Here is a 72,089-nt window from a genome sequence, read left to right as displayed (position 1 = left end):
AATGTAATGTGGTATCCTGGATGGGATCTTGGAACAGAAGAACATTAGGTAAAAACTAAGGAAATCTGAATAAAATATAGAATTTAGTGAATAAAAATGTATCAGTATTGGTTCAATAATTGTGAGAAATGAACCATAGTAATAGGGGAAACTGGATTTGGAGTATACAAAAGTTCTCTGTACTATCTTTGCAACATTTCTATAAATGTGAAACCATCCTGAATTTAAAAGTCTATTTAAAAAGTTATACATAATGGGCTACCGGAAGCTATAATCTAAGATCTATGGTGCATCCCAGAGACAACTAAAAGAAGGAAAATGTGTCTCTGTGTGCTTATAACTGCTGGACTGTTCTCTCACTTCATTCTGTTAATGGAGATTCTACATACTTGTCTACATTCTTATTGTCTCTTTCAGTGAAAAGCTACTAAAAGACACAGGCCTTACCAATTTTGAGTTAGTTCAGCCCTCTCTTGATTAAACAATAGGGCAGCAATAGTTTTCCAATACAGAACTGGGTATTACTATATCTTTGGGGAAAATGACTTTGCAGAGAAGGAAAGAGGTATTTAAAGTCTTTAGATAAAAGAGGCAGGATAATCTTAGCAAAGGTAGAGTTTTGCTTGATTTTTATTCTTTACTCTTTCAGTTATGCACTTCTATTTTTTTCCTTCGTTGCATTATAAAAATAGATCTGAATGCTGACAATGAAAAATGAGAGCTTCCAAAGAAAGATATGTGAAGGAATATTCTTGGGTAACAGAGTCCAAGCATCTAACGTGTTCTTTTTTAACACTTTAATGTTACCAAAAAAAAAAGTGAAATTGAAATGGCACTTCCTAAGTCAAAGAGAGAGAGAGAGAGAGAGAGAAACAAAAACTGTTAGCACAGATGGTTAGCAACAAGGTTGAGGACACAATTAACAGGCTGAAATTATATCAGTGTAGAGTATCTCAGCAATACAGAAGCTCTGGCAACAGCAGTCAAGACTGAATTGGCTTCATTAATAAGTTATCCTTTCACTTCCTTTCTGTCTACCTCTTATATCACTTATCCCTGTAATATACAGACATTTTTAGGTATCTGCAAATGAATTCTACTAATCAAAAAAGCCTCTCATTTCTGCAACATATGTTGTCTCCTTTAAAGTGGAAGTTTCTCTTTCAGTAATATTTAATCTTAGTTTGAAGCATTCATATAAAATTTCAGAGAAAAAGTGTAGCATAAATTAGACAACATTAAAGCAGAAGGTATCCTGTCAGAAAAATTCATCAGTTATTGATCGCCTTTAGTGTGGAAAATGCAAATCTCAATTTAATCTCCATGTTTAAAAAAAATTGTCCAGTGTCTAGAAATTAACATTATACATGCTAGACAGCAAGACTTTGCCTTACGAGTTACTTTCACCACTGAGAATGATCACATTCTTCATTTTACTGCACAAATATCTAAGGTATGCTATGCATTACATACCTAAAATCTTGACAAAAATGCAGTTACATTTGAATGATAAAAGAAATATGTTTTATGTCCTATCAGGTAATAATTAAATTAAAACTTCAATCTCTGAGCAATAAAGAGCTTTTCTGGAATATACCTTTTTTTTTGTTAAATCTAGACAAACACAGATTTTTTTGTTTGTTTCTTTGATTAGAATTAAAGAGACTTTCAAAGTATCCCAAAGTTATTATATTTATGACAGGTTATCTATAACACAATATGGAAGCAATTCTTTAATCAGTTTCTTCTGAAATGTGTTTTTTCTTATTTGTTTCCATGTTTTAACAATCTTTATCCTGATGATAAAGTCTAGACAAAATATATAGGCTAGTGGATCATTTTACCAAATATTGGAAAACTACTAGTTCTAAGAGATTTTTAATTACATTTCTATGAAAAAAAAAAGTGTTCCATGATCAAATAAGTTTCAGAAATGTTGCCTACTGTAGTCTCCTCTAAGTTTCTTTCGATTAGCATATGAAAAGTTCTAGTAAATTCTATAGAAAGAATGCCAAAAATATTATGAGAGCAGGAGGAGTAAGACTGCAGAAGCAAACAGCATCCAAATTATGAAGGGTCCTTTTATGCTTCTCTGAAAAGTTTGGAAATTTTCCAAAATTTCTTTTTCAAATGACCACTTTGGCAGCAATGTGAAGGATGGATTCAAGACCTACTCAGGGAATTTTTTCAGTAATCAAAAGAAAAGGAAAAAACTGAGCAAAAGTAGTTATAATCATACTGAAAAGATACAGAAAGATTAAAAGTATATTAGAAAGGAGTGACAGGATTTGAAGCCTGGCTGAATGTTAGGGATTAAAATTCAGGACTGAGTCAAGTTTACGGTTCTGGTACTTAGTGGATATTGGAGCCACTTACTAAGATCAGGCACATAAAAAGGAGCATCAGAAACAGAAGAAAATGGAAATCTGTTTCCATGTGTGCTGAGTTTGAGTTACCTGCAGAAAATCAAGAAAAATATTCATATTGTATAGTTGGGTATAGAACCATGGAATTCCAGAAAAAGACCTAAGCTACAGATATATACTAGCAAATAGATGGTAAAATGATGGGAATGGATGAAGGCACTCAGAGGCAGTAGTCAGAATGTGAACTATAGGGAACACAACAGCAACAAATTAGTATTAGATAACTAAGCAGACTCTTCAGGTGGAAAAACATAAGTGAGCAGCGTCATAGAACCCAAGTGTAGGGAGAGTATCGAGAAAGAGGGAGTAATTATCAATAGGACAGAAGGGTTCAGTAGGAGATCTATTAAAAAATATCCATGGGATTTAGTAATGAATCACTCGTTAGTGATCATAGCTGTGGTACCTGTATGAACACTACAGTTGCCCTCAAGGCAAAAACCAGATAAAAGATTAGGTGGGAGATGCAGAAGTGGAGATAACAAATGTGAGCTTACTTAGGAAGGACAGTGCCAACAAGATAGTAAATAACAGATACTTAGGTAGAGAATATGGTTTTGTTCCTCCTTCATTTTATATTTAAGGTGGGAGAGGGCCAGTAAAGAGGAAAAACACAGAAAATACAGATAAAGTGATCTTTGATTAACTCAGGTTCGTGAAGAAGCAGGGAGGCACGGGATCTAGAGGGATCTGTCTTTCACAATGACTAAAGGAAAAATGGTAATGATAAATACACATGCAGATATCTTGTTAAGTTTAAATGCATAATATTGAGCGATTTCCTATCTGTCAGATTTTATATTCTCTTTGGAGTAGAAGGCAATTTCTTCTGCTTAGAATGAAAAGAAGTTTAAACCATAGAGGGTTTAGGAAAGTTCTGAGGATTATGAAGGAGCCATTCTGAGGAATGGATGAGTGACTAGGGACCTTTTTTGTCAGGCTATTGAGGACCCAGTTGAGTTAGGAACAATGGATCTGTATCGACACCACACTATTTGGTCGCATGGTTTTCTCTATAAGTGATCAGCGGTCTGAGTGCAGTAAATGAGAAAACAGTTGGATTGACCCAGGATCAAGGTGTCAAGGAGTTGAGAGTTTTGGTGAGATAATGTCTAAGTAAGGAAAGGAATAGATAAGAAGAGGATGACAAAGAAATCAGAAGGTTTACAGCTCAAGCAAATTCAATAGCACATGCAGTGGAAGCAAGGAAGTGAGAAAAGTGGGAGTCTAAGAAAGTTATAGGATATTTGAGTGTTAAGATTTCAGAAGTAAACCTGTAGGTCATGGTAACTGGCCGTAAGGATGATGCTTAAAGGAGCTTGCAGATGGAGGTCATTGGAGGTGACATGGTTAAGCAACCAATTGACCATCAGGTTGGATGTGTTATCTGTATGAACACTGTGGTTGCCCTCAATTAGGGCAGGATTAGTTTAAACAAAAAAACCTGATGCTTACCTATTTTATGTGTAGTAGTGTGTATCTGTTAATCCTATACTCCTAATTTATCCCTCCCCCTTCCTTTCCCCTTTGGTAACCATAAGTTTGTTTTCTATGTCTGTGAGTCTGTTTCTGTTTTGCATACAGATTCATTTGTATTATTTCTTAGATTCCACATATAAGTGATATCAAATGACATTTATCTTTCTCTGTCTGACTTACTTCACTTCGTATAATATTCTCTAGGTCCATCCATGTTGCTGCAAATAGTAATATTTCATTCTTTTTTATGGCTGAGTAGTATTCCATTATATATACACATATATACCATATCTTCTTAAACCAGTCATCTATTGATGGGCACTTGGGCTGTTTCTATGTCTTGGCTATTGTAAATAGTGCTGTATAGCACAGTGAACTATATTCAATATCTTGTAATAAACTATAATGGAAAATCTGGAAAACATACATACATACATATATATATATAACTGAATTACTTTGCTGTACACCTGAAACTAACACTATATTGTAAATCAACTATACCTCAATAATTAATTAATCAGAGCTGAGAATCACATGCCAAAGAATTCAGAGGTTGTTAGAAAAAAAAAGCAGGAAGTGGGAAAGTAGATGGTGGAGGGGAAAAAAAAGAAAGTTATCTACCTGGATAGCCAGAGCATCAAATATATAAAATTTTACCCAAAGATAGAGGATAAAAAGTAGAAGGGTATTGAGGAGAAAGGATTCTGAGGCTGGTAGCGTATAGGAAAATGAGGAGCCTCAAGTACAAACCTGGAACTTAAGGCAAGGGTTCCAGAGGGCACAGAGCAGAAGCAGGGGTTTGGGTCAAAAGACAGGAAGGGAGTAGCAGAGCAGTGCAGGGGTAAAAGGAAAAGTAAGGGTGGATTTTCACAGGGGCTTGCATTTTATGTGGCAATCCAGGATGGCAGGGATAGGAAGCACGGTGAATTAACTCACCCCAAATTTCAGAGGGAGCTCTAGGATTATGTTACAAGCTGAGAACCCAGGAAATCTGGGGAACTTGACAGTGGTCGACCAGTTCTTGCTGGGATCCAACTCATGGCATACTATCAATATTACTTCTCCAGATCCTCGCTGTACTCTCTAAGATCTAGCTGGTTATGATTTGACTACTTTTGTTTATTACAATTCATAACGTCCCTCTCCCTGTGTGCTAGCTTCCCCTCTCCAAGTTCTAATCTCATCCCTCCTCCACTTTACATCCCAACTCTTCTGTAGGGATTGAGTAGTCCAAACATATCTAAATGATATATGTATATCTGCGAAAGGATATTTTAATGGCAGTGTCAGGGGTGAGGCCAACAGTTTGTACAAATAGCTCATAAACTTGCCTACAAAGCTGTAAAATCCTTTTAAAAACTAGAAATTTCAGGGATGGAGCCAGGTGTTGGAAGACAGCAAAGACAATCCCATTAGAATTTTCTATTCCTAAGGCAAATTTCTAGTTCCTAAATTCATCGGTACAGCTTCCTCTTATATTAAAGAATGATACTAAAGGCAAGATTGATCTGTGCTTGTAAAAGTAATCAAATTCTCTTCTTTCCCTCCATAAATAGGAAAAAAAAATGATGCTGTAAATAAGGTCAACAACCAGAAAAGGGCTGAGCTATGTCAGTGTCCTCTCCAAAGTCAGAATCTGAGAGAAAAGTCTGGCTGCACTTTGCCAAAAGTGAACAAAAGATCAAATTCTAGAAGATCTGCAAGGGAGGAAAATGATCAGACTCAAAACAGACTTGGATTGGGAGCTACTTAAAGGTTCATCATGAATGAGCATAGCACAACTAAATGAATCTTATCCAAGATCAAAGGCTGTTTGTAATATTACTCTTTTGTGTTTGTCCCACCTCCAATTGAGTGGTTTATTTTCTCTGTATCTGTGTCTATTATGGGATAAATATTGCAGGTTATTCAGAAAATTTTACAGAAAGGACTAGCTTCCAGAAGGATCATGATAAATTATTTCGTATATGAATCCTCAAAAACCTCATTAAAATACACATATCATGTGTAGGGAGTAGCATGTAAATATCACCACTCTCTTCTCTCTTATGAGAAGACTCAAGAATTTGGGCTTGTAAAATCTCCTCCTGAAAATGTCTGTCTGAAAGACTGTTCAGCCAGTTTTTCCCAGAGCACAGAGTGCCTCATTTCTGATCTCCACCCTGAACTCCTTTCAGGGTGCGCTGAAGGTCAGCGGCTGCAGTGGCTACTAGTGACTTCATTCTTGTAGAAACAGATGGCAAGTGCCAATTTTTAGTTGGCATTGGCATGAGTAGTCAATGTCACAGCTAATAATGATGCCAAGACCATTTTAACCCCAAAGATTGTGCTCTTACGTGCTACATTGCCTCCTGACTTAATTTCATGCATTGTTTGTAGTTGCATGACCTTGGACAAATTACTTAACTTCTCTAAACCTGAGGTCCCTACCTAGAAAATGCAGATCCTAAATGACATTTCCTTGTAAGTTGGTTATGAGGGTGAAATGATGTGTTGAATGTAACCGCTCAGCTCAGTGCCAAGGAGCACAGGAGCCCTCACAAATGCCACCTACGCTATTATCTCGCCTATAAAATAGAAAAGTCAAGGATTCCTTCACAGGCAGTAATTCAATAAGCATTTACTGAGTGTATATTATGTGCCAGGCACTGCGCTAGGTACTGGAGAAACAAGAACAGAAAGATAAGCCTCTTGCCTCAAGTGGGTTCTTGCCCAAGGAAGGAAAGAGCACAGGCAAACTAATACTTGCCAAATTTATTTCAATCATTAAGATAGAGACGTGGAGTGGGGATGGTGTAGGCATCAAGCATGGAGTGGGCAGGAAAGGTCTGGAGATTTAGGAAGTGTTTGCTAGAACGTGGCATTCCAGACAGAGAGAGGAAAGTGAGCAGAGGCAATGGAACAGGAACAGCTTCCATGTGCTTAGAAAATGGGAGGCATTTCAGTATGGCTAGAGAGCAAGGATGAAAAGTGCCCCAATAAGATAGAAATTAATGGTTAGACAAGGAGATAATTTCTTAAAAGCAGGTAAGTCATGTAGCTTCTTTCCTTCTTTTCTTCCTTCCTCCCTCCCTCCCTCCCTTTCTTCATTCCTTTCTTTCATTCATCCCATCTTCCCTCTCCATCCATCTTTTTCTCCCTCTTTCCCTTGCTTTCTTCCTATATTCTTTCTTGCTTTTTAGTACACCCTTTTCTTCCTTATGCCTCAACTTTTAGTCTTCAGGCATGTCATAGCCTTAGTCTTTGTCAGTGCTGAGTACAGGGCCATTAGCAGCTGTTGTACCAGCAGTATTTTTTTAACATTATTTTAAACTATAAAGATATAAACCTGGTGGGTGGATTGAAATTTTAGACAGGTTAGCCTAGTCATGGGTCTTTTTTTTTTTTTTTTTTTTTTTGCGGTACGCGGGCCTCTCACTGTTGTGGCCTCTCCCGATGCGGAGCACAGGCTCCGGACGCGCAGGCTCAGCCGCCATGGCTCACTGGCCCAGCCGCTCCGCGGCGTGTGGGATCTTGCCGGACCGCGGCACTAACCCGCGTCCCCTGCATCGGCAGGCGGACTCTCAACCACTGCGCCACCAGGGAAGCCCCAAGTCATGGGTCTTTTTGAACAAAGAAGGTAAGGGGGAACCATACTGCCCTGTTAGAAGCCAGGAAGGAGCCTTATGACTGAGGATAGTGAAGGGACATCATTTAAATAATTTAAGCAGATTCCTTCTCCACCTCCCCACCTTCTCTGTTTTGCTTTTTTGCCACTTGGAGATAGCTAACTCTGGTTGTGCACCTGTCTCAGAAAGCCTTGATTTAGCCAGTGATGAGGTGAGGCTTTCCAGATAAACAGTGAAATGTATCTCTTAATCAGTGTGCTTTTCCCCTCCAAACTGGGTCTCCTGTTTACCCCTCTCTCCTTCCATACCCTCACCTGGCTATGTTTTCACAACATGGGACCTTTAGCCATACACGCATGTGTGCCCACCTACACACACACACACACACACACACACAGTAATGGAACTTGTTTATTACATCATCTGTGACTTTTACTTTTGTGGGAAGTTAATTTCTAATCCTCTTTCTTCCTTAGTGATTGTTTTTCAAATTAGTTGAACGAATGATGATATTTGTTTGCAGTTTCCAGTGTTGCCTATAAAGAACACCAGTTATTCATTTAGGGAAATTGCTTGATCAATGCTATGCAGAGCCGTTGTAAGTTTTTTCTGCTGAGAGGAGAAAAGAGTGATATGCCAGATTGAAACAACTGGAAAAACAACTGAATTACAAGTGAAGATAAAATTAGATGCACCCTCCAATAATTGGTTAGAATTGGAAGCATTTAAGTCTGTACATAATCAAGTATTGCCTGGAAATGTTACAGCATCCTTATTTTATGCTAAATAGATTTTTATGGAAGGGCAATAAGGGAGGAAATCTGCTTGCTAATTTGATTAAAAACACAATGGATCTCTGTTATTTCAGCTATTAAGACTCCAAATAGGAGGAGGCTGATTAGAAAAGAAAAGAAATTAATTTCATATTTAAGATCTATTATCAAACGTTGCATATTTTTTAAGTGGAATTATTCATAACAGTTGAAGATGCATTTTCATAATTACTCTCAGGAAAGAATAGATATATTCCTACCTTCTCTTTAAAATGAAAAAAGATCTAAAAAAATAATAACAGTCTGCCATTGGTATTTATGGGAGAGAGAAGGCAGTTTATTCACCACATAAGCCCATTTCATAGAAAATGCAACAGAGATTGAAAGGATTCCACTTGCTGAAGGCCATCCCCACACACAGATCTGTAGAGTCCCATAACTTGCAGACTAAATCCATCCTCTGCTTATATATTCATAATTTCTTTATTTTGTCATAGCTATTAGTGAACACACTTTTTTGTCTTACTATTCATCCATTAAACAGATATTTACTGAGCACCTACTGTGTGGCAGGCAGTGTTTCAGGCACTGGGAACACAGTAAAGAATGTGAAAGGCAAAGTTTCCATGAAGGATCGTGCAGTCTATTTGAAAAAGGTCAATGTTAGTAATAAAGTACAATATATAGTATGTTGTATGTTAATAAATGCTAGGGAAGGTATATATGTAGAAAATGTGAAGTGTGGGGTTGCGTTTTTATTTTAAAGATAATGGTCAAAAAATACCTCACTGAGGTGAGCTTTGAGTGAAGATTTGAATAAAGTGAAGAAGCTGCCCTTGTGGCTATCTGAAGAAAGCCCTTAGGCAACGTGTAAAGGCCCTGAGGCAGGCATGTCCCTGGCTGGTTGCAGTACAGGGAGAAAGCTTATGATGAAAGAGCACATCAGAGAGATGGCAAGGATGGGATGGGGCGTTAGGGAGGGGTACCTATTCTATTAAGCCTGGTAGGTCTTAAGGTCACAGTAAGGATTTGATTTCTAATCATAGTGACGTGAGAAACTGGCTGATTTTGAGCAGAAGAGAAATGATCTGCCTATTTCATTAGATGTGCCCTTCTAAATGGCAGGGGCTACTGTGGACCATGCAGCTTGTACCTTTTTCTGAGTAGCTTAATATGGTCCCTCTTATCTAGGATCCAGAAATGTGTTTTAAGTAAATCATGGTTCCAAAGACAATTCCAATTTCCTTTTTTGTTTGTATCCCATCACTCTACTGGTTTGTAGACAACTCAAGAGCTTTTTTATCTACTTTATTATTTAGCATGCAATCAACACTGGAAAGTATTTATTAATGAATCATGGTGGTTAACTTTTACACAACAAATCTAAAATGTGGCTCTAATTTAAACACAAAATGACAAATTTGGAAACTGCAAAGGAAAACATGAGGGATCCTGTCTTTATAATCCAGTTTAAATGCCTATATTTCTTAAGAATAGACTAATTTAATATAGTAAAAAAAATTATCTTGATGCAGCATGAATATGGTAAATATTCTTTGCTTTTTCTCCTTTGGAACTACATTAAAGAGGAATCAATTCTGGAGCCACTTTGCTGCAGAAAGAAGCCAAAGGAATATCTATAAATGTCTATTTTATGTACCTTCTCATACTTTTCCATGCCACCATAGAACAGCATTACTACTTGGTGAAAGTTTTATTTTATTATAAAACGATAAAATGAATTTTAAATTTATTTCAAAGGATGCATCCAGGAGCCAGCTAAATATGCTCATGCATCTGCTCCAACCATGGTGTTATTACTGTTAATTGACAGGCCCTATTGTATAACACTGAATTTGGAACTGAAAATTCTCTGTTTTGGATAGCTATAATTTAATCAAACTTGCTTTAGCGCTTATTATTTCATAATGAAATATAAAATATCTTACAAGCAAATACCTCTCTTCCAGAAATTAAATAGAGAGGAAAGAATTCACAGGCCAAAGAGTAACAATCAGTACAAACATAATTACCTTCTCACATAGGAGATAAATCAACTCTCCTTTTTTCTTCTTATCCAATATCAGAGCAGCACAATCTTTTCTCCAAACTTGTTCAAGTACCTACAATTCCTATCTTTATGCTAAAGCAAAACAAGAGGATAAGCAACCTTTGGATGTAGAAACACTAAAGACATTGACGTGTCTTCTGAGAAAAACTAAGTTTCAGGAAGCATATAATTATAGATCTTAAACCTAAAGACAGAAGACTTCTTAAGTCTGAAAGCAATATGAAAATTTACAACTAGTAGTACCCCAGGTGAAGATTTCTTCTCTCTCCAGTCTTCCTGTACTAATTGAAATGATGGAAGACACCGGGGTGTTAGTCAAATAATCATCTTATACAAAGTGCTAAAGCATCACTTGAAGATGGCTAGTCACGATGGATCCAGGCTTGCATAACTCATCTGCAGGAATGCTTTGAAGATATCACAGCCGTGCTAGATAAAAGATATTCTGTGGCTGAGATATAGTTAATATTTTAGGGGAAAAAAACTACATTTGATATGGTTTTACATGAGATAAAGGTAAAAGATAAAGGGATAAAGAGCACTGAAGGAAAAATTAGTTTTAGAGACAACTACAAAGAGATGCCTTCAAAAGAAACATTTATGTTGGAAAAAAAGTGTTGAAGCTGGGCAGCACATGTGAAATTAACTGAAGGCCGGTCCTTCATTAAAAACCATTTTTAATCTACCACATACCTCACGAAGCTGATGATAACTAGAATTCTTTCTAACCGCTTCTCCTAGAGGACTAATCAATCACTAAGCTAGAAATGTGAGAAGGTAAGTTCTAGTCACAATCACAAATGACCTTGAGCAATTCACCACTGTAGGTCTCAGAATCTTACCTGGAGAAAGAGAAATTCAGGCTAGATAGAGCGCCCAGTCCCTCCTATTTCCAAAATTATTTCCTTCTAAAAGCTCCATAGAATTCTTGGGAGTTTGTAGGATAGACGCTAATCAAAAACTCCCACCAAATCCAAATAATCAAAACACAAATAAACTATCATCAAACAAGGCCCATCATTGAGGTGGATGAAGTATGAGTTCTCTGTTAGTGCATCAAAAGCAGACTCAGAAAAATAAAAATAAAAAAGCAGACTCAGAATGCTAGCTTTTTCAAATTTTACTGTTTTGCTTTTAGTAAAAATTACATGGTATAATCAGTTGAGCTATGGCAATGTGCTATGAAGGCTATTTATTCCTGCGTTCCTGTTACCTTCATTGACCCAATGAGGACAGTGAAATATTTCAAAGCTCAGAGTAGCCTTGGGGAAGCTCAGGTTGTAACAATTTTGTATTGCTTAAGATCTAGATTGCTCTAGGTACATATTTTGCAATAGGGTTGAAAAGATGTTTAAATATGAAAAAAAAATCAAATAAGTACTCCTACAATGGTATAAGTAAATGAAAATTTAAACAAATGTCTTTATTCTGACTCAATACATCCCACAAATCCTGACAAAATGTTCTCCAACTGCTTTTGTGTGACTGCCTTAAAACTTGGGCTGTTAGATTTTGAACACTTGAATGAATAGACTACTTTCATTATGTAATTTAATCCCCTAACATCATCCTACACAGTCAGTACTCCATGCATTTTTGCTAAATTGAATTTAATTCTTCTACCACCGACAGAGTGCATTTGTTTTAATGAGCAACATGATTACTAATTTAGATGACATGCAACCGAGTTCAAGATAGACAAAAAAGACTCTATTGGAAACCGCAGTGGAACATTTTGGGTATAAAATGGAAATATTGACTTAAAATTTATCCCACCATGCCTTACAACCCAAAGTGGGCAAATTTTTTTAATGCCTAAAACACATGTCTTCTCAGTATAACCCTTCTTGAAAAAGTACTCTTATTTTACTAAGTTGCTGAAATTTGATTGCCTCAGATCAGGTCTGTGTTATCAACATCAAGCATAACTAAATTATTGATAATCCTCAGCAGAGCCAAGAATAAACCTTATTGAAATATAGACATTGCTAGACAAAAATGCAGCTCTAAGTTCCATAGAAAGCAAACCTTTCTTTGCCTGAATTTTTAATAATTATATTTCTAGAGCAAAAGATAATCTCTGCCCACCTAGACCTTGATTCTTTTAGGAGGGATAAGAAATAATCCAATAATAACCTCAACATAGGAGAAAAAATGGTGTAAACTAGAGACTTTCAGATAAAGCACCATAAGAATCCAAAAGAAGTGATCAGGGATCAAGAAGTCATTGTAAAAGCAAAATCAAAAACCACTGAATCAAGTAAAGAGCGATGCACCTAATATACTTATGTATACATTGTTAGAGGGCATATTCATTGTCATATATTAAAATCTGTATTTCCTTATGCCAAACAAAATCTGAATTAAAGATGTTGCAGTTTTATATTAAAAGAAGTCATTGTATAGAAAGTAGCATTTTTGATAGGCTGGACTATCAAAGTGTGAGAATTGGGGGGTGGGGAGCTGAATCAAGCATTCCAAGTAGAGACCGCAATGTGAGGGAAAGCCCGAGGTGGGGGAGGTGTGAGGCACTTACTGAGCGGAGTGCTTGTTTCACCCAAGTATGTCAAAGAGAACAGTGGGCAATAATGCCCCAGATGATGGAGCTCTTTGGATACCTGTCATAGCCTGTGATCGTCGGCCTTGGACGGGCATGGAGTATTTTGAGAAAGGGAATGACAACACAAGAGCTGCTCTTTGGGGATTTATTCTGGCAGCAGTGTCTAGGATGGATTGAAGGGGGTGGTGCCAACACCAACAGCTCAGAGTAGCACCTAATCCATGAGCCACTGAAAATTGACCTGTACTCCACCTGCAGCACACAAAACAAGGACCACCTACCTGTTTGCAGAATACTCCAGATACATGATCAGTTAAAACCTTTCTTTACTTGAGAATATACCTTTCTGTATTACGTTGGAGCACGTAATTCCCTAGGATTGGAGTAAAAGGCAAGGTAACACTTGGACAACTCCCACTTTGTTCCTGTTTTAAATTTTGAAGTTTTATAATAGTAAGGTACTTAATTCATATTGAGATTTGAGCTGTGCCACTGATATCAGCTTTCTAATGACCTTATCTTTATCAATGTGGCTACAGAAAGGAAAAGTTTGATTCCATAATTTAGATTTGCAGATATCACATAGAACACTAATTGATATTTTGGATATATGATTTTCAAAGTCAGCAGGCTTGGTAACAACAAGAAAACGTTTTAACCTAAAGTCATTTGAAGGCTGAAATAGTTGTTAAATTTAGACTCTAAAGGAAAGTGAGGAGAGCCCTGCTTCCTTGAGGCTTAACTGCTTTGAATAAACTTGATAGTGAGTTATCCTTGGGGTAACTTCTACTTCAGATGAGCCTCATTCCATGGGTCTGGTCATAGAGTATATATAATAGAAATTTGGGACTTTTTCCCCCAAATATATTACACTGTCTGAAGGAGATAATCTCATTTTAACAGAGAGAAAAGAAAATCTGTCAAAGAGAATGAGAGAAATTATACTTTCTTTTCTTGTCTTTGCTTCCTAAGGTGAAGTGAAATTGTTTGCCTGTTATCAGATCAAATGCAGACAAACTTTAAGGGGACTAGTCTTCTGAAATATTTTATCAGGTAAACGCATCAATCTTGCCTTCCTATTTGCTTCAGGGTACTGAAAATGGCCTCAGAGCACAAGTTATGCAGAACAAAACTCCCCTAAATTCTCAAGAGACCTGTTACACAAAGCAATGAACAGAGTCTTGTTATATACAGATTCACTATCTTCATCAATCATGAGCTTTGAGTTCCAACCAGGAGATTCTGGACCTAAGGAGTAATTTATCCTTTTGCTTTCTCCAGGAAGCAACCAAAGATATAAAAGGAGTTACATAATTGAGACATAACTGTGAGCTTTGAAACTATTTTTAATCACCAGAGCCAGCTTCTTATAAAAAAAAGAAAGGATCGCTCAAGCTTCATAATTGGAGATAGAAAACAGTAACAATCTTGAAAAATACAAGCAATGAATTAGAGAGACGAAGTTGAGAAGCATTCATAAAAGATCAAAGGGCACTCTTATTCACAGGTCCACATTATGCCAAAGCCTGTTGAAAAATTATTAGATATATTTATTGACATTGAAACCATTCCCATCTTTACTTAGGGTGAGATCAGTATAATGTTTTGAGAAACCACAGAGAAAGAGCCTGTATTTTAAAGTCTGGTGCCGCCCAGGATTCTCTGTTTGGATACTGGCCCTTCAATGTGTCATCGTCTTCCTCTGTCATGGTTTTAGCAATTACACACTGTGTATGCTGGTGACACCCAGGTCTATACATTCAACTCAGGTCTGATCCCTGAAGTTCAGATTTGAATAGTGAGAACTAAAAAATTTGCTGCCACATCAGTAACCAAAGGATGGTGCCACCATCAAGCCATCACATTACAGCTGCCTGGAGGGTGAGCCCTGAGGGAACTTGGGATGGAGACTAGACTAACGGGCTTCAGCCTTACAGCCACACCTGACGGTGCACCCTGAGGAGACTCAGGATGGGAAAACACAGGATACTGCCCCCAGATAGCTGAGGTGCATATCAAAGGAAGGATTTCAGTGAGCCCAGACTCTTGCATCTTCCCATACATAGAAAAGCACTAAATTCCTTAACTTGAGTTATCTGGTTTTCTTTTGTTAACAATAATCTTTTGATTTTCCAACTCCCTGGTCTTCTGTTGCAAATACTCCTATATATCCTGGCTCCCCCCACATCCTTGCCTCTTCAGAACAGTTTCTCAACATTATGTGAGATGCTCTGTCCCGGGCTTGAGTCCTCAGATTTGTCCACCGAATAAAACATAACTCTCAACTTTTAGGTTGTGCATTTTTTTCAATCCACAGTGGTTACCTAGATATGCACATGGATGTCCTTGTCTTCCACACACGCCATCTCCACTCCTGCTACTACTCACATTAATTTCTAAGTGCTTATTTCACTGCCCATCTCTCTCACTGGACCAGAGCCCTAGGAGGGCTGGAGCTACATCTCATTTTTTATCTTTAAATGTCCTGAGACAATATGCTCTCCAGCCACTGCCATTGAAGATGCAGGGACTGCATTAGGACTTACCTATGTGCCTGTCTATTTATGGTCATAGCACCCTGAGTCACTCTGTATGGTCTTCTTAGACTATGATTTGCTGTGTGACTTTGTCTATGAATATTCTGCCAAGTACAAATAATTTAATATTACTGCCCATTCAGTTGATAGAGTCGTAAATGGGGAATTATTGCCTTTCAGGAGAATGTTGCTAAAAATGCATTCAAAGCCATACCTGAAGAGAATAGTATAAAAAGTGTTTTCATTCCCACATGTGTGGTTCAGTGAAAGCTGAACTTTGCCTCACAGAGGACAGGCAAAGTGCATGTGGGTACCTTCTGGGTAAACTGTAGAAATCTAGTTAGGAAGAATGCTAAATGAACGTAGAAATCTATATATAATAGGCCATTAGTTCTTCTCATTTATAAAGAAAGTAGAGTGCCTTAAAACAAGCCTATCGTTCCTTTCGCATCGATTACTTGGTTATCCAACGGTGGTACTCACAAAAGTATTTAACTATATTATATATTTAAAAGTTGATTAAAAAAGTAGATCTTATAAGTTCTCACCATACAAAAAAAATTGCAACTATGTGAGGTGATGGATGTGTTAACTAACTTTATTTGGCAATCATTTTGTTATATACACATATATATCAAATCGTTACATTGTACACCTTAAATGTATACAGTGTTATATGTCAATTAAATCTCAGTAACGCTGGGGGGAACGTGTTTAATTGTGGCAAGTAATTGGTAGGATAAATTTTTAAGAATCCAAATTCCGTAAAGAAATACATGTAATTAATTTTTGAAGAGCATCAAATCAGACCCTCTCGATTCCTCTCAAGTCACCCGGCATGTCCTTGTGCCCTCTCAGAGCCCACTGCTTCATTTCTCCCTGCCCGCTCCCTAAAATCACAAAAGGACATTGAATGTTGACTGATGCCTTGCGTTAATCTATATTTGGGGGATACTAGAAAAAAATGGTGTAGTATTATTTTTTATAAGTGTGTAGGAGTCCCTATAAGTAGATAATGTGAGAGAGAGTGATGAATAATTTTCACATATCTTCCTAAATATTAAATTGAGAAATATCCTGAAAAGTCAGAGAAGTCAGACTGAATTGAGCTAAGAAGATACAGAGTCATATGATTTTCACTAGAAAGTTGTCCTTATCCTGATATTGACGAGCACATTACAGGTCTCTACAAAGGTCTTCTCTCAGACAAGACAAAAATAGTAACTTGTAAATGAGAGTATGGGAAATGCTGCCTACCTCCTAAGGTCTCTCACTTATTGCCATGTCTTGAATTTCATTTTTCCAGTTTCTTTATAGTTTTCAATTATGAATGCTAGAATCACTGCTGTCATTTTAAAATTATGTATAATGTCTTTATGTCTATGTGCCATAGAATTTATTTCCTCCCCGTTTTAGAAAACTTTCTTTTGCTAGTAATGACCAGGAGCCAAGCTCAATCTGGAAAGGGAATGATTGAATTCTTAATTTTCCTGGAGGGGAAGTTCCTACATTTGTCTTTCATTTCTGCCTTTGATTATCAAACTCTGTATTTCTACCTCATTAACCTTATTTCAGGACTTGTTGTCAATGAGAATAGTGGGAGAAAGGGGAACAAAGGCTTGCAATCCAATGGTTAATCTTGTTTGACACAATATTTACTTCCATATACTAAGGGGTACTTTATATTACTCTGTAAGTCATAATTATAAATAGCTTAAAGTATTTTACAACTCATCCGTCTTGGAGTTGGATATTGGCAAAAATAAAAGAAGTACAAGGGCACAGGGTAGTGAAATCATTTTCCCAAATAATGACCCACTGTTAATCCTGAATTTTTAGTTCTGGTTCTCTTACTGGTGTATATAGCTACAATTATCTAGCCACGTTTTATTTTTAAAATTATAATTTTTCTTGGATTTCAACAGGGATAAAAAAGAAAACAAACAACACTTAGGTTGTTAGTTGGAAATTATAAGGTATATTAGTAAAGACGGTTTGGGTTGCAAATCACAGAATGCGCAGCTTAAGCTCTCTTAAAAAGCAAAAGTATTAGTTTACATAATTTAAGAATCAAGAGGTGGGGGGCTTTGGGTAAAATCTGATTAAGTCTAATTCAGTTGTTTTTTTTTTTACAATTCTATCAGCTCTTTTTTCTTCTACCATAAGCTTCATTTTTAGACTAACTTTTCTCATGGTAGCAAAATGAATACTGCAGTTGCAAACATTACTTCCGCCCACCATATTGTTCAGAAAGAAAGAGAATGTTTCTTTTCCCAGTAGCCAAAAATGCTGGGCTTCATCCTGCTTGGACCAAATTAGTTCATATGTCCATTTCTGAATCAGTCACTGTAACTGAACTAGTTATGTGTACACAGATTGGAAAATAGGAGTTGGCATTAGTTTAGACTTCATGGAAATTGTCCCATGGACTAGGGTCAGTCCTCCAAAATGCTTGCCTGCAATGCAATGAGGAGTCCATGACAGTCTCAGTACTTACCCACATTTGTTTAACATGCCTATAGGCTCTTTTTTAATCGTGAAAGTGTCCTCTCTATTGTATAGAAAAATTGCCCACAATCAGCAGAGCAAAGGATCTCTCAATTCTATGGCAGTTGAGGTTCACTTTCCTATAGCACCTGCCTTTTTTTGAATGTTCTTAGCAAGCTTAAAAAGATTTTAAAACCTTATTTCTAGATTTCAAAGAAATCTAGAAAGTTACTAATTAGAAGTTAGGAAGGAGAAAAAGGCAGGATCACATGATTTACTGTAAAAGGTTTTTCTTTCTTCTGGGGAAGAAGGTGTTACTGGCTGTATTGTGTCCACCCCAAATTCATATGTTGAAGTCCCAACCCCCAGTACCTCACATAGAACCTTATTTGGAATTAAAGTCTTTAAAGAGGTATTAAGTTAAAGTGAGGTCATTAGGGTGGGGCTCTAATCCAATATGATTAGTGACCTTATAGGAAGAGACATCAGGGGCACACACAAAGGAACAACCATGTGAAGAGGCAGCAGAGGGTGGACGTCTGCAAGCTAAGGAGAGGGGACGCAGAAGAACACAACCCTCCTGGCACTTAGTCTTGGACTTCCAGTCTCTAGAATTGTGAGAAAATTAATCTCTGTTGTTTAAGCCACCAAATCTATGGCATTTTTTTGTGGCAACTCTAGCAAACTAATATAGGAAGGTTGTTTGCTTTCTGTATCTGATTGTTAAAGTAATTAATTTCCAGTTTTGTTGCTTGATATGCCTATGTTAGGTTCAGTCTAACTATTTCTGGTCTAGGACTTTCTCCTGAAGCTGGCTATCCTTTTTTATATAGCTGGAGACTCTAAAACCAAGCTGTCTCTTCCCTCCTTTTAATTTAGTGTTTTGTGATTGCAGTCAAGGGAGCTAATTTCACAGAAGGAAGTAATTACTTTGCTGCTGTTCAAGAGATACTTCTCATCCTTGGGGAGGTGGATGTATTTCTCTTCACCAATGGAGTATATAATGTTGCCAGAAAGTTTTTAAGTTTTTGCCTTGGTCCAGGACTGGTAATTTTCCTTCCAACCTGCAAATACTTTGAGAATCAGATCTATGAGTTAGCATACCTATCACTATGATTTCTTTCTAATTTTGTTGTTATTAGCTCACCTTTTCTCCATGGAACCTTGGGAACATTTTTTGTGTGTGTGTGTGTTTTTAAGTACTATATCTTTTCATTTCATCTCACCATAAGCTCGGTTCTTATACAATAGAAATGAAATATTTCCTTTTTACAGTGCACTGCGATTTGGATCTTAAATTGGACTGACTATATCTAAAGAACTGAAGTATAATATGTTTCCTTAAAATTATGGGCAGGAAATGCTAGTTTGAAATGTTCTTTTTTCCTTCAGTTTCCATTAAGTTGGGTTGGCTTTTTGTTAAAGAAAAGAGAGAGAAAAATTAAAGGCAAAGCTTCCGCCTAGAACCTTGTCCCCAAAGGAACTGATGTAACTATACCTAGCCCTAGAGAAAACATGACTAGCTATGAAGGCTAAGCAAAATCTGGTTATTTCTATTCATTCTCTGATTCTATATAATATTACCAATTACCTTCACCTTAATTTCCTTGTGGAATTGTGAAATGTGTGTGACAGTTCTTCTGCCTATAGTAACTCAGTAGTCTGTTACCAAAATCACTGAAAATATCTCAGAGGAGGGCTTTAAGCTCCTCAAAATTTGTTACATAGATGTTAAATAAGGTAAAATGAAAAGATGTTTGGTTCTTTTTATAATTTTTCTATTATTCTGATGAATTTCTTTTTGTGTTTTTTTTCTTGGAAGGGATAACTTAATAACTACTTGGGGACTGTGCCCTGAATCAGATGAAACAATATTAGATTTGGGTGGGTATATGTTGTTGTTTTTTAAAAATTCTAGTTTAGAATTTGTTCTAGATAAATGATAACATTTAAATATCATTCACGATTTTAATAACTCTTTAAATGAGACAAAAAAAAGTAGAAGGATTTAAACATTTAGACTTCATCAATGCCAATGATGACTGTAGAGCCAATTCAACTAATGATTTCAAAATATTACATAAACTATTTTTATATACATATTTTCCAAAACAGGAAATGAATCCACTTGTTAGTGAGAACTACTCAGTCCTGTAATTATAACTTGAATCAATACCATATTAATATAGAGCAACCTTGCCTTGCATTTTTTCTCTTTTGATGATCCAAAGATTGCTTGTCTTCAAATTTACTACTGTGTTCTCTTAAGAGACAAGCTCATTAAAGAAATATAGAGATTTTTCCATAATGGTATGATACAGATAAAGGGATTGTATTTATAGCAAATATGATTTCCACAGATATTTATTTTTCTCTCTAAATCTGAAACTTCATTTATATCAATTATACTATCCAGTCTTTAAGTATCAATTTATGACCTGACGAGAGTTATCAACATCTCTCAGATGGAAACCATTTGCAACAAGGCAAAAGAGATTGCTCTCAAATTCCTTAATAACTCCTGTGACTCTAAGGAACAGACATTCATTAACTGGCCCTCATATGAGGAACTTGCTCTGTTCTTTGATTATCAAATATTCGGGGGAGATTTAAAGTATCTCTAACCAGGTCTGGTGTTTCCACGACAATATTTGCTGGCTCATCACCCTAAGTGTCCCTGACTGTATTCTACCACTAACAACTAAACTTCAGGTTCTCACTCCTTTTTCCTACATAGGCTTGAATCCTTTGTACTTTGTACGTTAGCATCATTTGTTAAATTTATTTTTAAGCACTTGTTCATAGAATATCTGCTGCATCCTTGGCTTTGCACTCTGAGTGATGATGTACTAACCATTAAGTTGAGCCAAAAGGAAAAGAAAAATAAAAGCAACTTTTCTCTAGAATCCCCTTCCAAAAATCATAGAATGGAATAGGACATGAGCAATTAGAGTATAAGTTATTAAGATGGGTTCTATCAGACCTAATACATTGGTAGAACTATTTGTCTGTAAGATGTTTTAAACATATATAATTTGTAGAAATGTCTCCCCAAATTGGCTTTCATAACCAGGCTAAATACACTGACTAAATCTTTTGGACTTGTTCTTTTTCACTCATATAAAATCTTCCCGTGACATTTCAAATTACTCTGTGCTTTAAACTGTCTTCTACCAGAACCAGAATTCAAGTTCCAGTCATCTTTCTGTCATCTCAATCCCCAAGTATAGTACTTTAATTTAGGGCTTAATAGGAGGCCACTATCTGTTGAATGAATGACTGGATGAATCAAGCGTTACAGTTTCATAAATGAGTCTTGCATCAACAGGATTCCAAACACATCTATTATTGGCTTTAGAAGTAATGGATAGTCTTGGTGAATTGCATCACTAACTCATGCTTTCTTGATGATAAAGTTAAACGTATACTTTTTGTTACTGCCTTCCCTACATTTTACAGTTCTACTTTGTATTACTGATTATTCCTTGGATATATATTTTCACTGGTTTAAATTTATATGATTTTTAAAAAGACAAAATTGAATTAGGCGAAAATTATATAACATTAGAGAAGGGTAGAAGAATCATAGGGATACTCTTAGTTACCTAGAGATAAAAGATCTGTTTAGTTTTTTATCCATACAGGCTTTCTGACTTATCTTTTAAAAATAATGGGGCTTCCCTGGTGGCGCAGTGGTTGAGAGTCCGCCTGCCGATGCAGGGGACGCGGGTTCGTGCCCCGGTCTGGGAAGATCCCACGTGCCGCGGAGCGGCTGGGCCCGTGAGCCATGGCCGCTGGGCCTGCGCGTCCGGAGCCTGTCCTCCGCAGCGGGAGAGGCCACAACAGTGAGAGGCCCGCGTAACGCATAAAAAAAAAAAAAAAAAAAAAAAAAAAAAAAATAATGGCATACTGTGTTTCCAACTTAAAAGATGGTTCAAGCTTAAAATGATGCAGGTAGCATTAATTTAGTTTTTGGCACATTGGATTAAAATTGGAAATTCTGAAATTTGTGTCAATGATGAGATTGTGTCTCTATGAAGTGTTGGGAGTGGGGAAGGAACTTTGAATAAGATTATGGATTGTGCAATCCTTGCATCAGGTAATTATTTGTCTAATGAAAGATATACAGTTATGCTATCTGGGTTTGCAGAATAAACAGCTTTAATTTCTATCACTGACTGTTTCTAGTTGAATAACAAAAGCGTTGTTCACTGATTTGGGTAATAGTCACTGGATCAACCCAGTGAAATAATTGGTCACTGTAGTTGGAATAATGTATATGAAAGCTTTCAAAATGTATAAAATGCTATAAACTTTTAAGGCATTATTTATTAGATCACTCATATGTAATGGTAAAAATTTGTCCAACTTGATGATTCACTGAATTGTCCCAAATCAGTCAAAAATGTGGGAAAGACAACCTAATAATGTATGTTGATGATTTTTAATAATTTTATCATCATAGATAGTTAGCTCTAATTATTTATGGAAATGGGCTTTGGTGGTAGCATGGGAAAATGAAAATGCAGATCTATCTATAAATACATTTGTATTACAAATATCATCCTTTTCCATGGCAAAAATTACTACATTTGGATTTTTCTCTAGTATTGCTTATTATTTACTTAATGTGATAGAAATAATAATAATAAGGTGATGATGATCGTGTGTGTGTGTGTATGTGTGTGAGAGAGGGACAGAAAGAGAGGGAAGGAAGGAAGGAAGGAAGGGAGGAAGGGAAGAAAGAAAGGGAAGGAAAGGGAAGGGAGGAAGCAAGGAAAAGAAAGAAAGAAAAGGAAGTAAAGAAAAACTGAATATTAATGTTTCCAAATTAGGTTTGTAAAATTGTAATCACTGGATAACTTCCATCTACTTCTACAGAGTAAATTAAGATGGATATATTCCTTCAGTAAAGGAAAATCTGGATCAGTTTAATTTTGTGACACCAGAATAGAAACCACAATTGGCACAAGAAAGATCAAGCTCAAGGAAGAGGTTTTATAGCTATAGTTATATACATATAGATAGCTATGGATATGAATATACAGATATAGGTACAGATATAGAAGATATAGATACACACATGGACAGATTGGATTTAACTTATTCAGAAAGAGTAGTAAATAGTTTCAGTACTGGAGGTGACTACGTGAATGTGGACGTGAATACTGTGGACCATACAAGTATTTGTAGGATCTAGAGACAACTTCACATACTTAGCTATACAATGAATTCACATTTTCTGTTAAATAAAAACCACATTGTGAAGACAAAAAAAAAAGCAAGAGCAGTACCTCTAACTTCTGTATTACAGTGAATGCCAGATATCTCTAAGAAAGTGCCTCTAGTCCTCTATGCCTTTTATCATGGGAAATGAAGGAGAGGTGTTCACCATTCCAAGAATTTGTGCTAGCAGGTTTTTTTTAGTTCTTTTCTCCAAATAGAGTGTACCCTTTAACATATCAAATGAGTTTTTAATTTCAGACTGTGTATTCAGTTTTAGAATGTTCATTTAGTTTTCTTCCAATTGTTGAAATTCTGCATCTTTTAATCCAGTCTGTCCATTTTTAACCATAAAAATGACCATCCTTTTGACACCCAAGAAGACAACGAGATTCGCCAAGCTTTTCTTAACACTTGAATTTAAACAGAATCCCAGGTACAAGCAACATTTGAAGATTGTCACTTTAATGTTCTATATTTTTATATGTTGTCTGCATAATGTGTTACATTTCTCATTGAGTCTCTTTTGTAATAAAATTGTATATTCTCAGTAACATCCAGATCTACAGGCTGAACAATGAGGTCGTACAGCAAGACAGGGAAATATCACAAAGTACTAGCACTGTTTCCTCTGAGCAAGCTCACCAGTTGATGCAGCAAAGGAGTGGACTTGCCAGATTGAAATAGTAAGAACATTCTACTGACAGAATCTTTTCTTTGGAATACAAATAACCAGCCATACCAATTAGAAAACAGTGTTTTTATCTTTCAAAGCATTTGTTTGTATCCACTACACCTCCAGTAAAATATGCCAAAAATCCAGGATGAAGAAATATTTTCAATCAATAAATGGATTTTTTGAAGGCATATAAAAATATTAGCATGTTCAAGAAATCAACCAAATCCTTCTGCTTAAACTTACAACAACTGATTTGCAAATCTTTGCTGGGTAGAATGTTTAAAGATTTTTTTTTTCCAGACTGGATTATCTGGCATTATACTACTCTTCAGGGACACTATTTAGAAATGAATTCTATCTAAGAAACCCTAATATCATTCTGTAGTATCGTGATTTGCTGATGGTTTCTTTGCAAGTACACCCAACCATCTAAAGGAGGTCTCGATGTAAAATACAAAAGCCATTAAGACCCAGCAGAATAGGCTCAGAGTTACTTGGTTATTAAAATCTTGGGCAAAAATTGTGACAGTGTACAAAAATGAGGGTACCTTTTGATCTGCTCAGCGGGAAAGAAAGGCTGTAGACCTGTGGCATCTCTGGAGGATTGGCTGGGCTTTGCTGCCAGTGTAGGCTCCCGGGTGTCAGGGGAACAGGCTGGGTGCCTGATAAATGGCAGTTTCTCTGGTTCACTTAGCCTGAGAATCAGTCACCAGAGCCACCTTCAGCATGCCCTTCCAAAGGCAGCGATGTTCTCTGAGGCAAGTCAAGTGTTAGGACGTAGTTTGCTTACTTCACCAAACATTTTCAGGATCACTTAGGTACTACAGAACTTTGAGTCTAAGATTCTGCAATTCCCCTGACGATGCTGGGGTTTTCAGGGCAGTTTGCTCTACTGCATAAGTTTTCAACTTTTCTCATGCCTCCTCCCAGCTCTTCAGAGTGTGTGCTGCCAGTTCTTTCTTGTATTTGTACCTATTAGTGAGGGCCAAATGCCGCAATTTCTTTATTTTTCCCTGTTCCTTATTATCTTATGACTCCATTCTCTCTTAGTTCACTGAGTGGCTTGACGTTTTGGTCACAACCACTCACTAAAAATATCCCTTTTCTTTTTATTTGGGAAATTGTTCACTGATATCATATTGTGAGTATTATGTAGGTCATCTACTCTTCTACATTTCGTGATTTATAATGTTTTTTATCACTCCCCCATCCACGTGACTCTCCCTCTGACTCTGATGCCACTCTGCATATGTGTGATTATTCAGAAGATGCACTCCATATATCTGAAGTATTACCACATATAAAATATGATTTGAGCAGGAAGAATGTATATAATGTTTGTGCATAATCTACTATAGGCACAGCTATAGGCAGTTTTGGGTAGAAAGTATTTTTAGAAGCTTGCAAAGATGATTGCCCGTAGAAATAAAGATGTATTGCTTCAAACTTCCAGAAGATGCCAATACTGCCATGTTGTCACTATTTCTTATCTCTAAATATGATCCAGTGATATTTACCAATAGATAGCGATAATCATCAGAATGATACATAGTAATAGATGTCCTCATCTAATCCTGGAGAATGTTTCAGTTTTCTCATAAGCAGTGCTTCTAAAACTTTAACCTGCATACAAATCACCTGGGTGTTTTGCAAAAGATGAAAATTCTGATTCAGTAGGTCTGGAGATTTTGGATATCTAACAAGCCCCAAAGCAGAGCAATGCTGCTGGTCCCAAGACCACTTTTTGAGTAGCAAGAGACTATTATTACTTTAAACAGTTATCTTTTAGCTTAAGAGTAATAAAAATAAAAGATTGTATTTTACCTTCATTTATTCCTTCTTTGACACTCTTCCTTTCCTTATGTAGATATAAGTTTCTAACATAGTCATTTTTCATAACCTTGAAAGCACTCTATTCACATATCTTGAAGGGCAGTTCTGCTGGCAAAGAATTCCCTTAGTTTTAGTTTGTCTGAGAAAGTCTTTATTTCTCCATCACTTTAAAAAATAATTTCTCAGGATTTAGAATTCTAGAACGGTGGGTTTTTTTTTTTTCAATAGTAAATATTTCACTTCACTCTCTTCATGCTTATATGGTTTTTGGTAAAAAGTCCACTATAATTATTATCTCTGTTTCTTTATAGGTAAAATATTTTTTTACCCCCTCTGGCTTTTCTCAAGATTTTTATCTCTGTCTTTGGTTTTCTGCAGTTTGAAAATGATGTGCCAGGTGTAAAATTTTTGTTATTTATCCTACTTAGTGTTCTCCAAACTTCCATGATCTGTGTTTTGGTTTCTGTCATTAATTTTGTAAAATTCTTGACCATTAATATTTCAGTTAATTATGCAGCTCTGTTTTTTCTTTGTTCTTCATCTGACATTCTAATTATGTGTGTTTCACTCCTTTTGAGATTGTCTTGTCCTGTAGTACTTGGATGTTCTGTCCTTTTTTTTTTTTCATTATTTTTTCTCTTTGTATTTCAGTTTGAGAAGTTTCTATTGACAAATCTTCAAACTCACTGATTCTTCCTTTGGCTATGTTTAGTCTACTGATGAGCCCAGCAAAGGCATATTTCATTTATGTTTAATGGTTTTTGGATCCTTTTGATCCTTCTTAGAGCTTTTGTTTTTCTGCTGAAATTAACCATCTGTGTTTTCAGGTTATCTATTTTTTCCATAGAGCCCTTAACATATTAATCATTGTCATTTTAAATTCCCTGTCTGATAATTCCAAAATCTGAACTATATTTGAATCTGGTTTTGTTGCTTGTTTTTCCTCTTCAGAATGTGTTTTTGTTGCTTTTTAACATACTTTATAGTTTTTGTTGAATACTAGACATGGTGCATCAGTGAATAGGAACTGAGGTAAATAGGCCTGTAGTCTGAAGTTTCATGTTAATCTGGCTTGGAGTTGGACTGTTTAATGATTGCTATAGCTGTAGTTTCCAGAGACTTTACATTCTGCAATGTCCTTGTTTTGCCTCCACTGTTGTCTTTGTGCTCCGTTTTCTCTTGAACGTTTTCTCTTAACGTTCACTTAGAACCCTTACTACATGGATCCTGCATCCTGCAGCTCTTTCAGCTGCAATCCACTGATTTTATACTGTAGTCCTGTTGGCATGGTGGTAAGCTGTAGCTCTAGGAATGGGATGGCCCTTCAAAGAGGGCCTGCACTTGCAAGGGGGCCAGGCCGTCATACTCCTGCCTTGATGAGACAGTAGATATAGGAGCAAATTTGGAAGAAGCACTCAGCAATGGAGGGACTCAGCAGTGAGCTGCCAGTAGCCAACAGGCCCGGCAAGTGGGGAAATGAGTGAATGCCAAGGTCACTGGAGGAGGGAGCTGAGTGGTGCCCCACAGTGTTCACTACAGTGACCCACCAAGTAGTGAATAAAGATATTTTAAACCGCTGTATTATGCTAGTGAATAACTGATCTGCTGAGGGGCAATTTAGTATTATTGCCCATGGAAATTCTGATGAACGTGTAGCAAGTATAATCATGTCAATTCTAATTTCAAATTAAGCTGTGCTGATGGTTTCAGTTGCATTTTAAATTCACCCCCAATTAAAGATAGTAAAATATGCCATTATCATGGAGGACAGAGCCCTCTGAGGATTCAATGAAACTGTTCAAATAAAATACTCAGCATAGTATAGCCACATAGTAAGTACTTGATAAGTGCAAGTTAAGTTAAATAAATGGAACAAAATTATAGCTCTTAGGAAGTCATAGTTTCTTTTTTCTATTATTGCTAAGAGTGCATACATGTGTGTGTGTAAGAGAGGGAGATTTAGTTTTCTTGTTGCTTATGGTTTTGTTTTGCTTTGGTTTATTTTGCTTTGGTTTGTTTTTTTCTATTCAAGACTAGAATTAGACTTCTATTTCTCAAGAAGAAACTATTGATGAAGTACACAATCTTTTAAATTTAGACATTTTATTTCTCTCTTTAGATTTTTTAATGAAGAACTATTCCAAAATGAGTAGGCATTATAAGTAAAACTTTTTTTCATGTTCAAATTTCTTAATGCTGTATATTTACCACATTTTTCTCTTTTGCTCTTCAAAATTGTTTATGATTTTGTCTCATTTGAGGAAACTCATATTAAAGCTTTTCATTGTGTTGAGAAAGAGAAATTAATTTCTTATGGTAAAGGTAAGTGAAAGATTACTTCTTTCTGCCAGCCAAATAAATTCGGAATAAAGTTGAGTGAGTATTTTTTTCATTAGCCTGTGAAAACGCTATTTATTTCTACATGTAATTATAAAACAAGTAATTCTGACTTAATGCAATAAAGCCATCGCTGAAAACAAATAGGACTCATTTTCAGTTCCAACTAAATTAGATACTGAAAAATGTTTTCATTTTGATGTATTTTGAAATGTCTAATGAAATTACAAATGAAATATTTCAAAGAACATATGTGCACAGATAGTATCCTAAAAAGCTCAAATTCACCTTGCCATTTTAAGATTTATCTTATTTATAAGTCAATGACATGGAATAATGCAGGAAAATTGAGTTTATACCCAAATCTCATGGAGATGCTAAATTTCCGGGGAATCAAGTATAAGTAGTTGGCAATGTGCACAGTAGGTCGAACTAATGTTGTAATCTATGAGAGTTAAATGCTTTATTTGATAAATGCAGAAATCTAAGATTGCTTCTTGTAGAAGTTTAAAATAGGTTATAAATAAGATTTCATGTTAATAGCAGGGGTTTATACCAACCATAAACTGAAAACAAACCACATTATTATGTTAGGGTCATGAACTACATTATATCAAAATCAAACTGTCTCTTTTTTTTCTTAAAAAGAAAAATAGCCAAAGAACTAGTTAAACACAGTTAAACTAGAACAAAATCTTTCTTTCTCTCTCTCTCTCACACACACACACACACAATCACACACACACATACATATATACTGTTGAATAGGAATAAAATAAGAAAATAATATTACTGTTACTTAGAATCATTGCCTTATACATTGAAGATAATGGTTTCCCTATGGTTTCTATTAATTAATAAATAAGTAAATTAATAAATTAAGTAAATAATAAATAAAGTAAATTAATAAAATTCATAAAGTGTGTAATAATGGCAAAGAGTCTTAGGATTAGAAGGAAATGTATTTTTCTAGCTCTCCATTCAAGCAACACATTTGAAACCCTGTAGAATGGGGCATTTGGGGCTTGTGCTCTGAGTCAATTAGAAACTCAAAGAAAATCCCAGTTACCTATAAAGCCCTCTCACTTTCTCTAAGTTACTCATAGCCTTAATTGGGACATAATCAGTTGTCTACTCTTTGGAGACAATACATGGTTTACTCCTCCTGCTTCTTTCCCTTCTTTCTTCCCCTATATCCCCACTGTTTTAGTTTCAGTCCTTCTGAAAGAGCCTGACACAAAGACTTGATTGCCAATAATTGTAAGGAGCATTTGAGCCTAAGGAATAGGAGCACAGAACAGGACAGGTAAAAGAGGAAAGGTGCAAAAGCTGATTCCAGGGTGTATATCAACTTGGCCAACAAACAGGTGACTGTTACTCAAGCCTATGACACATTCTGAGAAGCCTTATGAAATGAGTCAGAGCTGTTTGCTTAGGGGATGAAAGACAAAAGCATTTATCTGTCAGTTCCCACCCCTGTATGGACAGGCTGACTCCTCAGATATTAAGTGCCCAGCACTTCTGAATGCTTTGCAGGATCCTAAGGATGTCCCACACTCAATGTGTCAGAGAAGTCTCTGGGCAGTAATTGGTAGTTACGTGACCCAAGGAAAGGCACTGTTGGGTTGCATCTGCCACAGCCGATGGAGGGCTGTGTGGAGACGGTCACCTCACTGTAGCAGAGGTTGGAGTTCCAGGTCGGGCTCCAAGCACGGTGAAGTGGGGCACAAGAGTTGTCTGCAACACACATCTTCTTCCCCATGCAATCTAGACTCTTTTAAGCTCCACATCAAGGGCTCCCAAGCACTTCATTCTTGTCATTCTCTGTATCTCACTGTGATTTTATCTCAGATGCATGACCCTTATTTTTCTGGAATCAGATAAAAACAAAATAGAGATATCTTTTACATTAAAGACTTTAAAAACCTAAATAGAATCTTTAAAGAGGGTCCATGCAGCAAAATTTTGAATCTCTCTGCCTTATTCAAGGGCTCCCATCAACTCAATGAATGCCCATTCTTGGTTTTCCCCTATTCATCCCAACCCATAAATTAGGCAAGTGACCTGAAACACCATCCTGAGATCCTCTCCTGAAACACCTAGCAGAATAAATATTTTTTTAATACTTAAGACCATTTTTGGTTGACTATCATTTGATGATTCTAAAGGTAAAAAATGTCTCCTCAAATCATCACTGGGAACTAACTGGAATGAAAGTTTTCCTTTAATGTTTTTCTTAGAGACACTGCCATTTGCCACTATACGCATTTTATATGCATTTTGTTCCTGCCAATTATGCTTGTTCATGATTGTGTATGGAGCTGAATACAATTTCAAATAATTGTTTTGTCTCTGTACTTGGAAAACAACATTACATCACTGAGACATGTTCAGTTTATTAACTACGAAACCCCTGTAATCTTTTGTCCCCTTTTTTAAAGATTAGATTCTCTACAATGTAAGTTTCTGTATAATACTACCAGTGTTTAGAGATTGCTGCCAAAAAGCAAGACAATAAAGAAAGGAAATTGTTATTGAAAAACACTGGAAAATCATTGAAAGTTTAAGGCTGAGAACTGACAACTAGCAGTTAAGAGGCAAGTTTAAGTCCTTAAACCAAGGATTAAGTCTCTAGGATACACTGGTAAATATGACCAATCTGAGTAGCTTCAACTCCTTTACTCTTATTTAACGTACTTGTGTCACTATTGTGCGAGGTACTATGATTATTACCTGCCAGAGGCTTTCCTGTTTTCTTTTTTTAAAAACTGTTTTAGCAATAGAAAATCTAATGAGTAGTCAGAATTCCAGGGTTAAATGGCAAGTCCTGGTAGATCTTAAACAAGCCTCAAGATTCTTATTTTGTTTATATCATATGTCCATAAGGATTATCACTATGGGGGACAAAATATGTAAAGAGACATGATTCTCATTCTTGAAGAGATAATTATATACTCTGAGGACATAAGAGAGCTGTGCAGAAACGTTTACATAATATATAATTAGGTATGAAGTTTCCCAGTACCGTTGAAATACATTCAAAAAATTTAAGGGAAAACATTTTAAAGGGCTACAGGCAAAATATTTAGATGGTTTTATGAATTTGGGAAAGGATTTGTAGAAAATGGGAGGTTTGAATTTGCTCTGGTGGAGAGGAGCCGGAAACGTATTCCTTGTGAAGAATAATACAGTTCCACAAGGTACACAGCATTCTGTCCAGTTGCAATGGCATTTTTCTATTTCCTTTAGTTCGTCTCTGCTGCTTTTTCTTCAGCTCATTGAAGGGCTGGCTCCCACTTGTCATATAAGTCTCCCCTTAAATATTCCTATGTCATCTTATTTATGTAGGCACCAGTCACTCTCTAGTGGTATATTTTATTTTCTCCAAATAACTTGCCTTAACTGATATTGTCCTGTTTACTTGTCTTTATTGTGTTGTCTGCCATTCCCCCACTGAAGTGTTAGCAGAATGAGAGAAGAGAACTTGTTTGTCTTCTTTACCTGCTGTATCAACAGCAACTTGAATAGTGCTCAATATGAACTTGGTAACAAATCATATGAATTGAATTATCTGATGAATCTACCACGTATAACCACATGACCTTACCTCTTTCTTGGTGGTAGGTGGGCAACCCTCAGAATGGGAGAAAATATTTGCAAACGAATCAATGGACAAAGGCTTAATCTCCAAAATATATAAACAGCTCACGCAACTCAGTATTAAAAAAGCAAACAACCCAATCAAAAAAATGGGCAGAAGACCTAAATAGACATTTCTCCAAAGAAGACAACAGGTGACCAAGAAACACATGAAAAGTTGCTCAACATCACTAATTATTAGAGAAATGCAAATCAAAACTACCATGATGTATCACCTCACACCAGTTAGAATGGGCATCATCAGAAAATCTACAAACAACAAATGCTGGAGAGGGTGTGGAGAAAAGGCAACCCTCTTGCACTGATGGTGGGAATGTAAATTGATAACAGCCACTATGGAGAAAAGTATGGAGGTTCCTTAAAAAACTAAAAACAGAATTACCATATGACCCAGCAATCCCACTACTGGGCATATACCCAGAGAAAACCATAATTCAAAAAGACATATGCACCCCAATGTTCATTGCAACACTATTTACAATAGCCTAGTCATGGAAGCAACCTAAATTCCCATCAACAGACGAATGGATAAAGAAGATGAAGATGTGGTACATATATACAATGGAATATTACTCAGCCATGAAAAGGAATGGAACTGGGTCATTTGTAGAGATGTGGATGGATCTAGAGGTTGTCATACAGAGCGAAGTAAGTCAGAAGGAGAAAAACAAATATCGTATATTAACGCATGTATGTGGAACCTAGAAAAATGGTACAGATGAACCTGTTTGCAGGGCAGAAATAGAGTCACAGATGTGGAGAACAAATGTATGGACACCAAGGGGGGAAAGTGGTGGGGGGAGGGATGGTGGTGGTGGGATGAATTGGGAGATTGGGATTGACATATATACACCAATATGTATGAAATAGATAACTATTAAGAACCTGTTTTATAAAAAAAATAAATAAAATTAAATTAGAAAAAGACTAATTTGTTTGCAAAATAAGCCTAGTTTCAATAAACTTGGCCTGATTATTTACATAAATGTAATTAATCACATAGGCTCTTTTAAAATTGGCTTTGCTGAAACTTTTAATAAAGAATCTCAGATTGAATTTTTAAAAGGCCTCTCTAGCCCAGGAAAGCCAGGCCAAGGGCTTGTCATCAGATTCCACCTGTGATAGCTATAGATTTGGATGAATTCCTCTCTTCTCCAGATTCTCCAAGTCTCTTGAGATTCCTGCACCTGTCAGGAGGTGGCCTTCTTTATTCACTTGATAAGGCTGTTGGAAACCTAAGAGTTTCCAATCTCTGGAGGGATTGGGTAGAGAGAAAAGATATATATTTCAATTCTGCTTACAAAGGGAGAATTTACCAAATTGCTGTTTAAGTCATTATTAGCTTGAGGGGGAGTATTTCCTCATATCTGGAAAATTTAGATTAAAAGCCAGTAATATTTCAGACAGAAACCATAAAAATGATAACCATATTTATCAGTTCACTCAGTCCTATATAACTAATCCTTTTTAGTTAACAGTTTAATGAAGATTTCTAGTTTCCCACTGGAATTCTTTAATTTCTCACCCAGTTCAGTGGTATGATTTGAATGGTATCAGAAACGTGGACTTAAAAAAAATAGACCTTGCTATGAATCTTCTTGAAGAGGAAGGATTTTTGCAAAGGCATCAGAGTAAAACAATAACTGTCTATGAATGACAAAAGATTTAAGAAGGCACAGTTAAAGAACTGACTACAATGCAATTGGGAAAGAAACTTGGTTACTGCTGTTACCTACAACATTTTAAGATAATAACTAGAATTATGACTCAAAACATTTTTCTAGGACAAAGCAGATTTTTAGGAAAGCCATATAATTTCTAGAATATCTAGATAAATAATGTTTATTTACTAAGAAGATTTATTACTCACTTGACAATTCTTCCCATGTAATTTAACATGCCAAATTAACTAATTAGTTTAACATCTCTCTTTGGAATGCCTTAGGGGCCCTTTGAAGCATCCCGAAGTTAGCTAGAGGTCAAAGGAAATTCTTTAGAATTTGATTTGGGGAAATTCATCAAAAAACATCAAAATGGTTTGAAACACTAGTCAAATAGTATCATAGGTCACTGTGAAACAATGCTTATTCACTTAACCAGAGTGACAATAAAAGATTTCAGGGCTTCCCTGGTGGCGCAGTGGCTGAGAGTCCTCCTGCCGATGCAGGGGACACGGGTTCGTGACTCAGTCCGGGAGGATCCCACATGCTGCGGAGCGACTGGGCCCGTGAGCCATGGCCGCTGAGCCTGTGTGTCTGGAGCCTGTGCTCCACAGCGAGAGAGGCCACAACAGTGAGAGGCCCGTGTACCGCAAAAAAAAAAAAAAAAAAAAAAAAAGCAGATCAATATTTTAAGAAAACTTTGTCCTCTTAATAGAGAGAGAAACCAAACTCAGGTTTGTACCACTTTACCTTTAACATTAAAACTCAATTAAATTTATTCTAATCTTAGTCTGTTCTGACCACACATAGAATACCATTCTAAAGACCTTTTTTCCTCTCACAAACCTTCTACAACTTTCTATATGCATATTAATTTGTCCCTTATGTTCTTTCCTATTTAGAAATAACAGGCTTTAAGACAAATTACTTTCTTTTCCCTTAACAAAATGATTTTTCATTTCTCATACTTTCTTTTACTGAAAACACACATCCTACACTCCTTGTATACTGAAATGTCTCCCTTATTGTTTCTAGTAGCTTTAATTACATATTTAAATTAGAATCTTCAACTCTTAAAAACCTTAATTTCTAGTGAAAACTAAGAAGTAATTTTACATTAGCATTCTGTATATTAGCAAACATAAATATCAATAATTTCTAAAAATATGTGTTTTCTTACAGAAAATTTCTGTGTGGCACCAAACATATTTATTAATAGTCCTAAATATCTTTAGTCTCTCTGTAAAAGAAAGCTAGTGTTCAGTGATTAATATTTCAGTATCTTATTTTATTTGGGAATGACCTAGATATTTGATAAACTTCAATCATTTAACTTAATTTAGCAAAACTCTAAAGTTTCAAGTCGCCAAATATCTAGGGAGAATAATTTTAAGTAGACATTCCTAAAACATAATTATTCCTAAGGACCTTACCTAAAAACTTTTTTCTCATTTACACTTAAATACTTATAAAAATTTTCATCATACCAGTTTATTTTATATTTGCAACAGATATAATAAGATTTTATTTGACTTCTAGTAAACCTAGATACAATAAAATTATTATATTTACTACTGATGACTCTAAAGGCATAGCTGTGTTATTTAAACCAACAAACTTAAACTGACTTCAATGCCAAATATTAATTTAATACTAAATATTTCTCAGTTCACTTGAAACTGAAATTCATTTGGGTTAGTTTCTTTTATATTTCTGAGAGTTTATATAATTGCTTAATTTTCTTTAAGCCAATTAAATAGTGCTCATTTACAAATTAGTTTTGGTAATACCTGCTGGAGGTAAAGACATATATTTACAATGCACACATAGACATACAGACAGACACAATCAGAAATCTCATAGCTTCATTTTTTTAAACTTAGTCATGAATCAGGTATTATAATATAAAACTCACTAGTTTATAGTAACAGTTGGAATAAGCCAAGTTTAAAAAGACCTCTTTTCTCTCTTTTTTTTCCCCTCAATCTCAGGAATTAGAAATGGTCTAGATAAGTGTTCCTGAGTCCTCTGTTAGAACATTTACATCTCAAGGCACAGGGAAAGAAATGCAAGTTTCCTCTAGAAGAACTTGTTCCAGAATTCCAAAAAGATGTTTTATAATGCCAGCTTTCTCTAACTTAACTGCATATGCAATAAAAGAGCCCCATATTGGCCATTTTCAGTGTAAGGTTTTCTTTTAATTCTCAATTAAGTAAATATTTGTAAGTATAAATTTTGCAAATACATAAAGCTGACTGGGCTGTTAGGTGGAGGCTGGCTTTCTGATACCCCCTCATTTAGGAAAGGTGTTAGGCCAGCCTCTCACCTATCACCCAGTCTAGACTGTTCAGCGTCTCTCAACTGAGCAAAGGTGCACTTTTTCCCAGCGTCTTTCAGCTGGACTCCCCCAGTATCGTTCAACTGGAGGGGCACTCTGTAGTATCTTTCAACTGGGGGGCCAGATACTGTTATACATGGCCAAATAAAACTCAGGTTCATCAACCGATAATCGGAAGATCGGAGAACCAGGAAAGACTCACCCAAATTCTTTTGGACTCTCTGAGGAGGTGAATGGGCACAAGAGGCCTCTGCTGATACCAAGGCTCAGATCCTCACAGAGTTCAGGCAAAGGAGGGACGTCTGCTCTGTTTCGCTTTGTGGTTGCCAAAACTGTTGACTGGAAAAAAAACGTACAACGTGAGAGCTGTGAGTTCAGTTTTATTTGGGGTTTACTGAGGACTATAGCCTGGGGGACAGCCTCTCAGATAGCTCTGAGGAACTGCTTTGAAGAGGTGGCACGGGAGATCAGTATATATATGGCTTTGGCAAAGGGGGTATGCCTTCCTCCAAGGCACACATCTTGGTAGAGGGTTGCTACCAGGCACAAGAAGCTTGCTATTAAGTCACAAGGAACAGATGTCTTTAGTGCTTTTCTAGGTATGAGAAGATGCAAGAAATTGGATTCATAAAATTTTCTCCAGAAAGTATCTAACTATCTGAAGGCTTGTTCTGCCCGTTTTTCCCAGAGCACAGAGTGCTTCATTCCTGAGCTCCACCCTGAACTCCTTTCAGGGTGTGTTAAAGGTCAGCAGACTGCAGTGGCCAATGATTTCATTCTTGTAGAACCAGATGGCAAGTGATACTCTTTAGTTGGTAAAAAACTGAAATTCATGTCCTAAAAATCACAGCCTTGTACTTAAGGAGCAGCCCATCATTACGAAGAGATGTTAAAGAAACTTAGATTACTATTGAAGAAAGGATAGCTGAGGGTTGTTAATAACTATTGGGTTGGCCAAAAAGTTCATTCGGGTTTTCCCGTAACATCTTATGGAAAAAACTGAATGAACTTTTTGGCCAACCCAATATCTTCAAGAATATAAGAAATTCTGTAAAAAGATTGCTGAAATGTTTTCCATCTACATAGAGAAATAATCAAATTAAGTGGTTTCAAATGACAATAAGAAAGATGTAAATTATACCTTAAAAAACCTTCTCCACTGCAGAAGTCCCTTGAAATAGAACAGTTATCTTTCACCAGTTAAGTATAGAATTACTTAGAGCCAGGGGTTAAACAGCATCTGCCAGGGTTTTTCTCCTGGCTAGAAATAGACACAAGGGTCCCCAAATTTTTAAAAGCTGATCAATGCCACAATACCAAGATATACACATTATAATCTTATTTTTCTCCTTTTATCATTGTACTTTTATGTGGAACCAGGAAAAAAAATGATAAAGTGAACACAGGAATTGTGAGTAGGTTAGACAGGTTGAAGAAGATGAAAATAAATGGGGAAGATAAGTAGAACTCACAGAAAGTGATCTATGAGTAATGGAAACCAAAGACTACTTCTATACGTGCCCAGGTCTGAACAAATTAACCCACAATAAAATCATCCCACAAAAAAATCTCTTGAAATGGAAAGCATTTCATACACATAGTTTTTTCCTTCCTTTTTTTAATGATAAACGTCTAAAGTTTTCATTTATCCAGAGGAGTTTTTGATTCCGAAATGTTTCAGGATCTTACACAAAACTTTGCCGTGGACTAATTATGTTTTATGACAGTCATGACTTTTGCCTTAAGAGTTAGGAGTTAGCTAGGTTTCAGGACTTCTTCCTTGAAGCGGGACTGAGAAAATGTATCAACAAGGTATCAGGACTCTCACAGGGACTATTTAAAGCTAAAGGAATGCCCTTTTGGCTCCCACTTCCCTGAGGCTATGGTTTCAGAGATAAATCTTAGAGCTCATCAAAGAGAAAAACTACAGTGCCTCTAGGAGGCCATGGCCCCATCTCCTTCCCAGCCAGCACACTCAGCTCTGCCTTCACTGAGTAAAGACAAGGAACTCTATTTTCATTTTCTGCCTGCCCCACTCTCAACTTCTGTCTCAACTAAGTACATCTCCAACACTACAGTATCTGCTAAGAAATATGTAAGAAATGTATTTACTTTGAAAAAGGAGAGAAAAATTAATATAAATTCAGTCATCAAATATTGTACCTACTCTGTGGCTAGCAGTGATAATTACTTATATACAGATGTCATGGGCACTTCATTTAATGTATATTTTACTAGCAGTAAAGGGAAAATACAGAGTTCACTGCTGAACTCTAGCATTCCACTTGAGCCATCTAATATCAAGATAAATAACTCACATTACATTTTAAAGTAAGTTCTATCTGATAGTAGATATTAAATATTTCAGGCTTTGTGAGCCACAGGATCCCTGCTGCAGCTGTTCAGCTCTGTCATTATAGCACAAAAGTGGCCATAGGCAGTACATAAATGGATGGGTGTGGTCGCTTTCAGCAAAACTTTATTTACGAAACAGGCAATGGCTAGGTTTGGCCACCAGGCGTGTAGTTGGCTGCCCCTTAATTGAAACAGTTCATTTTGATCATTTAAAATTTTTTTTTCTCTCAGATATTCTCTCCTTTCCTCTGCTTTTCTCAAAACCTCAGATAAAACCTTCTTGCAAGAGAAAATGGGGAAGCATCTTTCTGTCTGACACCTTCCAACCTCAGGACCACGCTTCTTGTCTACCTGTTTCTGGCTTGCCCTGATGGTTTAAGTTTCAGGCTGGGATAATTGTGACCTGAGACTTTCCAGTGTTGACCAAAAAGTTAATCAATGATCATCTAAGAAAGAAATGGAAAATTTTATTTGGGCCAACCTGAAGATTATAAGCTGGGAGGCAGTCTTTCAGAAAGCTCTGAGAACTGTTCTGCAGAGGTAAGGGCGGGGGAGGGCAGTGTATATGTGATTTTGACAAAGGGATACGTGCCATGAAGCACACATCCTGGTAGAAGATCGCTGCTATTCTTGAGGAACAAATATCTTAGTTAATGATTTTAGTGCTTTTCTAAGCATGGGAAGACATAAGAAGCTGGGTTCTTAAAATTTTCTCCTGAAAACATCTAACTATCTGAGGGCCAGTTCTGCCAGTTTTCCTAGAGCATTGCCCCCTCCTGATCTTTGCCTTGAATTCCTTTCAGCGTATACTGTAGTCAGTGACTGCAGTGGCTAATGACTTGATTCTTATAGAATTGGATTGTGAGCAACATTCTTTATTTTATAATTCTTTTCCTTTTCGGTGTTGATTTCAATGAAGGTTTGGGAGGTGTTTTGTGACAAATTTGTCCGACAGTCCTAGGAATGCTCACTCCCAGGTCAGGTGAGAATTCTGTTGTTAGTCAATGTGCTGTTACTATGGTCCTAGAAATGGTTCCCTCTTGTTGCTTCTTCCAGTATCTAGAGTTACAGTATTTCAATCATTAATATTATAGGATTATATATTTGGTCAATCATATCAAATAGCCTAATCATCATTAATTTTATCAGAGGATCAGTCACACATTTGGTAATGCAAGAAACAATAATGTTGTAAAATAGATATAATACAATATAGCTAGTAACATTAATAAGGTCATAAATTAATATTTAAGCTAAGAACTTCCATTAGATGCATCCCAGTATCTCTCCAGATCGTCTGACCAGTCTATTCTACACCAATTGCTGTCTTTAAGGGGAATGATATATTGGCATTGTACAGAAAGTTCACCAAAGATGTCTGCACGTAAGGTGGTCATTATGACCCCTTACAGGGTCATGTTACGTAAAGTTCACCAAAGTTGTCTGCTAAGGAGTTACATGTCTGGCACCAGAAAAAGAAAAATTGATCTTTATGGTTGAGCAGGTATTTCTGCCGTTGGGCTGGTCTGGTTAATGCATAATGTAGATGCACATAGCACACTGGAGGGGAGGGAGGATGCCCAAACAGGCAGAGAAAAATGTTTACATTTTTCTTGTCTTAAAATGTGAATTTTTGTCTCATCACCCGTAATGACACACAGTGGAGCAGCCTGGTTGCCATGGGTTCCCTTCAGCTTCTTGAGTGCTAAGACCTTTCCGGGATCTGGCTGTGGCTGCCACCCAGCCTCAGGCCAGGCAGTCAGCCCTGCAGTCCTGCAGGGCCACCTCACCACATCATGGCACCCCCCGCCCCTACAAGCTTCCCAGCCATCTCTCATCCACCCATACCAAGGGATGCTTGCGAAAGCTGTCCCTCAAGATCTCAGGTGTCTGACCACACTGGCCAAGTTGACTTTGACACTTCCTGTGGTTTTCAAGAGGCCTCCCCACTCCTCTCTTTTTAATATCAACCTTAATGATCTGACAGCCCCGACTTAGGCCAAAGCCCAGAGAGCTTCCTTCAATCTTAGACCTTGATATGTTAAAAAGAGAATAAATGCATTCGAAAAATCTCCTCTCAAAATAGTAACTGAGCTTGCATCTGGTACTACATGTCAGAAGCTGAAAAGTACATTCTCCTTTCTCTTTTCATTTCTTCTCGAATAAATCCTAACTTACCTACCCCACTTCAGCCCCAAGACAGGTTAGATAGACAGGTCAGCTAGGATTAAGGTCATGCATTGAGAAAGTTCAAAACGAAAAATGCGTACATAGCTTTCAAACTATTACTCTGTTTTACGTTACCTTCTATTTCTTCATAACCACCCTTTTAGGTAGGTGGTGCCACGTTGGAGAGATGCAGAGTGACTATGAAGGCTCAGAGGAGGAAAGTCTCATTAAGATAAAATCTTTTAAAGTATATATTATTCAACAGGATTTGTATCTTAGTTTACCACTTCTTTTTTTTTTGGCTTATGAGTTCTTTAAGGCAGTTTACTTATATTCATTGTACCACCCATTTATGACACTGTGTCACTTAAATGAGCATTTGCTATATGCAAAGCTTGGGGTGGGTCAGTTAGTTTGCTGGCTGTAAGAAAAAATGGAATTTCAGTACAGAAAAACAATAAGTAAGAAAATGAAAAAGGGTGAAAAATCACTTCTAAAGAGAACACCTGAAAAATATGTTTTTAGAAATTGAAGGTCAAAGAGGGGCAAAGCACATCAGAGAAAATGAGTTTCTTAATCACATGGAGCCAGATCTGCCTATTGAGCATCCAGCTTATGTCAAAATAATTGTCCAGTAATTACTCTAAAAGATGGAACAAAATCAAATTAAAATGGAGCAAATTGCCTTTTGCATTGTGGCCAGTGACACATTCATGCTGCAAAATACCAGTTTCTTTTTTGTGAGAGGTGATTGATTGCTCAGTGGTTAAGTGACTAGGTTATCCCATGAAAAATCTGCAACCCTGTCTTTCAGAGAAGTGCAAAGTGTCTTACTGCTACTGCTATATGTGGCAATTTCATATTCAGAAATGAAAAAGCATACATCTTAAGCCCTACACGTGTATATGTGGCAAATATTACAGTTCATAATTACTGAATGCTTGCTATGCACCAGGGGCGGATCCAGGTAATTTACATGTATCAATTCATTTAACATGCACAAATCTGGCAAGTTGGTATTCTTCTTATTTTGTAGATGAATAACTGACACATGGAAAGGTTGAGGATATTGCTGGAAAACTTCACAGAGAGCCAGAGGTAGATTCAGGATTGGAAACCGGCACACTGTGTGCAGAGCAGGTGTTCTCAGTCACAAAACAACATGCCATATGCCCCACACAGTCCACAGCCAGTGGATGGTCTTCCTTTCCACTTTTGTTTAAAGATATAATCTAGCACTTATTTCACATAGCATAAAAGTAAGAAACAAGTCTGAGTCATGGATGAACATAAAGTGAGTGGATCATTTGTTACCTTTGTATCTACTACATTTGGACTATTACTTTTAACATTAGAGAGAGACAAATAGATAACATTGGTACCTACTGGCCCTCAAGCACCAAAGGGAAAACATTCAGGATTTGTTTCTGTTCTTTCCGGCTCAGAAAAAAAGATATTGTCAGTGTACCTAGAGATAATCGGTCACATCAACCTAACATGTACACACAGGTAACTGAATGGTGAGTTTGTTCATTCAAAAGGAGGGATATAACTTTTTGTTGATTTCATCCATGTAAGAAATATTGATTGAGCAATACAATAAAGTGCTGTGACACACATTCATGATAAAAGGAGTGTCAAAATATAAAAGACTTAGATGAGGAGGTGCATTAGTTTGCTAGAGCTGCCATAACAAAATACTACAGACTGGGAGGCTTAAGTAACAGATATTTATTTTCTCACAATTCTGGAGGCTAGCAGTTCAAGATTAAGGTGCCTGGTGAGAGCTCTCCCCTTGGTCTGCAGATGGCCACCTTCTAGCTATGTGCTCACATGACCTCCTATTGGTGAGTTTGCAAGAGCAGGGAGAAAAGCAAAAGCTCTCTGGTGTCTCTTCTTATAACACTAATCCTTTTGGTCCAGGGTCCCACCCTTGCAACCTCATTTAATTGTAATTTCTTCCTTAAAGGACCCATCTCCAAATACAGCCACATTGGGAATTAAGGCTTAAACATATCAATTTTGGGAGGACATAAACGTTCAGTCCATAACAGAAAGTAATGCTGCCTCTGATTTCTTTAAGGATAAATAAACAGAATTAGACACAAGGGAAATGACATAAGAACAAAATCAGAGGCGGTCGTTGTTGTTGCTCTGCTGTTGCTATTTTTAGAAAGTACTACATGCAGTGAGATGTTAATATATTTATAAATCTTGTTGCCATGGACAATTCTGGGATAATGCAAATGATCAAAATTAACTCAAGTAATAGAAAAAAATTAAATATATAAATAAAAGAAATTGGAAATGTTATCAGATAACTAAAAAAGAGAGGGATCAGGACCAATTGGTTTCAAATTCTCAAGGAAAAATAATCCTCATGCTACAAAAGCTTCTCGGTAATACTACCTAATGCCCAAAATAAATATTAATAACAACAGTTGGCATTTATTTTGTACTTAGAATATGTTAGGAACAGTGCAATCTCATCTAATCCTCTATATAGATAGTCTAGTCTTAATATCAAAACTTAATTAAGAGGGCCCCATAGCTATCTATTTTATGTTTGGTAGTGTATATATGTCCATGCCACTCTCTCACTTTGTCACAGCTTACCCTTCCCCCTCCCCATATCCCCAAGTCCATTCTCTAGTAGGTCTGTGTCTTTATTCCTGTCTTACCCCTAGGTTCTTCGTGATCTTTTTTTTTTCTTTTCTTAGATTCCATATATATGTGTTAGAATACGGTATTTGTTTTTCTCTTTCTGACATACTTCTCTCTGTATAACAGACTCCAGGTTCATCCACCTCGCTACAAATAACTCAATTTCATTTCCTTTTATGGCTGAGTAATATTCCATTGTATATATGTGCCACATCTTCTTTATCCATTCATCTGTTGATGGACACTTAGGTTGCTTCCATGTCCTGGCTATTGTAAATAGAGCTGCAATGAACATTTTGGTACATGACTCTTTTTGAATTATGGTTTTCTCAGGCTATATGCCCAGTAGTGGGATTGCTGGGTCGTGCACTATCAAACGTAAAATAGATAGCTAGTGGGAAGCAGCCGCATAGCACAGGGAGATCAGCTCAGTGCTTTGTGACCACCTAGAGGGGTGGGATAGGGAGGGTGCGAGGGAGGGAGATGCAAGAGGGAAGAGATATGGGAACATATGTATATGTATAACTGATTCACTTTGTTATAAACAGAAACTAACACACTTTTGTAAAGCAATTATACTCCAATAAAGATGTTAAAAAAAAAAAATAGAGGGCCCCATAACAAAAAATACATACTCACTTCTGGATATGTATGCAAAAATACCTAAATAAATATCAGCACCAATTTGTACAGAAAAATAGTGTTATGCCAATAATTTAGGGAAGATTTAAATAAGGAAATATATTAATATCATAACAAATCAAAGACCTAATACAAAATCATAGGATACTATTAGTAGAAGAAAAAGTACTTAATTAAAACAAGCAAATGAAAAAATAGAATCAGTAATTGATTTAAAGGTATAGAAAGAAACTTCCTTAACATGAGAACAGTATCTCTATCTTATAAAATGGTGAGAAGTGACACAGTCCTTACAAATAGAAAGTGCCAAAGAAGCCAACTATCACTCTTATTATTTAATGTCTTTTCAAAAATTCTAAGCCATGAACAATGTATTTTACCTACTGAAATTGTAAAGAAAATATTATTATTTACAAGGGCCATGCAAATGTATCTCAATAACTCAATAAAATCAACAAAAAATTCTTAAAATTGATAGGAGTTCTGTAAAGTGTTACAATAAAATATAAAAATGTAAAATCATTAGTGTTTCTCTATTTCAGAAATAATCAGGAGGTATGAGGGAAGAAAAATACGTTAACAGTGACAAGGCCAGCAAAAACATGAAATGCCTCAGAAAAATAAATATTCTATACATAAGACACCATCAATCTTTACCCAGGATATGAACAATTTTAAAAGAATGGCATAGCGTGTTTTCATTGAGAAGAACAAATACTTTTGGTATGTTATTTTTTCAAATAATTTAAACAGACATAATGAAATATTTCTCCAAAATACTAACAAGAGGGCTTCCCTGGTGGTGCAGTGGTTGAGAATCTCCCTGCCAATGCAGGGGACACGGGTTCGAGCCCGGGTCTGGGAAGATCCCACATGCCGTGGAGCAACTAGGCCCGTGAGCCACAGCTACTGAGCCTGCACGTCTGGAGCCTGTGCTCTGCAACAAGAGACGCCGTGATAGTGAGAGGCCCGCGCACCGCGATGAAGAGTGGCCCCCACTTGCCGCAACTAGAGAAAGTCCTCGCACAGAAACGAAGACCCAACACAGCCAAAAATAAATAAATAATAATTAAAAATGAATATCTGCTTATAAAAAAAAAAGATTTTTTTCAAGGATGGGCTTGATGAAAATTATTCTGTTGTTATTTGGAAAAATAAGCAGGTTATATACAATTAAAGAAAATAATTATGAGGAGGAAAACTATATAAACAATTTAAAGCATGTTATAATCAACAGATAGATCAGTAGGATAGAATAGATAACCTTGAAATAAATTCAGACATATACCTGAAAGTGTTTTGGTAAATAAGACATCATATAAGGAAAACATCTCCATTTTATACTCAAGAGAATTGTATAGCTTATACAATTGTATAGCTTATGTAACATTCTCCAGCGAGCCATACCTCATAAATCCATACAAGTATATGTCTGTTTACAGTAAGCAATTCTAAACCAAGAACATCTTCCTTAAAGTATTTCATAGATAAGAATTCTCCCTTCCAGCAAATATTAGTCTGTTGACCTGGAGGTCAAGTTATCATGTTTTCAAGGACATTAGACCAGGTCGCCTGCATTCTTCCTCCCACCCCCCAGGATCATCTCCCTGGTAATAAGCGGGATCTCAGGCCAGCTGCTTTAACACCTTCTTCCCCAACACAACTTCTATAATAAAACTTTTTTGAAAGAGAGAGAATTAAAGGGAAAAAGGAAAAAAAAGGACACTCAAGTCACAGTTTTTACTATGAATCGAAGGAAAGCAAGACCAGTATCAGTGATAACAGTTAATGGTTCATTACAACAATCCAGGAAATAAGTGATGCAGACCTAAACAATGAAGTGGCAAAAAGATGGAGAAAGAGAGTGAGATTTAACAAATGTTATGGCATTTCAGTTGACTAATTGTGGTAATCTATGGAAGTCAGGTTAGGGAGTGGAGGCAGTAAATCATGCTTTCCAACTGGAGACTTAGGCAGGTGTATGGATGATGTGACTATCTGCAAGGATAGAACAGAGGAGCGGTTTTAGGAAGGGTGAAGGTTCTTTAATAGAAGATAAGAGAACAGTGTTCATCAAATATGGTGTTTTCTTCTGAGTATTCAACTGCTTGGTAAAATAAATATTCAAAAGATTATTTATTAAGAATGGTATCAGAATAAGACTCTTAGGTGACCCTTGACGATGTTTCATTCAGGTTACAGATAAAGAAGCCAAAGGGGCCAATTGAATTCCCACCAAGATATGATAGAAATCCTCCCCTCCAAGGACTGTAGCACTTGTATCTCCAAGATTAAAAGTTTCTTACTCTTGGAATTTTTACTCCTAATTTCTCCATTTCCATCTTTCTTCTAATAATATTATCTTCTGTTAAGTATGTTAATCAATCAGTTCATTTTCAGATTACTCAGCTGCAAGTTGATTAAACTTGCAACTTCTTTTTTTTTCCCTACAATCTTCTGAACAACACTTCTATCATATTGTCTCAGGTTCTTGACTTCTTGTGGCTCATCCTTTCTATTTTAGTTCTTACTGGCCAATTCTTTTATTATAGACTTAAGTTGAAGTTTCAGAAGCTCCTCATTAACTACAGTAATCTGTTTTTATTTAACCCCAGTAAAGCTGGTGCTAATTAGCTTTACATGAGTTCAAAAGATGATCAGCCTTCAGAATTTAGTCTGATGCAGAAACTGTTGTCATGGCAATGCCCCATCCAATGTTTCTCTCTGTAGGTAGATATTCTTTCATTCAGGCATCCTCCTTCTTAGTATCTGCTAACATGCTTTGATATGCATGATGGTGTTTTGTTTTTTTGTTCTCATTTTTGCTTTTGTAGCTGGAAGAGCAAGAATTTAACGTTGGGGATAAGGGTAGAGGAAAGAGCCAGAGAAGGTAGTTTATTTCCTGTGGATTCACTCACTTGCCCTATAAACGAGAATAAAGTCTGTACTGTTAGCAGATAGAGGACCAGAAATTGAAGGAAAAGTTCTGGAAGAGATGTTGTGAGTGTCCCAGCATATTCAGAGATGCTGGAATCAGTGACCAAGTTTGATCAGAGAGCTGGTTTTTCAACTGTGACGTGGACCCAGAAACTCTGGCACCCTGAAGGTTAGAGGTCAGCGAAAAGCTGCATTTGTGTTTCTAGGTCCACACATTGAATGGTTAGGAGGAGAAGGACAGCTGCATTAAGATGATTCTCAGACTAGTGGAACCACATGATGAAGAAGGACAAACAGTGGATGGGGACTGTTGCTGCCACACTGGTTGGGGTCCAAATGAAACTTGCATGGTCTTTCACAGAAACAATTGAGGGACACCTAAAAGAAGAGACATTCCTGGTAGTAAGACTGATGGAAATCCAACTATCAAACTGGTGATTCAAAGCATATGGCCTTATATATTCAATAGTAGTCTGGTGAGATCCAGGGAATTAAGAATGCAAAAATTTATAGAGAAGGAATTCCATATTAAGTTTTAAGGAATGGTAAAAATAAATACTTATAAATCCTTTGAAACCATTAACTGATGACATGTGGACAAACTCTGGGATATAACTGAAAATTTTATTTAAATGATTCCTTTTCTCCGCCTTTATTGTTTTTAGGCAATTTAGCTCTTTGAGGTTAGTTGAGTTTCAAAATTGACTCAACAGGGCTTCCCTGGTGGCGCAGTGGTTGAGAGTCCACCTGCCAATTCAGGGGACACGGGTTCGTGCCCCAGTCTGGGAAGATCCCACATGCCGCGGAGCGGCTGGGCCCGTGAGCCATGGCCGCTGAGCCTGCGCGTCCGGAGCCTGTGCTCCGCAACGGGAGAGGCCACAACAGTGAGAGGCCTGCGTACCGCAAAAAAAAAAAAAAAAAAGAAAGAGCAGGAAACTGTTCAGGGAGGGGGAAGAACTGGTGCAGTGACCCCACGCAAGACGGCCAAGCACAGCATTGCAGAGAATGCAAAAGAGTTTGTCAACGCACTGAGGCTGGAGACAGAGGCAAGGTCCCCATCATCCAAAACTGTTTAAGCCACATTAAGACTTTTTTACTTTATCTTAAAAGCAACTGGAATTCATACCCTTAAACAGAAGGGTAACGTGATGTGTGGTTTCAAAAGTGTATGTTGGAATCACTTGGAGGACTTTTTAAATGGATTGCCGGGCCTCACCCTAGAGTCTCTGCTTCCATATGTCAAGATTTGGGTGGGGGAATTTGCATTTCTAACAAGATCCCAGGAGATGCTGATGCTGAGGCAGTCTTGGGAACACACTTTGAGAATCACTGGTCTACTACAGTGTGAATGAACCGAAAGGATCAAAAGTGAGTGCCAGGTGGACCACTTAAAAAGCAATGTTAGTAGTCCATACAAGAGATGATACACATTTTAACCCAGGGAAATGGGGAGAAGTCAACTAATCTAAGAAATATTGAGGAGGCAAAACCGGCAGGTCTCGTGCTGGGTTGGGTGTGGATTTGAAGGAAAGGGAAATGTCAAGGCTCCTTCAATGGGTTAATTGCTCTACTTTGTCATCGAAAAGAAAGAAACTCTCAGAGTCAGGAACATATAGTAATATTTTGGCCCAAAAATGAGAGGTTTCTTTTTTTAAAGGCATCCTTGACCTTCATTACCTGGCTGCTATGGTCCAACACCTGACAATAATCATAGAAAGCACTATGAAATTATGAAAGACTGACTCAAGGGAATCCAGAAAGCATGTTCTGGGAAAATGACAGAAACTACCCCCATCCTGTCTGGGGTGTTCCTGTGTTTAGGTGACACATGGGCCACGTTACACTTGGGCTCAGTGTCAGATCTGATTGTTCTAGCTACAGCCAGAGCTGGTAAATAGAGCTTCTAAAGTGAATTGAGACAGTGATTAAGAACTAGTGATTATGAGTAAAGAGAAGAGAGCAGATAAAAGATCAGACTAAAAAAGGTTAATCCCTGAATTGAAAAGAAAATTTCAGAGACTGAATGTAGAAACTATCCAAGATAAAGAAGTGTGCAGGGCAGGAGACGTGGCAGTTGGCAACTTGCAGACCAAAGGAAACAAATGTCTGAGACAAAAGTGAAAGCAGAAAAAAAAAAAAAAAAAAGGTTTTTGAGCATTTAGAGGTAATAACCCTAAAGATGAAACCACTGTATTAATAAGTCAGGAAATTGTCAGTTATGCCAGAATGTATTCTGAGGAATATTCAGGAAAAGCATTGCTGACCAAAGCTGGTATATTTTGGTGGCAGCTTCTCTGGTGTTTGGAGGAAGTAAAACAGAGGCTTTTGCCTGGAAATACCAGAGATTGCATCCAAAGGTCTTTGAGAAATGTTCACAAACACAAATTTGATAGCATTCCAGAGATCAACCAGTGTCTTCTTGCCAAAAAGTAAATGGCATTTCTCCCAAAGGCACGAGGCATTTGGCTCAGGAGCTAATGGGGAGAATTGTGGGAACTCAGAGCAGGAATGCCCACAAGAAAGGTTTAGTGGAATGTGAGGTGTCAAGGGAGTCTTTGAAAGTAAAGCCATGAATATATTAAGTCTTACAGTGCTTTGAGACAGAATATAATTCGGTGTACAGTGTAGAAAGTAGAAGGCTTATATTTTTATTCTTGTAAAGGATTTTAGCATAAAAGTTGTAGGAAAGAGTAGAAGCAAAACAAAACAATACCAACCTCCCCGAATTTTTTTAAAGGGGCAATTTAAATTACGAGCATCAATGGAGTATTCAGAAGACTTTTGCAGAATTCCAGATACTAATGTCATGACGCTAAACACCATAATGATTATATGGGGAAAAATTGTTCTCTGAGCTGGCCTAAACAGATTACTAACTGTTAAGTTAGACACCACCAAATAGCTAAACTCTAGGTGCAGTCTATGGCTTAATGTAAAGTGAAGAGATTTGTTTGCTGTTTTTAGAATTTATATATAGGTTTTTTAAATCCAGATAATTTTTTGAAAGATTTAAGTTATATACCTAACCTACTGCAGGAAGAAAAAAAAAAAAAAGGAGAGATAATCAATTGGGTTTTTGTTTTTTCATTTTGGGGTTTTTTTTTGGCTTGATTAGGGTTTTGTTGTTTGTTTTTGTTGTTTGTTTGGATTTGTTTGTTTCAAGCAATAAAACCAATTATAACTAATGTAAACAAAAGGGAAATTATTGCAAGTTTATGGAGTAGCTAGCTCTTAGAACTGAAGGAATATCTGAAGAACCAAGCACAGGAAGGCAGCATCACGGGGAGCTCCTTGGACCCAGATAGCAGAGTTTATATAATTGTCTTCTCAGGGGACCCCACTGTGGTTAATCAGCTCCAATATATTTTCCCTCCTGGCCCTTACACTCAAGATTTAAACACCCAGAGAGAGAGAGAGAGAGAGAGAGAGTGTTTGAATGATCTGGCTCCCCTGCTCAACACTGGTTAAGAAAAAGGGAGATATTGTCCTCTGCAGTCCCAAAGATTGCACACAGGAGAGGAGAGGTATCTCGATAGGAAATTCGGGCACTATTTTCAGAAGACGGCAGAGCAACTGCCAGGCAGTAAACACTAGCAAATATCTGCTACAGAATCCTCTAAGTATAATGTGCTTGTAGAGCAACGTTTTGTGAAAAGACTCATACCGTGACTTATTGAAAGACCTGCTTATATTCATTATACTTTGTTTTCTTACGTATTTTATCCAGACATTATTAATGAGTTATGTTTTGTACTTAGAGGAGACTGTAGGCGTGTGTGTGGTTAGAAATGGTAATAATTTGCATAAAATCAGAATCTATTAGTCCAAAAGACTTTCAGCTATGATGAGAGCTCTGAGTCTTGACTGTTTAACAAGAAATAGTAACATAATAGCAAACACCTAGTGCTTTCTATTGTCCAGGCACTGTAGGAAGCACTTTCAAATTTTATTTTGTTTAACAGGAAAGAAGTCACAATGTGACTATATATGGCAACCCTTCTGCTTTTTTAAACCATTTCTAATTTTAATCCACCTATTAATTTGTCAGTGATTCATTTCAGGTCTTTGGGGTTGATTTGAGTTGATCTCAAGATCCCCAAGTAGATCCAAAGTTCTGTTCAAAGGGTTTCTGATTTTTATGCTTTTTTAACTGAGGATTAAAAAGTCTTGCTTTATCAGGAGTGGTTTGATTATGAACCCGGACAACATATAGAGAGTAAGTGTACCACACAGTGATTGACAGTTAGAGTTTTCATCTTTTCCAGACATATGCCTGTTTCTTTCCATTTAAAATAAGGATTCAAAACACACACACACACACACACACACACACACACACACACACATCTAGAATTACCACACCTTGAAGAAGCCTTCTGTTCTTCTTGGTTTCACATTTCTCTACATAATACCTTGAAGTATACTTATGGTTTGAGAATCACACCTGAACCGTTTCTATTCCAGGCTCCTCCATTCTTTAACACTTAGAGCATTCTTAAAGTACGACTGAAGGTCTCTTAATGGAAAACACAATTATACACATTCAAATTCTTACAAATCTTTTACTAAGACTCTTATTTTTAATGCTAAAGTCTTTAAATTATATTCCTTCATATTACTTGAAACTATTAAAAAATGATGTCAAAAACTTTAATTATCCTGTTTATGATTTGCTTTATGCTATACATTTATTGCTGTCTCTCTTGAGAGCTATAGTGACACAGCTGTGGGTCCTTCAAAAATAGGTTGTATAATAATTCAAGACATGTTGGGTATCCAACTGAATTTTAGTAATGAGGAGTAGGTGAAAAAGTTCCTGTCAAGGGGATGTCAATTTGGGTCCAAGAGACAAACTTTTCTGACAGTTTCTGTACAAAGCAGGGGTTACTGAGTAACTGCCCCTGTTGTTTAGTAATTGACCCCGACAGCAGTGGAAAGTTGAAAGGGGAAGCTGTGCAGAGAGTTAACAAGAAGAACCTCAAGAAACTCAAAATGTCCAGGAAGCAGGAGAACTGAGAGGGACACAGTGGAAAGAATGTTGTTTCTGCCTAGCAACCAATTCTTCCCGTTTGGCCAAAAAAGTGTTGTGGGATTAAAACGTACAATATGACAACTTTGAGTTGCTACAAAGAGAATCAAAACTAGGAGATTTTGCTCATCTACTGGTAGGAATACCTGTAAGTCAATTTAAAGGTAGTTATTCTGTAGAAGGATATGTGTTAAAATACACCAAGAAAGCAACTAAGTATAATTTCATTCATTCACACTTTGTTCACTTTTGTTTAGTTACCAAGCATTTTACCTTGGGCATAGTTGGTACTCAGCAATCCACCCATTCATTCATGCAACATACACAGCATCTATTAAGCATCTACTGTAACCTGGTGATGAGGACACAGCAGTGAGAAACAAAGCCCCTCATGGAGTTTACATACTGTTATCATTAAGATGATTGTATCCTCTGGCTGCAACCAAGGGAATCAATGATTATAAAAATGTAGTCCTCGGGCTTCCCTGGTGGCGCAATGGTTGAGAGTCCGCCTGCCGATGCAGGGGACACGGGTTCGTGCCCCGGTCTGGGAAGATCCCACATGCCGCGGGGCAGCTGGGCCCGTGAGCCATGGCCGCTGAACCTGCGCGTCCGGAGCCTGTGCTCCGCAACGGGAGAGGCCACAACAGTGCAAGGTTCGCGTACCGCAAAGAAAAAAAAAATGTAGTCCTCAAGTGCCCAGACTCTGGGGCCAGAGCCTGAGTTTAAAAGTGTATTCTGCCACTTACTATATCACCTTGGGCAAGTTTCTTAACCATTTTGGGCTTTAGTTTCTTCATGATTAAGATAGGAATATAATGAGTTAATATGTATGCTTACGTAGACACACACACCACACATATGTATATACATTAACACACACACATATGTATATATATATGTTCATGTAAGTCCTCAGATTAATGCTTGGCGCTAATGAGCACCAGATAAGTGTCAGATACTGTTCTTGTTATGGGAAATGGATCTGAATTTAACTCCTGGGTAAATAGTCCTCACTCATATAAAGGGCAGAGACTAGAGAAATCAAGACAATAAAACCTGAGGTGCCAAATGCACCTCAATGGATTATTGATGTTTGTATTATTTGTTCAAAAAAGGTTGTAGAAGGCAAGAAAGAGCATAACTCAATGGATAAGCTAGTTAGGGTAAGCTAGTTACTTATATCTCTGGCCCTCAACTTCTTCATTCTGCAGAGAAGAGGTGATAAAAGACCTCCTTGATAGGGGTTCTGTGAGGATCAAAGGAAATGAAGTATGCAAAGTGCTTGGCACAAAGCCTAGCTGAGAGTGAGCATTTAGGAAACGGGTACTGTTAAAGTTACAACTTGATTTTATTGCACTGACATCCTATATTTAGTTTTTGCTAAGACTGGAAAGGAAAATGCAGTTGACTTTGTGATTAAGTGTATTTTAGGATGTATCACCTGTTTCTCTCAAAATGTATTTACCTACCCCTCTATCTTTCCTTTTCTGTTTCACAGGAAAAATTATGACCTCGGCATCCAAAGGAATTCTCCGCCCATTTTTAATCGTCTGCATTATCCTGGGCTGCTTCATGGCATGTCTGCTCGTTTACATCAAGCCCACCAACAGCTGGATCTTCAATCCGATGGAGTCAGCCAGCACTGTGCTGAAAATGAAAAATTTCTTCTCCACCAAAACTGATTATTTTAACGAAACTACGATTCTGATTTGGGTGTGGCCATTTGGGCAGACCTTTGACCTTACATCTTGCCAAGCAATGTTCAACATCCAAGGATGCCATCTCACGACGGACCGGTCCCTGTACAACAAATCGCATGCGGTTCTGATCCATCACCGAGACATCAGTTGGGATCTGACTAATTTACCTCAGCAGGCGAGACCACCCTTCCAGAAATGGATTTGGATGAATTTGGAATCACCAACTCACACACCCCAGAAGAGCGGCATTGAGCACCTGTTCAACCTGACTCTGACTTATCGCCGCGACTCAGATATCCAAGTGCCTTATGGCTTCTTGACGGTGAGCACAAACCCCTTCGTGTTTGAAGTGCCAAGCAAAGAGAAGTTAGTGTGCTGGGTTGTAAGTAACTGGAACCCTGAGCATGCCAGGGTCAAGTATTACAATGAGCTAAGCAAAAGCATTGAAATCCATACCTATGGGCAAGCATTTGGAGAGTATGTGAATGATAAAAATTTGATTCCTACCATATCTACTTGCAAATTTTATCTTTCCTTTGAAAACTCAATCCACAAAGATTACATCACAGAAAAGCTCTACAATGCTTTTCTGGCTGGCTCTGTGCCTGTTGTTTTGGGGCCATCTAGGGAAAACTATGAGAATTATATTCCAGCAGATTCATTCATTCATGTGGAAGATTATAACTCTCCCAGTGAGCTAGCAAAGTATCTGAAGGAAGTAGATAAAAACAATAAATTATACCTTAGTTACTTTAACTGGAGGAAAGATTTCACAGTAAATCTTCCACGATTTTGGGAATCACATGCATGCTTGGCTTGTGACCATGTGAAAAGACATCAAGAATATAAATCCGTTGGTAATTTAGAGAAATGGTTTTGGAATTAAAGTTTTCCATCATTTGCACACTTGGCAAATTATTTTGATGAGATATTATTGAGGTTTTGAAGATGAGAAGAGACATCATTCAGCTTTTGTGTCATAATTTATTTGTATCACTCTCTCTTGGGTGACATATATATTTTGATGGAGATTTTTGAGAGCGCAGCCTCAGCAATCACTGCACTTGTTTTAAATTATCTTATATATACCTAATTATGTGCACTGAAAAATAATTTATTCTTCTCTATCATTTGTAAACATTATTTTTTTCATATTTTTGTAGTTGTCTGTAATGTAACTTTGTGATTCGATTGTTGTTCCTACACTGATCAGTTGTTTAATCCATTTGGTAAATGAAGATGCACATCTTCAAATATGAAATATTTTCATTAAATATTATCATCTCTAGTTCCAAGTTGGCATAATGTAACAAAGGAAAAGCATTTGTAATTGAATTCTAACTTCTTTGACTTCGAAGTTGAACAGTGTATAACTGTCTTTATTTGATCTATTTTTTACCTGTTTACCACATCTGTGAATGCCACATTTGTGAATTATTCACTTAGTGAATAAGCCAGGTAGTGGAGCAGAACTATTCTATTTGGGAAGCTATTAGGTTTTCCATTTATTTTCATTAAATTGACTTGCACATGCAGCCACTTGTTCTCATGATCTTAAGTTAAATTATTATGTATTTTTAAATATCCAATTTGTTGGGATTTTTAGTACCTGGGAAATAATCCTAGTAACACTTAAGAAAATCTAAGATAGTTTTCTTCCTGATCTTAACACTCCTTTTTATAATGAAACAAATAATCTTATCAAGTGACAAGGGAAAATGTTATGTATAGATACAAGTCATATTTATAATTGGTACGTTTATGCATCAATATAATTTTTAATAACATATCAATTTAAAATATTTTTTCCAAAGGTCCAATGTCTAAAACTATTTCGTTTCATCATATGGACATAATACGTGAGATGTTTGTCCTATCATTTAAAAGAACCTAAATAAAATTATTATCAAGGTGTTAAGTATAAGATGTTAAACATAATAAAATGGCGATCTGTAGGGAACACAGAGTGATATCTCAATGCATATTTGTTGAATTAATAAATGAATGACATTGAAAGTCATCAGAAAATTTTTGTTTGTTCCAAAAAAGTGACAGTTCTAGCCTAGAGGTACTAACTGGAGATGATGTTTTATATTCCATTTTTGTAATTATTCATATGTGGCACATGTGACCATGGCCCTCAGGGTTTTACAGAACCAAAATAAACTTTCATTATACTATGTTTTTGGAGAATTCACCCCTGAACTTGCAGTTGCTGTACAGTGTTTCCCCTCCATAATATTAAGGGCTGGATATAAGCAGAGAACAGTGGGTGAGAAAAGATGGGAAGATAAGGATTCTTCAAAGAAAGCATTTACCAAAAGAATCTTTAATGACTTTATTCTAAACCCATCAAAAGTGTTAGAACGTTCTGATGACATCCATTTGTGTCTACTTGTGACTTAGTCTAATAATCCTCTACATGTTAACATCAGTAGAACTCAACTCCACAATTTTCTACATCAAATGGAAGTTAGAGAGAGAGGCAAATTTAAATTCAGAAAGCAGGAGCTATGTCCAACAATCCAGACTGCCTTGTGAGGGAATGAGCTCTTGGGACCACTAGAAGGATTTGAGCAGAGGAAGATTCCTACATTGGATGAAGGATTGTTTGACCTTCAGGTTCACTCCTTTACCCATGATTGAACAGGCTCCCTGTGTCAGGCAATGCCCTAACCAGAGATAAAGATGAACAGACCTGTTTCTGAGCCACATACTTTGTTTACTCATTTGACCTAATGGAAGATTACCTCCATATTATCTCTTCTAACCACACTGCATCCAGAAATGATGTCTGTGTAGATGCCCTCCTAGATAAGGAGAGATCTCCACCACATTTATTTCATGATGTTCAAATAGTCAAATTCATACATTTATGTTTACTTTATTGTCTTTTCGGCCAACAAAAATTATAGGGATCTAAAGAGGATGCATTACCAACCAATTTAGAAATACCTGCTTTCTTCAGAAGCAGAAAAGCATTCAGTAGAAAGCCTTTGCTGTGGTGGGTGCTCATGATTTCAAAGAACCGAGAAACCTGAGGGCATTGCCTTTATTGTCAACTATGAATTTGGTCTCTTTCTCAGTGTGAGACTATAATTCTGTGCTGATAAGATGACTGAAGCTAAGGCAATAATACTGAGTGACTAACTAGCACATCTGTATATTAAAAACCCATTACCAAGTCCCAGAAGAATAAGTTTTCTCAATATGAAGTACCAAAAATGAATGAGTCAGCTTCAATTCTGGGTCCATTGATCAGTGAGTTTTAGGGCTGGAAGAAATTATAGCAATGTTTACAAACCAGTCTCTTCATTCTACTTATGAAACAACTAGATTCAGAGATAATATTTAAGACATATGTCCACACACACACACACATACACACACACGGGCACACACACTCATACACCCCACACCTATATTGACATAGCCAAGATTAGAATTAAAGGGTACTATCTCTCTTGACCCTGTTTTCTTCTTCATTGTATTCTCACCTTATCATTGAAGTACATCTCAATTCTAAAAATGTGAATGCCTTATTGGTGTTATTAGGGCCTGTAGAATGTTACACTCTCTATGGAAGCACTTTGACTTTTGTAAAAGTATACATAAGGTAAATAAAACATGAAACTTGTTAGCATTCTTTCTGGTTTAAATATTTTAGGAGTTGAGCTTTAGTAGAAGGAAATGGGCTTTCACTACATTTGAAGTGAAATGCAACCCTCAAGATGGTCCTGTTTCTCTGCCACTTCTTTAATAAATCCTGTGGATTGCAATTTTTTAAGGATATCACGTGGTGAAAGATAAATATTTGACAAGATTGGCTTGCTGCTGGTTACAAAAACAAACAAATTTTGCCAGGAGGTAGATTGTGAATATAAAAAAAGAACAGACCACTTAAAAAGTTTTATTTAAAAATATCAAAAACCTGAGGGCTTCCCTAGTGGCGCAGTGGTTGAGAGTCCGCCTGCCAATGCAGGGGACACGGGTTCGTGCCCCGGTCCGGGAAGATCCCACATGCCGCAGAGCGGCTGGGACCGTGAGCCATGGCCGCTGGGCCTGCGCGTCCAGGGCCTGTGCTCCGCGGCGGGAGGGGCCACAGCAGTGAGAGGCCCGCATACCGCAAAAAAAAAAATATATCAAAAATCTTTTACTTTCGATGGTCTGAATATTTAAATGTTATTTATTGCAGGCCTTACTAGTAAGAATATATAATTATTATAGGCCTTATTAATAAGAACATATGCTAAATTCTCCATATCTAGCAGTATGTCATGTCTGAAAAAGAAAGACATGACAGTCATAGTTTATGACAGCCATAAATATGACAATATGAAGTAGAAACTGAAAAAGTTATCTAAATAGGAATCCACTATCAGCTTCAAAATTGTATATTTACTATACAAATTCTGATAATCCCAGAATGTGCAGAAATATCTTCTGTTGGGAGGGCTTAGAAAGCTCAGAGTATCTGAGGTATAAATTGACCAACTATTTAGAAATTATTTGCTGAGCCTTTATATTCTTGCCTCCAGTTGGAGGTTAAATATGGAAAGAATAGGAAACTATACTATTGAGATCTTTTTGCCTGCCAATTTTCAGACTAGATTCCATTGAGTCTTAAAGGCAATCACCCAGAAAATGTCTCTGCATGAATTAATGTTACCAAAACAAGGTTTAGATCCTTACATTATGACTTTGTGCTTAATCATATCTTTGAGTGCCCTTAAACTCTATCTCATTGAAGGGAACTTCTTAATAAATTAATTGTAATCAAACTGTTAAACAAAATAAATTTTAGAATCTAAAAGATAAATCCAGTGCCTAACCCAGAGGAGGATCTCAACAAATTCTTGTTGAATGAATAAACAGATTGCATTAGAGATCATGCAAAATATTTTGTAAAGTGGGATAACAGTTCCAGCTTCTTGGTACCCGTTAGACATGATGTATTTGTTTCATTGGTCAGTTTGCTGCCTGGATGAAAAGGAAGGCATTTTATGTCTTTCCAGGCTTACTGCATTCTAAGACCCCAAAGAAGTAACATTTCTAGAAAGATTAAAAAGAATTTGCAACATGTTAACAGTCTATTCAAATATTAACATACCAACTGTTTCTAATAGAAAAGAAACAAGTAGTATTTAAGAAGAATATAAAGTGCAAGCACTGTAGGGGGCACATATTTATTACCAAACTATGCATGGGGAGAAATATCTTTTCTTTCCTCCCGAACTAACACTTCTTTGTATTGCAAACATCAGTCAACTAAGATGGTATTTTTTTTCTGGACATCTCTCATCTGTAGATTTTGTAGCATTTTGCAAATGGATAAGCTCCACTACTACCAAAAGTGTTCTTCCTCTTAGTAATTCATATTGAATGCATCCATATCCGTAAGCATTATATAGAGCAGTTTACAACATAAATGAGAGATAGCCTGCTAAACCAGAAATATGAGTAATGCTAGGCTGGGTTATTTATTCAAAAAGCTGTAATTTTGAGAAAGCCACTTAACCTCTCTGGACCTTGTTTTTTGTATGTTCCTTTTAGCACTGTTACTCTCTCATCTAAGATCTAAATTGATATATGCGCGTATTTGCAAATGCACTTCCAATGACCATCACAAAATAATATTTTGGAGGTAAATATTCCAACAGATTTCCCTCTTATTTCTCTGAATAGACAAGTAAAGTATAAAACTGATTATTAATCTAATATTTGGAAAGAACCTAATCCAGTGAATATAGCAAATGCTCAATTAACTAACCCTCCTCCTTTAACTCCTTCTGCCCCTTAGTTCTCTACCTACTTCCTTTGCAATCCATGTACTCACCTACGCACTGAGATCTTAATTGCCTGCAGAAAAATAAGCATATATTGAGCATTATTTTAAAATGTTTTAAATTTTTCTACACCATCCACATTCCTATTACAATTATCTGAAAATTTTTATTTATGCAAACATTTCAGGGAGGTAGTGGAGGCGCATAGTCAATCCCCAGATGATAGTAAAATGGGGAATCTAATTAGGGTAAGCCAGATTGAACACATCTGGACAATTCAGTTACTTTTTAAACTCACAGCTAATATATATTTATTCATTTGATTTAAATTAAAAATATTTTTAAGAAGAATTTAAAAAGAACCCCTCCAACATCAGCTGCCTTTTGTCAATGTTAGTGGAAAGCCTGGTTCCTGGGTCACCTGACCTCGAATCACCAGAGGTGTTCATGAACAATACTGATTCCTGAGCCCGGCTCATGCAGTTGGAATCTCTTCACATAAGTCCAAAAAAACGTGCTTTTAATGCACGTCCTAAGTTATTCTGTTTCATGCCATAGTTTGTGAACCATCCTAAGCCAATGATTCTCAAACACACGCCTTTGGAACTTGCTGGGTCAGGTACAGAAGAATCATTTGAAAAAGTGTTAATAATACACAGCTTCTGATTCTCTGGATCGGAGATGGGAGCTGGAATCTGTATTTTTTAAATCTCCCCAAATGGTTCTGATGTGCTGTTAGTTTTGAGGTCTGAGTCTTAGCCACCTGTTAAATGGGAAGTGTTCTATCGCTCAGTTGAAACGAGCTATCACCTTTCTTGAGTTAACCTGGAATCTTTCAAATATGTCAGTAAAGTATTCATTCCCCTACTTCAAGGTCCAAAACAATGTCTATGCCTAATTATTTCATGCAAAGGCTCCACAGCTGATACTAACATGGGGCCACCTCTGGGAACCACCAGTCTACACAAAAGACATGAACAATTCTTGGCCTGGAGGAATTAGTAGGACAAGAAAAGGTTATATACCTTGGGAAAAATGCCTCTCATTCTCTTTCTGGTTTTCTAACTTCATGTTTATATTTTGCAATGGAAGGACTAGACTATCCAATTACTAAAATCCTTTACAGCCATAAAATCCTAAGCTTCTGTGATCTGCTTATCTGCTGTATGTGTTTAAGAAAACTCTTTCCCAGATTCCAAAGTCCTTGCTTGATGGGTTGAAAAGTAATTTGCAGTCGGGCTATACCAGCAAGCTGTAGCATGTGGATTTTTTTAAATTGAAGTATAGCAAATTGATTTACAATATTATATTATGTGTACAACATAGTGGTTCAATATTTTTATGGACTGTACTCCACTTAAAGTTATTACAAAATAATGGCTATATTTCCCTGTGATGTACAAGAAGCAACAAGGTTATAGCGTACAGCACATGGATTTTTGATGACCACAGATTTAGAGTTGAATCCCAGCTCTGCCCATTCACTGTGTGCAAATTATGTGACTTCTCTTAGCCTCAGATTTTGCATATGGGGGTAACATGCATGTGGAGGTAACATGGAGGTAACATATTCATGATGTGTTTTTTGTGAGGACAAATATAATGACGTTTAAGTGACTAGACAATGTGTCCAATTAGTATGGTTTACTATAATGAAAGATCATTGTGAGGAATCCAAAATTATTTCCACAATTTCAGTTCTGAGGCTCTGAAAGCGTTAAGCAGTTTATAAAAATCACTGCAAATTTAAATAAGCCAAAGGAACAATCTTCAGGAGAGGAGAAACAAATATAGTGTGGAAGCGTACATTCACGTCTTCTGTAATCACTAAGTAACGCAAGGGGTGTGGGGAGCTGACAGTCGTCGTGCATAGGCATTATTTGCATTACTAAACACATACATCATTTCTTAAAATCATGGAACCCAAAGCAGACCTAATTTTACCTCCATGTTATGAGAAATCAGTAAATTAATAGTCAGTTTAGCATATTATCAGTTGGTATAGCTCAAGTCACAGACGGAATAGCAGGAAGATTCTCAGAAATCATTTTCTGGGAAGGAAAGAGGCCTAGAAATAAATATTCAGCAACTTGACTTAATCCCTCATTTCAACTGTCTAGTAGTTTAGCCACAGAACTAGTTAATGATAAAAGTTAGGAAACAGAATCAAGTCTCTACTTTTTGTAAAGTTTAAAAAGAATGCTAAAATTTACTTTAAAAATGTTAGAGTATACATTCAATGAGCTGGGATGTATTTGTTTACTGGTGCAGAAATAAAATAATTCTTAGCCAGACTGCGATTGAGTACTCTGATTACTAATTGCATAATAAAAAGAGTTTTGACATGAATATTCTCAACCGTTCATGTGCACAGTTTCTAAGTTGTACTGTAATAAAACAAAAAAAGTAGACTTAAGGACAACTTTTATTTTCAGTGTGTAAAAAAGGAATGATATTCAAAATAGTATTTTTAAGTAGTTCCTAATTGTGTTGCTTTAAAAAATTTTAGAAACATTTATTTCAGATACAACCTTAGAAAACTTCAAAAACTGAATTAAGTCATTTTTCTGAGTTCTCTGGCAACCAAACTGTTGAATTAACTATATATGGAAAGTGTGTTAAATTAGAGCTTGCTGGAATTTCATTGTGAAATATGTGAGTTTTATCAGAAAAATTTTAAGAGCGATTTCTACAGAGAGGTGTGTTAACTGTTGTGGCTTTCTACACACGACTGCATTCCATTTTGATTAATGAGAGTGAAGGAGAGAGAAAGGGGGCTCAGCAGAAAGAGGGCCCAGACTGAATTAACAGCCCAGTACTACTCATTATGCAAGACATATGTGCCAGAGTTACAACGCGCATCCCCTGACCTCAGATGGGCCTTATTAGCCACCTCGGTCCCTCGGATGAGACAATCCTGAAGAGGCCATCTTCATCCGAGGCAAGATTGCCAGAAGAGAGCTCACTATCATGTTGGGTAGGACGCATGTCTCTAGGGACTGTAATGAGATCAGGCCTTTCACATACTGATTTTCAAAAGCCCTCGAGCAAATCGAGAATATCTGGTTGCCTGTGTAAAACTGGGAGCAGTGCACTTTTTAGATAACAGGTGACCTATCTCAAATATTTTATATATTATTTTAAAATAATGAATCAAAAGACAAAGACTTGTGACCAGGAGTTTACTTAAAAGGAAAACAAAACAAAATAAAAAATCCCTTTTAGCTTGTAGATGCTCTACACTCAAATCAATGAAGGCTCTTGCCCTGGAAGATTAACAGCTTATGTGGCAGTGGAAATAGGAATAGGAAAAAAAAAAAAAAGCTGTGAAAATAGCATCACGCTTTTTTGCTGTTAAAATAAAAATTTAAATCTCTAGAGCTATCAGTATGATGGCAACCTTCACAAACAATATAGCTATTCATGTGCCTTTTTTTCCCCTCTTTTACCTTTTTCTCTCTTTTTATTTAAGTTTGGGTTTGGTAAGAGTCAGGGTTAGCGGAGTAATTGTGACAATGTAAAAAACAACATTTCCATAAATCCTGTGTCAGATGAAGATAAGAAGTAATGTTTGCTGGAGGAAATGCAACTGGTCAAAATTATTTGAATGAAATTACTGAGATTTATCATCTTCATTGGAATACTGTGGTCTATTCTAAATCCAAAACCACATGTGTGCATAATAGATGTTTTTTAAAGGGAAAAGGTAAAGAGCTAACAAGTCTGCAGGTAGATTCAAGTTCACAAAGCTGCAGAAAGGAGAAAAATGGTAGATTCAAGTTCACAAAGCTGCAGAAAGGAGGAAAATGGCGACAAGAAACAAGGAAAGGAGCAGTAAATTAAGGATCAGAATTCAAGTTCTAGCTTACATAACCTATTGTATAATTCACTAGCTTTTCTGGGCCATAGATTTCTCATCTGTCAACAGAGTGCAGTGAGCTTTACATTATCACCGGCTGAGAAACTCTTACAAATTTTGATTTGTTGATTAGACATCCTGGTTTAATTAGCCTGGCACAGGGCATGAGCTGTCATATATTCGTCTAGAATTTTTCTTCTTTTCTTCCTGCTCCCTTCCATGTGGTCATGTGGATGCTCTGTGAGCCATAAGAAGGAGGGAAAATAGGTTGACAGGCAATTTCTTTAGGAGCTCTAACTAAAGCATTGCTAATGAAGAAAGCTGCAAGGGAGGTTTACAGCCGAAGAGTAGGGATGCCATATGCTTCCTCTTATCTCATTTCCTCAAGAACACACATATAGACTCACCCATGCCTATCCTTTTTTTTTATGTAGTTCAAGTGTAACTTTGAATAAAACAACATCCACTCAAGTAAGGAAGGTCAAAACTATCATGCTGAAAAAAATTGTGCCAATTCTAGCCAATGTGTGATTTGTAAGGGTCAGTAATCCATAAACTATTTGGTTGGTAATTGTATGTTTTATTTGTGTAATGTGATTTTACACTGTTGTATTGTCATATTTAAACAGACTCAAAAACACCCTGAAACCTAAATGCCAAATGTACAGTTTATAGGTTCGTTATTTCTGATACGGATACTTGCATTGTGCTAATAGTTGTTTAATGCTCTTAACTTTCTGTATGTGTATTATTGCCATGCAGACCTGATAGGGTTGTCGTAAGCACACTAATTAGTCATCTGAATTTTTATAGATAAAACCACACATTGATCAGAAATCACTTTTCTACTTATTTTTTTGTAGAGTATTTTTCCACACTTGAAAAAACATGATTATTTTATATCAAACATCAGCTTTTCTTTAAAACCTTATTTTAGTAGCCAGTGCATGTTTGAAATAAGTTGTGCTAGAAATTATATGACGATATTACGGTTGTGTTATATTAGGTGAAAAAGTGCATGCCATTAGTGAATCGTGCAACTTTGGGGGGATTCACACTGCCAACTCACCCACAGGCTTCATCTCATCCCATGTGCATGATTCACGTTCTTTCAGAAGTCCTTTTTAAACTTTAGTAGTGAAAATGTTACTCTCAGTGTGAATGAGCCCATAGACAATGCTACTTTGCTTATTTTCTAACTTTGCAGCATACTGTGGTAAATTCCACTCCTCCCAATTTTCTTCTTGGCGTTTCTTGTCGGCAATAAAATACAACAAATAAAATCATTTGTTGGCAAATGATACAATTTACTGTATAGCAATTTCCTATAATGAAGCATGAAATGTGAAAAAAAAATCATCTCAATCCATTCCGTTACTATGAACACAATATTCTGGCAGCTTTTTCTACAATCAAGAATGGTATGTCTTTTTTTGACACTGCCAAAATCAGTACTACTGCCAGTGGGGTTAAAAAAATAATTAATTAAAAAAAAAAAAAAACTTGAGGCCAGGTCTGCATAACACGAAATTGGGCAGTAACGTTTACAACCCCCGGGCAGTATGGACAGCCAATCAGTATAATTGGTAGGAGGAAAAGAAATAAACCCAATCTTTTTCTCAGTAACTTGAGTAATTAAAAAAAAAAAAGATGATTGCACAGAAAATGTGAATTTTGGCTGCAAGACCAAGCCTTTACATGCTGAAAATTTGCAGCAATCCATGTGAGCAGAAATTACTCCGTTCAGCAAAGTCCTGTCTTTATTTTTGCCTTTGAGTTCTTTTTTCAGAAAATATACTTGGGTTTTTGGAAGGGCTGAATTCCAGATGGATAATATACGTGGACCAATAACCACTCCACCCACGAATGAAATTAGTCATTCACCATGATATAGTGAGGCTAGAACATAGCACTTGGTGACTTGAACACCAGTATAGCATTTACACTGTTGGAAGCTAATTTCATTGCTATGTTATTAAAACAGTGGGGATCCTATTTATACATTTATTTATTTATTTATTTGCAGAAGTTTGGTTCATTCAGGTTATTTTAACAGCTTCAGTGAAGTTAGTATATTGGTAAGAAAAGCTGACTTCAGCTATTATTCCAGGTGAAAACCATGCAACTGAGTCTTGCTACATCCTGGAGTCAAGCATTGATCCAAATGATGAGTAGCCATTCCCAGCAATGTGGAGGCCAACTTCCCAGACCAGGATGTCGTATGTTTATGACAGTCAGCAAACATCAATCTGGGCTCTTAGTTCGCTACCATACTGTTCCCTTCATTGATTCAACCTGTAAATAACATAACATATTATGGCAGCTAAGCAAATATTTTAATAAGCCATGAGAGGCAAAATGCCATTGAAGATCTGTATATTCAGCTATCTGGAGAACTTGTGTTTTCCACAAATTAAACTGGAGATGTCATTTGAAGTTTCCTTCCCTTAAAAATACTATTATAAGGTGGGTTCCTTGCCATTGATGTCTTTCTGGGCTTATAAATATATGATGTGATTGCTATAGTTATAATTTTGTGAAATTTTGTTCAGCAACTAATAGTGACTTCAATCTGTGCTAAGATCCCCAGGCAGAAATAAATGTATAAAAGATTTGAGCCTGTATCTGTAAGAAGAAATCTCTACAATCATATTTCCTATATTCAGTGTAAGTATTTCACTGATTTACCGCTGGAGTTATCCCTTGGATGTGTAAATAATGATGTTCTATTCAGACCTAATAAATTCCTGTACTGTGAATATTTAAAATAAAAAATTCAATTTAAATGTGCAATACTTACTGCTGGTTATTTATAATGCTTATGTTCAAAATCATTCATTCGAGGAAGTTCCTTTCCACTTACATGAAAATCTAGATTCCCTGTATACATTGAATTAAAATTTTTAAACTAAATACATCTTACAGATTATACATTCATTACAAAGACCAAGTCAGAAAATGACATGAACCTCAGCAGTGCTCTACAATGAGAGTATGTCTTGTGTGAGTTTGGATGCCTGCATATGTGTCTCCATGTGTGGGTCTGTTTTGTGTGCTCATGTTTATGTGTGTATATCTCTGTTGTTTGTGGGGAGAAGGGCAAGTTCTTTTCTTTCTCTTGGCTTCACATTTCTTTCTTCTCTCTGGGCAGATAGGATGGTAGTACATCTTAGCATACCTGGAGGGAAATGAAAACTCCTCAGTCCAGTTTACAACTTGGATCCAACCACATATAGGTATTAACTGGCCATTTCTTACTTAAGTTAGCTATCCCTTTTCCAGGTAAGTACTCAGAGATAAAAACTAATCCATCTGGGCACACTTCCCAGGAATGGCTACTATATCAAATATGTCTGTGACAATCCTCCCAAAATCTCTGTAACAGATCCCACAGTGATCCCAGTACTTCTTACTCCAAAATAAATTCTGTGGTCATATATAAATGATAATAATAGTAAATATAGATCAAGGGCTTTCAATAAGCCAGGCTATATTCTAAATACTTCACATATGTTATTTCATTTAATCTTTACAACACTCTACACTTCCACCATTATTTTTCTCAGCCAAAAAGTTGGGACACACACCTGAGTTTACACAGTTTAAAAGAGGTAGAGTTGGAATTTGAGGCCAGGCAATTAACCCAGGGTCTCAGTGTTTAACCACTAAGTTCTACTGGTTGGAAACACTGGGTTAAATGAGGTTGAACCAATGATTGATTGATTTTTGTTATAGAATTCCTTACTAACCTTAATGTGTTACTGTGAATTATGAGTTTTCCACCACAGGATATACCATAAAGTTTCCAAAGCTTATATAACCACCAGCTTTTTTATTTTCATGGAGTACCTAAAAGCACTAGTAGAACATTCTTTGGAGAATGTTGCTATAACTTGATTTTTGTTCTGGGTTAATAAAATAATACATAAGAAACAATTGAACCATAAGGAAAATTGAGCAAAACTTAAGTGTATTTATTTTCAGTTTAATATCAATTGGTTTTAGAATTCTTTTCCTATTGATTCTAAGATTAATGAATATGTCAACCTGGGTAGACAAAATTGAATTGTGTGATACAACCAAATTCCTTAAATTATTTTTTTAAAAATCAGTTGTAAAGAAAGAGAACGACTCATTTTCAGATAAATAAATGAAAGCAAAATGTTAACTAGCAAGTAGTCCATCTATGTGTCATACTGATTCAAGAATTAATCTATTCAAAGAAACAGGTACTTAGCAAGCATATAATTTAGTTAAATTCTTTGGTAATAAATTTATAATGAATTCAAAATGGAAGCTAAGGAAGCAGTTTCTTTCTAGAATTACTGTATGAAAGACAATCACTACATTTTCTCCAAAAAAAAGTGATATATTCATTCAACTTAGTGCCTCCTGGATGCAGGAAACTTGTTTCATCTTTTAGAAGACAATAGATGATCAAGACACAAATTCTGCCCGCATATATTTCATAATTTAATCCTCAGATAACTCACACCCTCAAGGGAGAAATAGCATTCAGAGGAGGGAGAAATGCACAGGAGAAGATGAAGAAAGATACAGAAAGGAATGTCATTTAAACTGGACAGGCAGGTACTAGGAAGGGAAAGACATGAATGACGGGAAAGGGGACAGAGTGACTTATGTACAGAGAAGGAGAAGTACAGAGAAGAAGAAAAATATAATTCAACTTAATTATATCTTTGTGTCTGTGAGGGGAGGAATAAGCAGTGAGATATGTAGGTTTTGTGGAAACCAGGGTAGAACTCTACCTACCCTAGGGCAGAACCTACCAAGTAGACAGGGCAGTGTGATGATTATGAGCATGGGCTGTGAAGCCTGAAGACTTGTCCAGATTTCAGTAGCCATAGCTCCCCACCAGGAGCAACTGTGCTGCCTAGGGGTCATTTGGCAAAATCAGGAAAAGTTTTTAGCTGTCACAATTATTTTAATGTTGCATAGAGTATTGTGATCATGTAAAAATGTTTAAGTAATACTACATTTAGCTTTTAAGACAGTGACATTATAGCTGTAACACACTGCTTATTGACATTTAAAGGGAAAAATATCATTAGTCAGTGAGCTAATATTTCAGAAAAACTCTTCTGATGATCATAGCTAAAAAAAGATGGAGGAAACATAAAAAATTATCATCCAAAAGTTATCAAATAGTTGGGTGGTAAGGAATTAAAATGCCAAGACACTGGAAAGGATGTGAATCCAGAGATTTTTAACAGGGCAATGGGGAACATTTTTGCCTGGGGCATTATCCAATTATAAACTGATCACCACCAAAAGCTGAGCTACTTCTTATTTTATACATTTTTAACATCATCACAAGTCTTGGGTGACAAAAATCAGCCTTCAGGACACATATGTATAATCCTACTAAGCTTCACTGTCTGCTTTGGGTTGGCTTGAAAACGCCACATCCCAGGATTAAGAGGAAAGAAGGAACCACCCTTGCACAGACAGCAGCCAGGTCATCTGGGTAGACCAGAAAACTTCAAACCCAAATCTCAGTGTTAAGTTATACAGACTAATAGTGACCCCAGAAACGAGCAGTAGCAATAAAAATCTTTAGAAAGATTTTAAAGAAAGATAAATCATCCCCAGATATCTATTATTTCTATCAATAATTTTCCTTATATAATATCCATTACTCAAAAATAAACAGACAAATGAGAAAACCAATCATAGATGACAAGCAAGCAAAACCACTCTGAAACATCAATAGAAACACATACAAAGGACCCCTGAGATGAGGACACAGAGAGACAGAGTTGGTAGAACGGAGGGGCAAGGAAAGGCATATTTGTAGGTTAGAGTACCAAATGGGAAAGAGAGAGAGAGACAGAGACCAATATAGACAGAGAGATTCAAAGATTTACAGAGGGGCTCCCTGTTAAGAATTCAGCTGAGTGCTGATCGAAACATGTGTGTGAGGAAATTACCTGAGATCAGAGGAAAAACAACCTGAAAGGATTAGAGGGAACAATGCTTGGAAATAATATAAGGCTGGGATTCGTTTGTGTTCCTACCAGAGAGAAGAGAAAAACTTTGAAGTTCACAGGTTTTTGGATAAAGGTCTCAGAATGTAGTGCCTCAGTAAAGGGAAAAATTAGTCCTAGACTAAAGGCTGCTCTGATTCCACCTAACAAAACTTCAAGCAGATCTCCACAGAATCAAAGTATTCCCAAGTAAATGTGTCCAAAACAAAACTCAAGAATATCTGTAAGAATAAAAAATACCTATGATCCACAATAAGATAAAATACACAATGTCTAGCATCAAACCAAAAATTAAATCCAAATTAAGCAGAAGAAAGTAATAATAAGATAGCTCAGAAATCAAAGAAATCAAAAATGGAAAATTAGTAGGAAAAATATCAATTAAACCAAAACTGGTTCTTGGAGATGATTAATAAAATTGAAAACTTTCTAGCTTGACTGGTTATGGAAAAGAGAGAAGATATAAATTACCAACATCAGAAATGAGAGAAGTAACATAACTACAAATTTTAGAGGCACTAAAAGGTTAATGAGGGAATACTATGAGCAACACTATGCCAATAAATTTGACAACTTAGATAAAATGTACACATCTTTTAAACGCACAAGCTACCAGAGTTCATTCCAAAAGACAAAGAGAAAGAATCTGAATAAACTCAGATCTGTTTTCAAAAATTAAATTTGTAGTTTAAAAAAACTTTTCCACAAAGAAATCTCCAGAGCAACATGGCTTATTGGCAAATTCTACCAAACATTTAAGAAAGAAATAATGCCAATTCTACACAAATTCTTCCAGATATTGAAGAGAATATGTTCTTTTTCTTGATTACAGTGATGGTTTCACAGGTGTATACATATATCAAAACTTATAAAATTTTACACTGTAAATATATGCAATTTATTGTATGTCAATTATATCTCAATAATCTGTTTTTAAAAGGCTTAAAAAATTATGTGCCCAATAAATAGGCAACAGAGAATTTCCCTAGGAAAATGTCCAACATTAAATTAAAAATGCAAATAAAAGCAATATTGAAATATAATTTTGTACCTCTCATCAATTTTGAACCTAAAAAAATCAAATAAATTTTGACAAGGCTGTGGTGAGACAAGCATATATATGTACAGCAGATGGAATTCTAAAATTTTCACCCACTATGGAAAACAATACTGTAAAATACAGCAGCTGTCATAAATAGTTTTATTTGTCTATAAAGAAATATTCATGTATTCAGTAATATTTGTTTTTATCATAACTTCTAAGAAAATGATTTAACAATAAAGCTCCCTTGACCAGATGTTTTCTTCATTAAGTATAATAGGAAAAAATGGAAATCATTCAAATACCAAACAGTAGGAGAGGTTTTATAAATCATGTTGCTGATACATTATGAAACTACTTGTAAGTCAAAAAATAAGTAAATAAATGAGAGAACAAGTGAAAACACAGATGTCAATATTATGCGTGGTATAATTATAACTATTTTTAAATGTATATTTATTAACGAGAAAGACAACAAAGTCTGGATATAACATGTCAAAATAATAATAGTTTTGTTATGATGGGAATAATATTGGTGATTTAACATTTTTTAATGCCTCTGTTATTTGTTTTAATAGAAAAAGGCATTCCACTTGATCTAAATGTTTCTTACAATTTAGGTTCTTTTTCTTTAAAACTATTAATTCTTTGAAGTAGTTTTCTATTAAAAAAACTAATTTGGACAAATTCATCTACATTCTTTTTTTTCTTCTAATTTCATCAGGGATCTTAAGTACAGACTACAGCCATGGAACAGTGTGAAGCCCTGAAGTAGATGATAATCTCATTAACCTGACATTTATCAACTGAGCTAAGTGGCCATGAATATGAATGCAACAGAGAGATGATGACTGAAGGAGTTTCTGCTGTGCTGGTTGCATTCTGCCTTGTGCATAAAGAGTAACAAGGCTTAATGAAAAAAGTTACAAAAACAATAATCATAAAAAAAAATCTTTGCATAGTTAAATAGCCACAGAAATTTGCATCCAGCATCTTGATCAATTAGTCCTTCTGGAGATGTAGATCTTTGAATGTGTTTGCTTCCAAAAGAGTCTTGTTTGATTAAAAGTAAAAATGAGTGTCAAGATTCAGGTGTTTTGTTTTTTTTTTCCATTTCTTTGTTTCTCTCCCTCTGTTCCTCTTAACAAGAGGGAAACGTCTTTGCAGTTTCTTCATCTGCGCGCATAGTGGTGGCACCAAATAGCTTAACTTTGAAGAAAAACTTGGTGCTTCTGGAAGCCACTACCTCTGCATATTGCTAAAATTTTCTCTTTGTGTGAATGCTTGTTTCGACATGCTTCAAACATGTTTGCACACTAGGAAAAATCACTTGTCTGTTTTTATATTGACAATATTTCCCTGTTGGCCAATCACCTGTAACCTAGTTTGTATTACAGAAATACACATCCAAATCACTTCAGCTTTTCTAATAGATTATCTGAACATGCTACAACATAGTGCATTATAAGTCAATGGATCCTTTTGCAGACTTCATACAAGTTTCTTAAACCTTTGCATTTGTAAATGGAAAAATGTTGAGCATTACCTAATAGGATTCCTGGAGAACATGTGTTTATAGTATTAGCAGAGTAATGTATTTATTATCATTAACTTCTGCAGACAAAAGATGAAGTTCTCAGTAAATCAAACCTATCAGAGCTAACTAGCTATTTTAAACATTATAATATGGATATTGATTGTTTTTACATTGCATAATGAAGTTTAAATTTTGGTTATCAACATTATTAAATTTGCCTTTGTTAGAAATATCATGTTAAACAAAAACAGTTGCTTCCAGTATTTGGAAGAAGTTGACTTTGAGGGGAATGTATAGACCTCTAAACTAATACTAACATTAGTGTTTATTTACTAGTGTGACATAAAGCTATCATTCACAAATTATTATTAAAATGAACTGAGAACCTAATTTGAGATTACAAATAACTTAGAAAACAATGATGAATTCCAATATGGAGTCAAGAATAGAGTCTTTACTACAAATGGAATCTAAGTAGAACCTTGACACATTTACAGAATACTTTGATGCCAAATATATCTCACAAATTATTCTCCATCAGAGGTTATCATGGAACAAATTCAAGTAAAGGGAAAAAAGAACAAATAACATAAAATACCAAGTGGTCACATTAAAACAGAAATAGATACTCACTGCTTCACAAAGCCAGAAATAATCTCAGCCATCTAGTCCAATTTCTTCAT

General features: G+C 36.4%; 1 protein-coding gene across 1 annotated transcript; it reads left to right on the top strand.

Moving 5' to 3' along the window:
• Window positions 1-18,485: 18,485 nt before the first annotated feature.
• Window positions 18,486-54,073, top strand: FUT9 (fucosyltransferase 9). The gene is made up of 2 exons (XM_032651757.1): window positions 18,486-18,560; window positions 52,973-54,073. Exon 2 carries the CDS (start codon window positions 52,981-52,983, stop codon window positions 54,058-54,060), a length of 1,080 nt encoding a protein of 359 aa, XP_032507648.1. The 5' UTR covers window positions 18,486-18,560; window positions 52,973-52,980; the 3' UTR covers window positions 54,061-54,073.
• The last annotated feature ends 18,016 nt before the right edge of the window (window positions 54,074-72,089 follow it).

The sequence above is a fragment of the Phocoena sinus genome, chromosome 12 (genome assembly GCF_008692025.1).
Source record: "Phocoena sinus isolate mPhoSin1 chromosome 12, mPhoSin1.pri, whole genome shotgun sequence".
Taxonomy (NCBI): Eukaryota; Metazoa; Chordata; class Mammalia; order Artiodactyla; family Phocoenidae; genus Phocoena; species Phocoena sinus.
This window is presented reverse-complemented; position numbering and strand designations above follow the sequence as displayed.

Excerpts from the sequence above, each read along its gene's own strand:
- FUT9 (XM_032651757.1), top strand. The coding sequence starts at position 52,981 with ATGACCTCGGCATCCAAAGGAATTCTCCGCCCATTTTTAATCGTCTGC.